This window comes from Lacerta agilis, chromosome 2, assembly GCF_009819535.1.
Source record: "Lacerta agilis isolate rLacAgi1 chromosome 2, rLacAgi1.pri, whole genome shotgun sequence".
NCBI classification, from domain to species: domain Eukaryota; kingdom Metazoa; phylum Chordata; class Lepidosauria; order Squamata; family Lacertidae; genus Lacerta; species Lacerta agilis.
Genome location: NC_046313.1, coordinates 16,093,034 through 16,165,122, shown reverse-complemented (window position 1 = coordinate 16,165,122; position 72,089 = coordinate 16,093,034).

The following is a 72,089-nucleotide window of genomic DNA, read 5'->3' as shown; positions in this document are numbered from 1 at the left end:
CAGAGCCTGGACCACTCTGGCGAGACGGTCTGCGGGCAGGCAGGGTCTCAGCCTGCGTGCCAATTCTAGCCATTGGTGGTTGTCCCAAGGCAATGACGAATGAACAAAGAAGCAAACAAGGACAAATCAATTTATTTCTTTACTTACAAATTTATGATTTGTAGAATTATAGAATCTTAGTGTTGGAAGGGACTACACGGGTCATCGATGGCAGGCATGTGAGGGCAGGTTGGGCTTGGTGGGGGCAGTGCCCCATTTGTGGTAGTGGACCTGACTCCAACAGCCACATCTTCCTTGCCTCTCATGCACTGGCAGAAATTTGGATCCAAGACTTACATTTATTTATTTTTCTGTTTGGAAGCTATTCCTCCCCACCCTGACAGGCTTATCTGAAAAACGAGATCTAGCATTTGCAGTGGGGGAGAGAACCTGGGCTCATGAAAATTTAAAGTCACGTTTCAAGACAGCGTTTTATGTCCGGATGCCTTTAAATTCCTTCAGTAATGTTAAATGAGGTGCTTTGAAGGTGGCTAACTCTTCCTCTGACAAAAAAGGAGGCAAACTCTTTGAAGGGGCACCTGCAGCAAAGTGAGGTGTGTTAAAAGCGAGCACACCTGATGTAAACTCTTTGAAAGGAGCTCCCCTTAGCAATGGGGAGAGCGTACGAGAGCAACACTTTCCCCCCAGAGATGCTGAGTCCTTGATGGGAGAGGCTAATTTACTGATGAGATCTTGTTAAAGAGAAGAGGAGATCTCAGCTGTTAAAAGTCGGGAGAAGTTTAGCCCCTTTTAAGTTTGGAATTTTGATGTGCGCGTATATATTTTGCCACAGAGAGTGTTTTTATAATCACAGGAAGCATTCGTTTACTTAACATGCTATATCTGTATCAGAAGAGGCTTGCCAATGTGGCAGAGCTGCCGCAATAGCTTCCTTCCAGGTGCGTTGCTACTGGTTGTCAAGAATGTCAGAGGATGGGGAAGTTTGTGCGGTGCAAACACATCACGGGGGCTAATGGATTCGGGACTTTGGGGTTCACAGAAAAGGTGTGTAAGAGGTGACATGATCACAGAAAAATAGAATTGTAGAGTTGGAAGGGAACACAAGGGTCCAACCCCCTGCAATGTAGGAATCTTTTGACCAAAGTGGGGCTCAAACCCATGACCCTGAGATGAAGGGTCTCGTGCTCTACTGACTGAGCTACCAAGGTGTGCACAAAATAGGAGATTTTAATAAACCTATGCAAGGCATGCAGAAACATTTATAAGACTGGACCACCCTAATGATTTCAGATCCCAAGTTTAAAACCATCCTTCGGGAAGATGACCTGCTATTACTTGCAGGTGGCTAGCCTAAGTGTGCACAAGTATGTGTGTCATCAAATTAGTTCCCACTGAGTGTGTCCGACTCTGAAAAAACTTGCGACCATGAGGAGCTAGCAGAATATTGCACGGGTGAAATCACCTCCATTCACATAACTGTTGGCTGCAAAACAGGTCACCTTGCCCTAGGTGGTCATGATTTGAAACTGAAGGACATCTTAAGGAGCACTTCCACTCTTTGTCTAGTTAATAGTTTTGCAGGTCTGTGTCAATAACTGTGTCATGTCGCCAGCTGACATTGTAATTCCAACACTGTAACTTAGTATGTTAGCGTATGGCAATTCTTTTATGCTTTCTGTAGTTTCAGATTTGAGCTTTCCAGAAACAATTTAGATCACAACTTCCATTGTAGACTTAGGAACTTATGCTGAAGGCAAGCCCTGTTTAATTGAACAGGATTTACTTCTGAATAGATGTGGTTAGGATTAAATATAGCAGAATGTAAGGATGAACACATCTGTCAGTTATGGTTTCTCTCTGTCTTTCATCCCCCCAATCTTTAACAACAACAACAACAACAACAACAACAACAACAACAACAACAAAACAACAACAACAACAACAACAACAACAACAACAACAACAACAACAACAACAACAACAACAACAAATTATTTATACCCCACCGATCTGGCTGGGTTTCCCCAGCCACTCTGTGTGGCTCCTAACAGAATATTGAAAACATGATAAAACATCAAACATTAAAAACTTCCCTGTCTGATTTCCCTGTAACCAGATTTCCCTGTAACTCCTTTCACCAGCGTTTGTTGATGGTACCAAGACTCAATCTATGCCTAGTGTGACCCCGGAATTATGAGCTCAGGACTTGTCATTTATGAGCTCAGGACTTGACTTGTCATACGTTCAAGTCCAGATGAATCTAAAGAAGATATTTGTAAGAAGTATTAAATCTGTCAGTTTCCACTAACTTTAAAATATGAAGTCAAAATGAGGGGGTCTTCAGATTTAAATTTGCAAATTGAGTTTCACTGTTTCCTTAAAGCAGAGAAGGACACAGGATTGGTTGCTATTTGAATTCTTTCTCTTCGAATAAAAAACCCCCGAAGTATCAAAGCAATTGTATTTTAAACTGAAATTCAGATATTGAGAAGCAAGCAAATGTTGAATTTCTAAATGTTCGGTAACTCCTGGGTAAAATACTAACTGTTTCCAGAAGTGGTCAGATTGCATCTAGTACTGATGAACATATCTGGTTGTTAGCTAATTTCTTGAAACTTTCTTCTTGATTTAAATTAGCACATCAAACACAAAAGAGGATCACAGCTCTCCTGCAAAAAAATACTGTCCAGGACATGAGAACTCTCCCCTAAGGTGGCATATTGTTATTCATGTTATTGCTTTTTTTGTGGGTGGGGGATATAAAACCAACTTTGCTCAGCTTTGCCCTGCTTTACACAAGGCACCATATTATGGGGACTATCAAAGACCCAAAGCAAGTGTCAATCATACAGCTTCATCCATGAAGAAGAAGGAAACATTCAACAATGTGCCCTGTACCTACCTACCTGTTAGACAAAACAAGTCATTTGGTTGGCCTGTGTCTCGCATGCTCCTGCTGTCATAAAATGCATGGCTTTACGGCACAGCACATTCAAAAAGAAGGAGAAATAATCCCTGGAGATTAATTGTGCAATTCTTTTTTTCTTTCTTTTTAATGAGAAGACTAATACTTAGGATTGCTCAGAGTTCAGAATTAAGCAGATGTCCACTGTTAAGGTTGTGAGCAGAAATCTATTTGAAAAGCAATGAATATTTCTTCTTGCTATCCTAAATAAACAGATGTCCCTCCTAATCTCCATTCATTTTGCTTGCTGTCTTATCTATGACCTTTCTTTTGAAGGTATTCATGGGAGAGAATGGCTGTATTTATCTACCTGCTGTGCTTCCATCTGTCTAGGCTGCAGACGAAGATGCACAAATTATATTTCCTTTGTGAAACATTGAGTGACAGCCGCATTTGCTAAGGCTTTTTATGCACAGAATGATCAGACATTATCTCTTTGGTATTGGAACAAAGTATGAAGCTCCCCCCCCTCACATCTGGACAGTTTATCCAGCAACAGCTGCTAGCGGAATATGTATTTCAAAACTCTGGAATTCTGCTTATATACTCACATTGTGGGAGGTCTCTATCTGGGATGTTGTTCTAACCCCATTAGCACACACCTTTCAATTGTCAGATGAAGCACTGGGTGTCTGCTCACCAAGGTCCTAATTCTGTGCCTTCATACAGGGGGTAGAGAGCAAGCAGAATCCTTACTGGAGTGCAACTATCAGCTTACTGAACAATTTTGCCATCTGTCTGTGTTGTAGTGCAGGTCCTGCCCGGGAGTCTACCCTATTGCACCCAACTGTCCCGATTAAAGCAGCACACCCCAAAAATACAGAAGACATTTCTGGCTTCTTACTGGGTTCTGGAACATCCCATTTTTTGGTCTGGCATTCTGGCACAAGTCAGCTGGCTTGCGCCAAAGCGCCGGACCAAAGGCGCTTGGTTGTTGTTGTTTCTTGTCTCACGCCACTTGGCTTGCACCACAGCATCAAACCAAAAGGCACTCATTTTTGGGTTTTGTGCTTTGGCACCAGTCAGCTAGTGTCATGGTTCCGTCAAGGGTTTGTGAAAGCTATTCCACCCCTGGTTGCAGCAAGAGCAGAGAAAACGAAGAGAGTCCTTTTTAATAAGTTTTATTCAATCCTAATTACGAGCGACAAAGGAATGCAACAAACCTTAATAATGGTGTTTCTCCAAACTGGGCTCCTCTTCCCCCCTTCCTAGCAACCTCAGCTTCCCTTACAGTGGCCACTCGTGGTCAAATGTCTCTGATTCTGCTGTTCCTGCACTCTCAATGAACTTTGCGTTCTGGGAGAAGGGGGATCAGAAACACTCTCCAGTGAAGTCCGTTCTTAAACCGAAACTGCTCTTAAACCGAGGCACGCTTTCCCTAATGAGGCCTCCTGCCGCCTGTGCCCTTCCACCATTCGGATTCCGTTCTTAGTTCGAGATAAAGTTCGCAAACCGGGACACTACTTCCAGTTTTGCGGAGTTCGTAAACCAAATTGTTTGTAAACAGGGCTGTTCTTAAACCAAGGTACCACTGTATAACCATTTCGCCAATTAATGGTCTATGGAGTCTTCTGTAAGTGTGTGCTCTGGCAATGTATAGTTCTTCTTTGACATATTTGTCAAAGTAGCCAAAGAAGCCATATCTAGGATTTTCTATTCCGTCCTCAGAAAAAAACTTGTGGCCCAGGTCACCTACGCTGCAATCCCGACTTAGTCTCCTGGGAGTAAGTCCTTGAAGTTATTTGGTATACATATTCATACACACATACACACACACAGACCGTGTTTCCCCGAAAATAAGACACTGTCAGTCTTATATTTTTTTCCCTCAAGAAAACACACTATGGCCTATTTTCGGGGGGATGTCTTATTTTAACTGCTCCACGTCGGTATGTTGCATAGCCACACCTATCCAGGCCGTCTTAAGGGAGGCGCCGCATCACTATGGCTTATTTTCGGGGTATGGCTTATATTGCACAAATGCACAGAAATCCTGCTACGGCTTATTTTATGGGTATGTCTTATTTTCGGGAAAACACGGTGTGCGTGTGTGTGTGTGTGTGTGTGTGTGTATAGAATTGTGCTGTTAACCTGCTTGCCCAAGTCACTCTGACTCCGGTACAACTCAAGTGCTCTAAAACAAGCTGCCTCTTGCGCTTGCAGAAGCAATCTCAAACCCATGAATGTCATGTAAGAAGAGCACTGACGCTATGGGAATTTAATTCTGTTGCTGGGGGGGACGACTACTCAGATTTAAATGCAGGTCGCATTTCCAGATAATGCAGCTGATGGAGAAAATATACAAAAGCACTTGAAGGGGGAAGAAGCCAGCATCCAGGGGAAAAGTCTCTACCAATTATATCTCCACTGATGAGAATAGAGGAGGAAATACCAAAGCGTTGTATAGCGCAAGTTATTCCTCTGATATTCCTACAAAGACATCGACATGCATAAGTGCAAATTCAATGGATAATCTTCATCAGCTCCAAGAACTAAAATATACAAAACAAGTCATACAGAATCACACAGGTTCAAGACCTTAAAGGCTTCATAGCAGGAATCCAAGTTATACAGTGGTACCTCGGGTTAAGAACTTAATTCGTTCTGGAGGTCCGTTCTTAACCTGAAAATGTTCTTAACTTGAGGTACCACTTTAGCTAATGGGGCCTCCTGCTGCCACCGTGCCACTGCTGCGTGATTTCTGTTCTCATCCTGAAGTTCTTAACCTGAGGTACTATTTCTGGGTTAGCGGAGACTGTAACCTGAAGCGTCTGTAACCTGAAGCGTCTGTAACCCGAAGCATCTGTAACCCGAGGTACCACTGTAGTGTGTTATTAAATCAATCGGTGGAATTCAACATGATGTTATGTTGAACAGTCCATCTGTGCAAGCATATCAGCTTGCCAGATTGGACTCTCCCCACCCCCCAACATGCTGTTCTTGGAGTTCTATCACCCCAGGAACCAATTTGGGGCTATGCAGTGGTCATGCAGGGGAAGCAGAGCAGGGAAAGCCCTGATCCTCAAGCAGAAGCCCTTGTGTAGGGCTTCAACCAGCAGGGGGATATGTTAGCTGAATACCACCCAGTGAATCACTGTCACAAACATACATCATTGGCTTACCCTCCCCATACCTGTGGTTATGTATGAATGGCAGCTGTTCATATTCTGTTGTTGTTCAGTCGTTCAGTCGTGTCCGACTCTTTGTGACCCCATGGACCAGAGCACGCCAGGCACCCCTATCCTCCACTGCCTCCCGCAGTTTGTCCAAACTCATGCCAGTCACTTCGAGAACACTGTCCAACCATCTCATCCTCTGTTGTCCCCTTCTCCTTGTGCCCTCCATCTTTCCCAACATCAAGGTCTTTTCCAGGGAGTCTTTTCTTCTCATAAGGTGGCCAAAGTACTGGCGCCTCAACTTCAGGATCTGTCCTTCCAATGAGCACTCAGGGCTGATTTCTTTAAGGATGGATGAGTTTGATCTTTTTGCAGTCCATGGGACTCTCAAGAGTCTTCTCCAGCACCATAATTCAAAAGCATCAATTCTTCGGCGATCAGTCTTCTTTATGGTCCAGCTCTCACTTCCATACATTACTACTGGGAAAACCATAGCTTTAACTATACGGACCTTTGTCGGCAAGGTGATGTCTCTGCTTTTTAAGATGCTGTCTAGGTTTGTCATTGCTTTCCTCCCAAGAAGCAGAAGTTCATATTCTACCCAGCTTCTTTCTTCCAAAGAGGGTCCCACCAGGGAATAAAGATTATCAGCTGGAATCTTGAGTGTGATCCATTTGCTCTGATCAAAGCACTGGTTGTTGTTGTTGTTGTTGTTGTTGTTGTTGTTGTTGTTGTTGTTTATATAGATAGACTTCTTTCTGGGATTGAGAGAGGGACAACTGACAATATACCAACCTCTTTGGTTTTTCAGTCTCAGTTCTCATCAGAAGAGATCTAATTGATAAAGACTTCTCCCTGAATGCTGATTTCCTTTCCCCTAAATTGTGTGTATGTTTTCTTTATCAGCTGAGTTACTTGGAAATGTGAGCAGTTTTCAAAGTTGGAGCTTTCCCTGCAGATATGGAGCTGTTGTGGTTGGAAAAAAATTGTCCAATCTTCCTTTAAAGCAAGGACATAAATATTGGCAGCAGTGAGGTATCAAGGAGACACAACAGGGGTGGAGAAAGGTAGAGGTAAGCAGGGAATGACTCTTCCATCCCTCAGGTTTGGGGATGTGTAGGGAGTAAATCAAAATAATCTCCTCCACTCTCAAATGTACTTCCCAGCATCAAAAGGAAGGTAGGAAGCAATATCCTGTCCCCTGACCCTAGTTGCAGCTGTAGCTGAAGCATCCAGTACCAGAATCAATGATGTGCCATGGGATCAGATTCAGCTCATACAGTCAAATGATGTGAAGAGAGTGCTTGTGGCTGGTTGGGTTCAGAGTGTGGCTAACACTTCCCTGTTAGCTATTTGTGATAAAAATAGATGACTTGCATAAGACTTGAAGCCGATGGAAGGCACTCCAGGCTACTGAGGCCACCTGAGCCTCGAGTGACAACAAAGGATCCAGGAGGAACCGCAAGCTATAAATCTGCTCCTTCAGAGGAAGTGTAACCCCATCAAGAGCAGGTGACCTCCTACCCATCTGGCCTAGGGAACCACCCACTAACAGTGCCTCAGTCTTATCTGGATTGAGTTTCAGTTTGTTGGCTCTCATCCAGTCCATTACCGAGGCAAGACACTGGTCCAGCACTTCTACTGCCTCACCTGCAGATGCAAAGGAGAAACAGAGCTGGGTGTCATCAGCATACTGCGGACAGCATACTCCAAACCTCCAGATAACCCTAGCCAGCAGTTTCATGTACATGTTAAACAATGTAGGGGATAGGATTGAGCCCTGAAGAACCCCACATTAAAGGCTCCACGAGGCTGAAAAGCCTTCCCCAAGCAACACCCTCTGGGAACAACCATCCAAGTAGGACTGGAAATACCGCAAAGTGGTGCCGCCCACCCCTAGTTCGGACAGTCATTCCAGAAGGATACCATGGTCGATGGTATTGAAAGCCACTGAGAGTTTGAGAAGAATTAACAGGGATATGTTTCCCTTGTCTCTCTCTCAACGGAGGTCTTCATGCAGGGCGACCAAAGCAGTTTCTGTGCCAAAACTGGGCCAAAACCCCGGTTGAAATGGATCCAGAAAATTAGTTACTTCCAAAAGAGTTGAGGAGCTGGGGGGCAAATTGCCATCAGTATGCCAATAATATCCAGCTGTTTCTCTACATTCAGCTGTTTCAGTTGCCGTGTGTCAATCTAATTTTTGTTATTCAGTCGTTCAGTCGTGTCCGACTCTTCGTGACCCCATGGACCAGAGCACGCCAGGCACGCCTATCCTTCACTGCCTCTTGCAGTTTGGCCAAACTCATGTTAGTAGCTTCGAGAACACTGTCCAACCATCTCATCCTCTGTTGTGCCCTTCTCCTTGTGCCCTCCATCTTTCCCAACATCAGGGTCTTTTCTAGGGATTCTTCTCTTCTCATGAGGTAGCCAAAGTACTGGAGCCTCAATTTCAGGATCTGTCCTTCTAGTGAGCACTCAGGGCTGATTTCTTTGAGAATGGATAGGTATGATCTTCTTGCAGTCCATGGGACTCTCAAGAGTCTCCTCCAGCACCACAATTCAAAAGCATCAATTCTTCGGCGATCAGCCTTCTTTTTTTTAGCTCAACTTTAATTTTTAAAAATGTTTTAAACAGGTGCGTGTTTTTTACGGTTAATTTTATTGCTTTATTCTTTTTGTAAACTGCATTGAGGATTCATTATACTCAAGAAGTATATAAATCTTATGAAATAAACAAAGCAGGAATTCATAGCAGAGATGAAATTAATGGGATTCTCTCCACTCAATAACAACATACATTCTTAAAATGGGAGTTAAGCAATTGTTAAAACTGATCAGCAATGACAAGGCCCCTGAACCAAGCATTCATAACCATCAGCTTGTTAATAAAAGTCTCCATTATTGAGCTCATGTCCCATTTACTTGTTACAGAAGAAAATTAAGGACTCAGTTAACATTAAATCCAAAATATGGTTAAGCATTTGTTTCAAAAACACATTTAAATCATGAATAGATATATCTCTTGGCTGTGCTCTTGCACAGTTCTTATTAATCTTGAGGGAGCTGGAATAGGATAACTTTTGAGGGGTTTCTTGTGAACTGGGTTCAAGGCGGTGAGACAGATGCACACTCAAACTTTATATAAGATTCTTAAACAGTGCCTTTCTACCATCTAACACTCTTTGGATGGGTAAGAACACTTCTTATGAAAGAATTGCCTGACTTAATAGGAGTTCAGGTCTCTTATAAAAGAACACCCCAATGATTGCGGAACAATTATTGGTGGTGCATTGAGCAAGCAGGTCAAGTAATGTTCAGCCTCTTTCACCTGCACAGAATTACAATTAGCCAGAAATAAAATAGTTCGACAAATCAAAATTTATGTGGCATTAAAAAAGTTCGAAGCAAAATAAATACCAGTTTCTTATAAAATCCACCTTATGATGTTTGGTCGGGGTTAGTCGGGCCCACACATCCTGCCTTCTTCAGTTTCGTAACGGTGTGTGTATTGGCTAGCTGAAAAAGAAGGTGTTTGGAGGCCACAATATTTTGGTTTGAAAAAGCAGCCCAAATGTGTGGGGGAAGGCCTTGCAAGCAAAGGGGCAAAGATACTGTCAATTCCCACCCGCCCCCCTTGGCAGTGGAGATAATCAGAGAATTATAACTAATTACACTGAATTGGTTGCTCTTAATCATTTCATAATAAGGGCTTTCAGAAAGCTGATTTATTAAGCTCAGCTGCACTGAGTAGGATGCTGTGCACATTTACTGCTAAGGTTCATGGGGAAGTAAGGAATGGCAGCCAACTCGTATGCCCTTAACTGCCCCATTGAAAAACCAGAAGGACTTAAATGTGCTTAGCTTGGGCTACGTCTTGTTCAAAGTAATGTGTTTCCTAAAAAAAGAAAACACCCCAAAGCAATCTCAGAATCCTGGTTTAGGAAGAGCAGAGATTACCCAGAACCAATTTTGGCCAATATGATCACCCAGGAAAACAACAAGGGAACTATTTTAAACTTTTGTGTGATGAATGATTCAGAAAGGAAGAACATATTATGGAGAGGCATACAAAAAACAAAACAAAACTGAGCCTGTTTTATTTATTTTAAGGTGCTGTAAGGCTCTTTTAAAGGCTTTGATGGTACACCCTGGAATCATGAGACATGTCACAAGGATCAGGTGGTCTAGGGCCACAACCTCCTAATTTAACTCATAACAGGATCAGCAGATGATAAGAACATAAGGAAAGCCAGCTGGATGACGCCAAGTCTAGCATCCTGTTCCCACATTGGCTAACCTGATGCTAGTGGAAAACTGGCAAGCAGGAACCAAACACAAGAGCACTCACCCCTCTTCCATTTCCAGCAACTGATATTCAAAAGCATTACTGCCTTTGAATGCTCACCAAATCCCAACCTATTGAAATCCTCCCCTTTCCCACTGAGAACAGCCCTAATCCTACAGGTTGTCTTGGCATTGTTTGCCTTTAACAGGCTTCTTCCTGTTTAGTCCAACCTTCGGCAATGCAAGAATCCCAACTAGATCATACGTGACAGATGACCATCCAACCTCTGCTTAAAAACCTCAAAGGAAGGAAACTCCACCACCTCTTGTGGGAGTCTGTTCCACTGTCAAATAGCTCTTACTATCAGAAAGTTCTTCCTGATGTTTAGTCAGAATCTCCTGGTAACTTGGATCCATTGGTTTGGGTCCTAGCTCCTACAGCAGGAGAAAAGAATTATAGGGGATGAAATCCCCCCAAAGGACAATACTTTCTTTTTGTATGCCACGACAGCTGCAAGAATATTAATTGCAAAGAACTGTAACAATCAAGAGATACCAACAGTAGAAGAATGGCAAGTGAAGATGATAGACTTTATGGAACTTGACGAACTGACAGTGAGACTACACGACCAAGGAGAGGAGACGGTCCAGGAAGATTGGAAGAAATTTAAAATTTATTTGAAAAAAATATTGTCATGTTTAAATTTTAGAGTCCCTAGGGAAGTAGTTATAGGTTATCGGTAGCATGTAGGGTATTAGTGATATACAATTTAAAATGTATTAGGTAAATTATAATTGATATGAGTTAATAAGTAAATAAATAATAATGGATTTTTTGGTTAATGTATGTATCTGCCAATGAAGAATGGAAATGAAATTCAGAAGGGAGAGATCGGGGGAAGTCGGCCCAAGATGACAGTGGGAAAATGTGAAGATTGTATAAGATTTATTTGTGTTGTGTTTGTTTCTGTATATGGTTTTTTTTCCTTATAAAATGAATAATTTTTTTTAAAAAAAAATAGAGCAGGAGAAAAGAAGCTTGCTCCATCTGACAGCCCTTTAGATATTTGAAGATGACTATTGTATCTCTTCTCAGTCTCCTCTTTACTAGGCTAAACACATCCAATTCACTCAACCATTCTTCCAGTTGGCTTAAAGTTGCAATTATTAATAATTTTTCCGTCGAGGAACATGGCACAAGTATAACACTATTCACACAGAAGAAACCAACAGTATGATCTTTTTCATCTTTCATTGATGATGAAGGTTTAGATCTTCCACTGGGGCAAGCGAGGTGAAGTTTTGTTTCATACATCCAGGATATTGCTCTTTGATGTATCCAGACACACCACATTCTCTGAGGCCCTCTGTTTTATATCAAAAGACATTGTTCTTGAAGTCAGTTTGCCTTTTGCCAGTTTACAGATGAGTTTACACATGCAATGCAATATTAGGGTTTCCCAGGTTTCTAAAGAAGAACTAGGGAATGCTGAGGGGGGAACTCTATAGACACACAAACGCACGCACGCACACACACACACACACACTTCCGGTGTATACTGATTTTCTGGATCAAACTGAGAATCATCCCTTTACATCCTGAATATATCAAAGACTAAAACATGAAGACTAAAGTTGTTTGTGAGATCATTCTGACTGAGACTTGGAAGAGAGAGAGAGAGAGAGGACGGGGTGGAATCAAAGAGAATATGTTAAGTCTCTTTGCAGATTAAATCATTACAAGAGAAACAACATGAAAGGCCTGATTTCTGAGGAAAGTTGTGAACCGTGCAGGAAATTAGTCATGGCCTCTGCAAATGAGGTGTTTTATCTCATTTTATCTCAAATTATGAGTGCTAAACTTCAGCTAGCTACCGGAGCAAATGGACTGAGCCAAAGCAACACAGACACAATGGTGGCCCAAGTCTACTCAATCAAGCCAGGTGAGCTACATAGGCACTTCTTCATTTGTCTGCTGTTGAGGTTAATATCGGGTTTTAAAACTGGCTTGATAGGAAGAGGTCTTGAGATTTAAAAGCAGTGGAAATGTGTCTGAGAAAATGGGTGGAAAGATATACTCCCAAATTCAAAACCAAATCAGAGGGAAGTAGAGGATGGGGAAACCAAGTAGGTAAGCAGTAGCAACTTAGAAGGAGATGTAGGAGTTACAACATATTAAAATGGCGTCACTGGTGTCAGGAAATGGCCTCTACTCACAAGTAGAACCCTGGCAGAGACACATGCCCGACTGGCATGTTCTCTTCTTCCTGGGCGATTGTTCAGGAGCTTCTCAGCCTCTTCAGCCCCCAGACATCATAGTGATTGATGGGGGAGTACATCAACACACTCTTAGGCATCCGCAGAGGTTTGCGCAGTTGTGTAACAGACTACAGCAACTCAGCACGTTGGCTAACCTACTTTATTACATATATACACAGTCGGAGCACTTCAACATGGCTCCCTCTCTAGCATCAGACAGCAAAGAGAAAGAACAAAGGGCAGAAGTCCTACTTCAGGGAAACACAGTAAGACAAATATCCTGTCTACATCACTTCCCACTCCATGGAATGAAAACACATACCCAGCCACGAGATAAACAATAAACCTATGACTGCACACAGGGGAATGAATCTTCCAACAGTTGTGACTCAAAAGACCAGTCAAGTTTCAGCCTGTTGGATAAAGAACTACACAACTTTTAGAAGACATCTGAAGGCAGCCCTGTATTTTAATGCTTCATGTTTTATTATGTTTTAATATGTGCTGGAAGCCGCCCAGAGTGGATATAGATAATAAATATTATTATTGTTATTGTTATTATTCAACTGAGGAGCTGGGATCTGTAAGCGGGGCTATGTTTTGACAGTGCAGAATTATCACCATTGCCATTTTACTTTTATTTCTTCAGAATTTTTTGTTTAACCATGGAAAAGAGAAGAAAAAAGAGAGGAGGGATTATAAGAGAAAAAGAGGGGGCAGGGTGAGATAAACATATGACAAAAAATTATAATAGACTTCTTTGTTGCAGTTTGGGGATAAAGATGGGTCTTAGATAGGGGTGTAAGAGGGCAGCATTTTCTGATCCACACTGCATTCACCACACACAACTCTGTTTCTGTCCTGCTGCAGTTGATCCCCTGCCAAAATCTTTGCTACTCACCCCACTGTCTGCTGTAGCAAAAGGTTACATTGTCGGTCTGTTGTCACACCCCATTCATTTCAATGCAAAGCAAATTCAAAGCAAATGGGTAAATTCAGCATCTTGCAAAATACGAAATAATCCAAACAGATTAATCTCCACAATTTGCATTCCATCTTCCAGGCTGTTTACTCTCCCTTCCGGAGAGCTTCATTTTACATCTACACTCCATGAAGTTTGGGAGACAAAGACTCAAAAGCAACTCACCTAATCCCTCTCACATGATCTAAAGTTACAACACTCCCAGGTTTGCTACCAGAGAAACAGCATAATTGTTAATTTAGCAAGAGCTCAAAGTGTTCTCCTTGGAATTAAAATTGCCCCATGGGGGGGAAATGCCACGTTAAACCTTCTGTAATTTACCTTTAGCCATTTTTCATTTCCATTATATTTCAAACATGCGCACAAACAAAATATAGTTCATGCATGTGTTTTCAAATCAACTCCCAATAACCGGAGAGAGCAAATCTTCCAGGCTTTCTGTTTGGGATGCCTTCTGAGCGATTCTTAATTCTTTCCCAGCTGAACCTGCTTGCTTTTATTCTCCCCTGACTGTGGGCAACATGTAAAGGAAAGCTCATGTGGATGGTGTGTGTGCTACATTAGCTCAGGGAGAATGTGCTCCTTTTTAGCCTGGTAGTAGAAAAGGTTCATAAACAGAATCAGCCTAAGTGGGGAAGTGAACCTAGCTGCAGTATTCTGAATTTGACAGATGAGAAAAGAATAGATATTTTGCTCATCTTCTGCCCCCACTCTCTCCTGATTCAGAACTAGTTTCTGCATCTGCTGTCGAAACTCCCCAGAGTCCCTGCAGCAACCGTCAAAGAATGAAGGATTTTCACTGAGCTGAGTCCATCTTTCTGAAGCGATTACACTAGCTGCTGGTTAAGTCTTCTCAAAGGATAAATTTCAAAACCAAAATGGGGCAGACTGTGTGTGTCTCTTTCTCACACACATATCCCTCCCTGGAAGATATAGAAGTCTTCCATGTAAATAGAGCATGCCAAGGGGAAATATAAGCCACTGTCTTCCTTGGGAGGATTTAATTAGTGCGTGAGTTGTTGGAGTTGAAAACGTCAGGAAGTGAATTGGGTGAGCTGAATCCCAAGGTCCAGGGAATGTCTATTATGCAATCTCCCTGGAGAATGCACCAAGTATGCTGGAGAATCCCTGATGAGGGCAGCAATTCCCATTGTGGCTCCAGAAACTGTAAGGGATAATATGTTCTGAAAGTTCTGGGTGGAATCCAACACCCTGGAGTAGATTTTGAAGGTGCACAGAGGGCTTTAAGGAGGAGGGCAGAAGAGAGGATGGTGAGATGCCATTGCTCCAGCAGAAAGTCCATTTCACTCATGCCCAGGCAACACTGTGTCAAGGAAGTGGCTAGTTCCACCCACCCAATTTGTTCCCAAGTAGGGAGTTTCTTGAATAAAAATGCAGCTAAGGAAGGCAGACCAAAATAGACACCGTTCTTTATTTCTGCAGCACAGTACCTCAGGTAAAAACCCAAAGGTACTGCCTAGAACAAGGAAACTATCAAGATTATTATACACTATAACTAGCAAATAATTAACCAAAATGCACCAAATCCTGGCACATCTGCACCAGGGATGCCAGCTCCTAGAGGCCCAGTTATTTTGCCCCACCCCCAGTAGCACATGTTTAGAACCCTGCCTGAAATTATCTTGTGCTGTTGCCAGTCAGTGCAAGCAACGCTGAGCTAAATGGACTAGTGGCCTGGCTCAGTTTAGCCTATTGCCTGGTCAAGGCATCAACTTTTGGAAAGATTATGCTAATCCTTGTGGAAAGAGAATTTCTAATGCCAAAGGGAGACACACAGTATAGCAACACCGAGTCTAAACAATGTGAATGGAAGGCAAGACTTGGCGTAAATCCCCTCAGAATGAAGTCCTTTGAGTCAATTTTTCATCTTAACCCTCCTCACTGGAGACATCTCCTATAAATAAACATGTGTAAGTTATTGCCGGCATGCTCTGCTTTATTAATTTTGTGTAGAGCAAGTTGGCTTTTGCAGAGGTTAATTTTCTGAACGGGGAAGAAAATGGCACTTCACCAATCTGAAAATAAATAATTGTGCTGAGGTCTCAGTTCATTATATTTAATTCTGCCAAGTCTTGCAGGCTCCAGAGACATGGTGACAGCTCAGAGAAACAATTATTTTCACTAGCCAGCCCTGCTCTTTCTATGATGTGTTTTTGCAGTAGGCTATGTGAGAATCTGTGCCCATTAATGATTGCAGTTTGGTGTAGCTTAGTGAATATAGCACCAAGCCCTTCTCGTCAAATTGCACAGTATCAATTTTTGCAGCAAGAGAACCAAGCAAAATAGACCTGTGTGACGTGACATTCTTTGGTCGTACATGTTTACTTGCGCTTGCATTGCATCATGGTTTTTGTAAAGCTTCAGCAGTATCAACTCATAAACAACACATATTTGACTACCACAAAAACTATGATGTTATGAAACTGCATGTGAACCTTCATAAGTAAAATAAAAATAAAAATCTAGGTTCTTGAAATTGAGCAAACTAGCTTATGTATTCTGTGTCTCCATCAGAGAAGTTCCATTGGCTGTCCATTAGTGGTTCCAGTGGTCTAGGAGCAGGGCAATGTGACAGCACTGTGTCCTGGGAAAAAGGAGAGGGTGCTTCACATATGAATCAGGCAAACTACAGGAAATGGCAATTTAGACCAACTTTCTCCAACCTGGTGTCATCCAGATGTTGAATTTCAGCTCCTTTCAGACCAAGCAAACATGGACAATGGTCAGGGATGATGGGACTTGTAGTCCGAAATCAGAAGAAATGCTCTCCTAACCTCACATCATAACTATTTTTAGTTCTGCTCCCAGTGACTTTTCATGTACCAGACATGAGAGAGAGAATAGAAATTGTGGGAAAATTGTGTTTCGCATTTTAATGTGAACCTTTGTAATCTGCACTTCCTTAAAATTTCATACTTCTCCAAATGTTGCGATGCAGTTCTCCAACCAAAAAAAAAAAATGTGTAGCAAAAATATATTTGTAGTGGAGAGTGTACATGAAATACACATAGGAGTGAAAACAGCATTATATTATTATAACAAATGCATTATATTAAGGGAAATTGCCTGCAAAAGTGAGTATATGAGGAAAACTGTGTACAAAGTGTTTATCAGGAGAAAAGTGGTAGTAATCTTTCATAAGGACTTTAAAAAAATCACAAGCTGATGTCAAAATATGGCAAGCTCAACTTAAAACTGGAAAAGTTAGAAACTTATATTGATATAGGCATCCATTTCTGAGAGGGAGAAATGGAAGACTCCAGAAAGCTCAAAGAACCAGACATTCCCATTGAACGCACCAAGTGTTTTCTGATCCAGAAAACAGATCTGGCATGCTCAATGTACAAACTGAAGCACTGACTGCAGCAGCTGGATCTACTCAGATCATTATTATTCCAAGTAATAAGCAGCACATGCTAATATAATGCACCCATTTTGCTAAATTGAGTAGCATGGATTGTGTGTGTGGGGGGGGAGTCAATGTTATCTTACCAGTCTATTACTGTTGGGATTTTTATTTATCCTCTGCTGCTTCAGCGGGACTGTTATGTTTAGTGTAATTCACATGAGTGTCCAAGAGAAAGTGCGGGAACTGAAGTCTGCTTTATCTCTTCCGCCTAAGTGTTGCTATTGTAATTTAGTTTCCCTACTGCCATGTCACAGTTTTGTACTCTTGATCGGAGTACACAGATGTGATTATGGAGTCTCTGTATATAGACTGTAAACAAAGTAGTTTAGAGCTACAGATGAGTCTTTCTTCTTGCTGCGTGATGCTAGAAGACCTGTGTGCTCTTTTCATATGGAAAGGGTTGCAGATTACTGTCACTCTGGACTGAAGGTACATGCCAAGCCATAGAGGGCCACCAGGAGGACGCTCCGGAGTCTTGGGGAGTTCGCCGTCTGCCCCAGAGCATTTTTCCAACAATTACATCAGTGCCATTCTTCTTGTTGTTTGTACTGCAGATGGCTTTTTACCTCCCATACTGTGTGAAATATGTCCCATCCTTGATATTTAATTTGTCTTTTTTACACCCCCCAAAATTACATCTCATGCAGATGATGTTTTCATTTTAGGCTCACAGCATCAAACTTTCCTGTTCTTATTGGTTAAGCTTTAATCCAATATGCGGGGCTTAGCTGTATGATGTTAAGAATAAAACCTTGCAAAAAAATGTTTCTTGGGTGGAAATTAAATATATGGTAAAGATGTTCCCCAGACTCCATTTCTACAGAGATATGGCTTATTAGAAAAAATGCATTGGATGTTATAGCACTGAAGCATAAAGTGAAGTCAAAAGATTCAAATTCTGTGGTGGCATTTAGCACTGGCACTGCATAAATAAGATTTATACTTTCCCCCCAATTCATTATTTCCCTTAATTTTGTTCCTAGAATGCATTCCTGAAACTTCTGGCCTTGGTATTTAATGTTACCCTGAAACCAGATAGAATTCAAGAATATCCAGAGAAGAAAAATCCACTTCAACACCTCACCAAATGCAAGACATATGCAGTAGGCTAGCTTTATTAGCAGTTCATGTAGCAGTACATAGATGAACTATGGAATTTCTTCCCGCAGATGGTACTGAAAGCCACCAACTTGAATGGCTTCAAAAGAGGATAAGATACAGTAAATCCATGATGAGGCTATCAATGACTATGAGCCACTACCCTCCAACATGTTCTCCTTGAACATTAGTATCATTCTACTGGGAACAGATTCTATGACGCTTCTGCAGTTTTCACATCTGAATGTTGTGTTTTGATTTTTGCATTTTAAAAAAAATGTTTTTGCATCCCCCCCCCCTTTTCAATATGTTGGCTACTGTAAGAGTTTTTGCAATACAAATATCAGAACAAAATTTTATATATAAACTTTTGTTCTTAATATTTCTGTTCAGAATATATATATATATCTCAACAAGGACAGATTTGGCCTTCTTTTACAGCCGGGGCAGGCAGCAGGGTTCCCTCCAGATGTTGAATCACACTGGCCCTACTTGCTGGATCTAATGGGAGTCAGAGTGTTGCAACACCTGGAACCACTGCATTGGTTATCCCTGTACTTGCCTCTGAATATATTTGCAGTGCTCCAGGCTGACAGTAACTGAAGTGCAAACGAGAGATGATGCAAAGAGATTGAAATTTGACAGATGCCAATAATTATAAATCAGGGGGGTCAGGAGGGGAATCAATTTAGAGTACATTGAGCAGGGAGAAAGGTGATGGTGCCTATGAACCATTTCATTCCCCAAGCATTTCCTTTTTTAAAAAACAACCACTGCCACCACCCTTTTTCATGGTGGATTTTCTTCTTGTCGTGGAGCCTTACTGGGAGAAGATATTAAGGTGGGGAGGGGAGGAAGAAAATGCATGCAGAAACTGTTTGGGGTCTCCTTCTTCTTCTTCATATCTAATGGCCTACAAAAGCATCCCTACATCATCACCAACATCACCATTATTATTATTACTTGAATACCACCCTTCATCCATAGATCTCAAAGCAGTTCACAGCACAAAAATAAAAAGACAATATAAAAACAAGAATAAACCAAACTAATAATCCCCTCCCCCATAGGGCTGTTAGCATTTCACCCCTCCCTTTGTGAGAATCGTATGACTTGGTGATCAGAGAGAAGGGGGAGGCAACTGAGTCTTTGAACTCCTCTTTAGCTTCTCTGAGCCTCGTGAAATGTGTGTGCTATTCTATAGTCTGTACAATCTGTAAATATATTGTAGCTTGTAGAAATAAAGAAGAACTGCTTGAAGTTAATGCAGCCACAGCGTTTATTGAACCTCTGGAGTTAGTGCAGGTGCTCATAACACACAGTTGTGAGTCCAGGTATCAGGATTGAGCTAAAGGTTGTTCCAGTCTTCTTGCCTTGCCCAGTAGGGGCACAAGACGTGGATAGATACTGGCTTAAATCCACAAGGGCTATATCAGACTAAGTTCAGAGTAGACACATTGAGATGGATTCAGCTCATGAATCACACTAGCAGAAGCCAGAGCAAGGACTTTCATTAGCACAACAGGGCTTGGATGGAATGATCTCCTTAGCGCCACATTGGATTTCTCACATCGAAATGAATGGGTGTCTATTAATTTAAATAAAAGCAATATTGGATCCAGCTCATAGCAATGCACCAGCAGACCTAGTTCTGACACACAGATCTGCTGGCAGCACATCTCGTTTGGCCCTGAGAGCATTTGATACATACCATGCAACGATGCTTAGTGTTTATAATCGCTGGCAGCTTGCGACGTCTCATCTCTGATGCCTGCCAAAATGGAAGCTATCAACGGGTGCTGGCAAAAGCTGCAATCCTAGATACCCTTGTGTTGGAGTAAGTCCCATTCAACTCAACGGGACGTACTTCTGATTAGTTATGAAGAGAATTGCGATGTGAAACATCCACGTTTTGGGTGGGTGTGTAAAAACTAAAGATGAAAATTTCACATTCAAAATTCACACAGGAAAACTACAAATTTCAAACGATTATGGATATTTGCTTCTGCTCTGAAATCCACATGCTTGCCCTTTTCTGTGCCCCTCCATTTATGAAGAAAAGTTTGCCTTAGAGCATCTCTTTTTGCAAGTGTGATTTGTCTTTATTTATTATAGATCCTTTGCCTTTGGCTCATCATTTACTCATTTATATAGCTGTGTGTAGCCAACGGCCACTAGAGACTATTGCAGTTTGTAGTAAATGTGTTTTTAGTGTGACCATAACAATATACATTACATTACTCTCCTGAAGAAACATTAGTTGACTACCTGGTTTCCTGCTACCACTTCCACTGAATGTTAAAAAACAAACCCACGGACTTAAGATGGCAGAAGGGTCATGTTTGCAGGGCATTTCATTAATATACTAGAGCTTTTTTGCTAGTTTTCCGCTTTGTGCCATAACTGCGAAGACTTGAGCACGGCTGCCAAATATTATATAATTCTGCTCCTTGTAAAAGCACTCTCTTTTCCTACTCAGTGCTGAGGGAATAACCATTAACTCACACACCTGCCTCTGAAGATGTGACTAGGTGCATATGGCCCCAAAGTCTTAAATTTCAGCTGCTGTGTAAGCCAGTCTTCAAATAAAGCAAGGCAGCACAGCAGTAGAATAATGAAACAATGACCGTTCCCCACATCAAATGGGGTGTTCATTTTGCGTGGTCGTGCGCAGCCCCCTTGGATCCCACAGCAGCACCTGGCAGTTCAGACTGGCACCACCTTCCCGGGCAAGATACCTGTGGTCTCCGCCTACCCCAGTCAGCTGCCAATCCCGCCTGGGGAGGTGTTGCCAAGGGGATTGGCCAGGTGGGAGGAGGGATCACACAGAACGCAATAGAGGGTGTAGCTTACATGAGAAGCCTTCCCCAGTATATTTAATGCTTCAGTAGGTGTGAGGTATTAACCCATTAGTGCTGCGATGGATTGGAGAATCTTGTAGTCTCTTCAGCAATCTTTTGTAAGGAGGAAATGAATGTGTAGTAGGGAGTGTTTTGAGTTGTAGTGCTATTGAATGTGAGTGGATTGGGTATAAGTGATTGGCTGGGAGAGATATGGCAGACATTGGTGCCAAAATCCAGCATCGCCTGAGCTCTGTGAGTGCAGCTTTCTCCCGATTGAATTGCAGAGTGTTTGAGGACCGGGACATTCGCAGGGAAACCAAAATGCTTGTTTACAAAGCTATTGTACTACCAACCCTACTGTATGCTTGTGAAACATGGACCACTTATAAACGCCATCTCCAACTCCTCGAAAGATTCCATCAATGGTGTCTCCAAAATTTTTTACATATCACTTGGGAAAACAAGCAAACTAATGCCAGTGTACTGGAAGAAGCAAAGATCACCAGTGTCAAAGTGATGATTCTTCAACATCAACTTCATTGGACTGGGCATGTTGTGTGGATGCCTGACTATGGTCTTCCAAAGCAACTACTCTATTCTGAACTTAATTGGCCTCCACAGTCACTTATGGACTCACTGTTAAAAACGTTTTCAAGGAAGACAATTTTACTTGGCTATGAGTGATCACCAAAGAAGAGTAAGAATTAATAGTTAGACTAGAACTATTTAACAAATAAACATATGACACATCCCTCTTGATATGGTACCATTGCAGAATAGAAGTATGTAGTTGCAAGTCTGATGCCTCACTTACAGAACAAAAGGTCTCTGCTCAGAGTCAAAAAATTGTGGAGTTGGAAGGGACCCCAAGGGTCATGTAATGCAGGAATGAATGAGAAAGTGAGTTGGCAAGGAGTAATTCCTATACGAAGGAGGAGGAGGAGGAGGAGGAGGAGGAGGAGGAGGAGGAGGAGAAGGAGAAGGAGAAGGAGAAGGAGAAGGAGAAGGAGAAGGAGAAGGAGAAGGAGAAGGAGAAGGAGAAGGAGGGCTAAAACTGGCTGACTTTTCAAGACAAAGCAAAGCAAAGCAGTTGCATCCAAACTTGCAATATGTGTTCTCCATACAAGGGACCCTTGGGTCAGTTTCTGGAGCCTGAGCAGAGTGCGGTACAAAGCCAGCTTTCTTATATTCAAAACTCAACCAGAGAGACTTTACACCACCTGCTATCAGGGGTGCTGTCAGGGCAAAAGGGGCGCGGGTGGCACTGTGGTCTAAACCAATGAGCTTCTCAGGCTTGTTGATCAGAAGGTTGGCAGTTCGAATCCCCATGATGGGGTGAGCACCCGTTGCTCTGTCCCAGCTCCTGCCAACCTAGCAGTTCGAAAGCACGTCAGTGCAAGTAGATAAATAGGTACTGCTGCAGAGGAAAGGTAAATGGCATTTCCGTGTGCTCTCACTTCTGTCACGGTGTTCCGTTGTGCCAGAAGCAGTTTAGTCATGCTGGCCACAAGACCCAGAAAGCTGTCTGTGGACAAATGCTGGCTCTCTTGGCCTGAAAGCAAGATGAGCGCTGCAACCCCATAGCTGCCTTTGACTGGAGTTAATCGTCCTGGGGTCCTTTACCTTTTTACCTTTTGTCTGGGCAGGACTCTGGGTCTCTGGGGTAGATAATAGCAGAAGGGGGAGGATGTACCGATGTGTATAGATGCTAGAACAGAATATATTTATTAAATATTATCCTCCCTCCCTCACATGAGTTCAGCAGAGTGCAACCCTTTGCAGCTGAAAAGGAAGCTTAGAAAGGCTAGTTTTAGGCATTTAGTTTAAGTAATCCAGGATGCTTTAGGCAGACACAAACAGTCTTGTAAAAGGTAAAAATAACATTTACTCTCTCAGAGCTTCTGTTGCAGAATATCAGATACAGCAGCTTTGTTCAGGAGGGGTTAAAATGACAATGCAGTTACATAGTCACGCTTAAGTCCAGCTTCAAATGATGTCTGAGCAATGGAGCTCAGGAATGCAGATGAAGAGGTAAGAGTGAAGAGAGGCAAGAGAACAAACAGGAAGGAGAAGGTGCCCAGCCAGGTGAGGAGATGATATGGAGGCAGAGCATTGTGGATTGCAGTCTAAGCATAAGACCTGCTATCCTTGACTGCCCCCCTTCTAGTAAACAGTGGTCTGCGTTTTCTAATTATTTAGAGATCATGGGGAGAAACTTCTGTAGTTAGCAGCATTTATCTCCCCAAACAGCATTCAGTCCTTTTAATCTCCAGTTTGTTGACTCAACTTTACAAGTCACTGTTAGACTGTAACATCTACTTCTGAAGTCATTTTGGTAAGTACATCGCAAATATGTGCTTACGAGGTCATAGTCAATGAATTACATTGCTGCAAAGAGAGATTGCAAGGACTTCTGAAGAAACCAAAGAGGTGGAGGGATGAAAATACACTTGGGAAAGCTGGTGTCCTCATTGAATTTTGCTTCCCATGGCTGGAGATTAGGGTTCACTGAAGATGTGAAGTCTTGGGTAGTCAATACACTCACAATTGCATACATTCCCTTAAAGGCTGGCATAATCACTTGAACACACAAAGGCACACTGCAATGGGTCATTAGGGCCTGCTAGAGCTTTTCCAGTGCCTTTAAGTAGGCAAGGATCTGCATCACCAGGCAATGGTTCCCAAAGAGACTACATTTGAACACTGCCTGGAAGCTCTACCTGCACTCCTAGCTATCGGCTTGATGGATGGAAGGAAAGGAACCCAGCTGCTATGTCCCAGGCATAATAAAGGGTGGAGAGACTGGGGAGATAGAAAAAAATGTTAGAAAGAGGGAAGAAGGAAGAGAAGCCCAGTAGGTTTAGACCTATAAAGCCTTAAACGGTTCAGGACCGCAATACCTCAAGGACCGTCTCTGTCCATATGAACCTACCCGGACCCTGAGGTCATCTTCTGAGGCCCTCCTTTGTGTGCCTCCTCCTCGAGAGGTCCAGAGGGTGGCAACACAAAAACAGGCCTTCTCTGCAGTGGCTCCCCATCTGTGAAATGCTCTCCCCTGGGAAGCATGCCTGGTGCCTTCATTATACACCATTAGGTGCCAGGCAAAAATGTTCCTTTTTAACCAGGCCTTTAGTTGATCTGTTTGACATCCTATACCCTTTTAAAATGTGGCTCTTTTCTGGTGTGTGTGTGTGTGTGTGTGCGCGCGCACGCTATTGGGTTGTTGTTTTTATTCTGATGATATGTGTTGTGATCTTTTCTGTGAAACGCCCTGAGACCTCCGGGTATAATAATAATAATAATAATAATAATAATAGAGATGTGGGGATCAGTTTGAAATAGCCTAGGTACCCAAGGAACCATCTTCTCTACCAGGGACCATCTTCAGACTTTCTCCCTAAGCCCCTCTGGGTAGGGCTAGAGAGGGAATACTACACCTTAGGTTTACCCAGCGCTTATCCCACACATTTTTTCTAGAGCCATTTCATCTAACACAATGCATTTTAATGTTATATTCGTCAATACTTGTAATTATATGGGGGGGCATGTGTCGACTTTCCTGCATTGCAGGGAATTGGACTGGATGACCCTCGGGGTCTGTGTGATGTTTGAAGCTTTCAGAGTTAAAGAAGCTCAACAGTTCGCTCCTCCCACAGGGAGGATGTGTCACAACATCCGGGTTATCTGCTGTATGCATTGCCTTTGTGAGTTATGTGACGCACCGTTTATTTCTTGGTCAGTCCTGCCTTCACCTTTGAGCGGACAAGTCCTACTTTCACTTTTGAGAGGATCGGAGAGACCTGAGATGGCTTCTCAATCTCCGGGGAAAACTCTGTAATTTATATGCTTGTAAATAAAGCTTACTTGCTTTAATCAAGCCAGACTTTGTGGGAGTTTAATTGCTGGCACGAAAGGTACACATACCGTTGCGCACGAAGAAGAAGAAGGTCTTCTTAGAGGTTTGAACAGAAACACTCTGCTACAGCACTGGAGAGGCAGGAGAACACAGAAGGGAGCGTTGCTGGACACCACTCCAAGTGCTAAACTGGTTTTAAGGCTTTTCCAGTTAAAACCAAAAGCCCACAGGGTCCCTTCCAACTACAACTCTGTGATTCTATGGTACTCTACTATATGCATATTGTACATATTACTTGGCTGGAGAACTGCATTGCATCATTCAGGCGTGTGGATTTTGAAGGATGACTGTTTTGGTTTGCATGGTGGAAACAAGGTAGGTTCACGTTTAAATGTATTGAATTTCTCTCCAATCCCTCGTCTGGTTCCAGCCTTTCTGTATTACACACTGAAAGTGTGCCTCCAGTTTTAATCCAGAAATAAAAGTTATCCAGGTATCAAAAGTTTGGAAGACTCTGCTATAGAGCCAATTTCTGGTTATACTATTGATGACACCCACTTTGTTGACTTCTGACTTAAGAAATGGTCTGAGGTTTTTCTTTTTTAAAGGAGTAAAACTGATAGCATATATGAGGAAGCTGAAAAAGACAAGTCAAGATGGAGAGAAGGAGAGGAGAGGAGAGGAGAGGAGAGGAGAGAGAGAGGGAGAGAGGGGAGGAACTTAATTGAAAAGAAATTATATAAATGAGGCTTATTCTGGAGCATTAACAAGAAATCGTAGAAAGAAAAGCAGCACTAATTTTTGTACAGGTCATCCATTATTAAAAGAAACACAAGGCCAAGCTTGTGATCTTCTCTTTGAAGCTTTTAAATGTGTGCCACGGGTGATCGCAAAGAACATCAGCTAGCCAGTCAACACAGACAAAAGGACACATGGTAATTTCTGGTCCATTTGATGTTGTGAATTGACAGTCTCCTTGTGGACTGTGTGAAAACCTGGGAATTGAAAGCCCCCCAATGCTAGTTTCTGAGCAAAATGCACTCTCCTCTTTGAAGGGTATCCTTAATTGAATGGCATGCCTAGAATTTTTCAAATTGTAACAATCCGGACAAGAGACTTTCTGTTACTGTGGCAGAGAAGACACTTCCCCCCATAATACTGTAGTATGTGTAGAATTGTCACTTGGAGATATGACATTGGTTTTAGAGTGGTGCCTCGCTAGACGAAAATAATTCGTTCTGTGAGTGTCTTCGTATAGCAAATTTTTCGTTTAGCGAAGCACCAAGGCAGAATAGCGGTTTTTGCAACAACAAAATATATGTTTTTTCGTCTTGCGAGGCAGCCCCATTGACTTTTTCGTCTTGCGGGGCAGCCTTCCGCTAGCGAATGCCTTTCGTCTAGCGAGTTTTTCGTCTAGCGAGGCATTCGTCTAGCGGGGCACCACTGTATTTGTTTTTTTAAGAGTTGTTTCTAGCAAGTTCATTTTAGCAAGTGCACTGAGGGCTCCAGCCAAACATTTATTTATGCAACTTCTCTCTTTTGTTATGGTTAGTTCATTAAAGCCGAGAGTCTAAACTCACTTGGTTTGAACTAATAAGTTGTATTGCTTCTAAGTAGATGCCCTTAGGACTGGTGTATAAAAAAGATTGATTGTGAAAGCACACATCCAGTTCAGAACACACACACACACACACACACACACACACAACACAACACAACACAACACAATGGCGTAGTGTTGGGGGGAGCACAGGGGCAGTTGCCCTGGGTGCAAAATTGTTAGGAGTGCAAAATTTCAACACCCGGTGCTGCCTCAATACAGTTGCATGCTTCCATTGCTGGGCTCCATTGAAAACGGCTTCTCAATGCAAGCCAGGAAGTGAGATCTCCAGAAAATGGAACTACTTCCTCCTCCACCTCCTCCTCCTCCTCTTCCTCCTCCTCCTCCTCCTCCTCTTCTTTGATGCATTCTGACAGGGTTGTTAATGTATTCTGGTTAACATACGTGTTGTTGTTGTTGTTGTTGTTGTTGTTGTTGTTGTTGTTGCTGCTGCTGCTGCTGCTGCTGCTGCTGCTGTTGTTGTTATATTTATAGCCCACCCATCTGGCTGGATTTCCCCAGATGTAGGAATGAAGTCAAATTGATTAATAGTTTGTGGAAAGGTGCCTTTGCTTCTTATATGATAAGTTTCATAACAAAGAGCATCTTTTATGTGACTGCAGCCGGAGGGTGCTATTCCATAGAGCCCCCCTTCCCCCCGTGTTCCAGAGCAGTTTTTTGTGGAGGCACAGAGGGGGATTGGGGAGTTGAGATCCGGGAGCATGCCACTCTGTTAGCAGATGTTCAAATCCAAACCTCTCTGCCACTTTTGTGAATTAGCTTTATTAAATGTGTCTATTAAAAGGGGGGGGGGAACTCAATGTAACCCATAGACGTATTTTAGGATGAAAAAGAAGAATGAAGCAATGTAGTGCTGGTGGACTTCTTGCAAGTTCCACAGAGTTTGCAAACATGGCTTTGCTTATATCTATCAACTTGTCCTGTCTTGGTTTTGTTAGGCAGCACTGAAATACTCAGTTTTTGCAGAGGCAGCTTTGCCCTGACAGCTCAGTTTTCGCAAGCCCTGTCTTTTAAATTACCAGTTCACAGCATTGCTTCGGTGAGGAAATAAACACTTATGTGACATCTGAGATCAAAAGCAGACCTGGGCAACTCAAAGGACAAAGTAGTCAGAGATACAGTTTTGTTAAGAGAGCAGACAAGTATGTAAAATAATTCCTTCAATTAAATAATAAACAGAATCTGGGCTTGCACTAGGAAATACTGCATCTCTCTCTCTCTCTCTCTCTCTCAAACACAGCACTTTTACTGGATAATAATTTATAGGCTTGTATGGCAATTCTCCTAGCCTGTAGTTCTCCCTGTGCTTTCCGTAAGTCTCAGATATCCTATAATCATTCAGCTAGCTAATGATCCCTTTACATCAGGTATAATGAGTTTTCCCACTCCAACCTAGCTTTTGTCAAGACTTTAATGCAGGTAGTTAATGAGTACTATTGCTCTGAGTTTTCTGCATGTGAAAGAAGGATACATCTTGTAATATAATGACAAGTGGTAGCTAATGTTATTCTGTTGAGCTGTAGCACAGAGCACAGAGGGGATGAGAGGAGCTTTAAGAAAGACGAATCCCCCAAGCAAGGTGTGGCGGGTGTGTGTGTGTGTGTGTGTGTGTGTGTGTGTGTGTGTCTAAGGACATGTTAAGTGCAACTGTTCTGACAGCCTAATTCCATTACTTCCCACACAAACTTGGATCTACTCAAGCATGGTCAAGATACCTTAGAGGCTGGATACTGGACTTACCTCCTGAATGCCCTAGGTATTTTTTTTTAAGTCATCAGCAGACCTGCTAGACTGTAGCAGCTTATCTGAAGCTTTGAGATAGGGCAAGGATGCTGCCATTTATCATGCTAAATGTCATCTTTATTTTGCGAGTGGAAGGCTCACTTATCTCTCTATTAGCAAAACAAATTTACAAATGATTTACAAAAGTGCATACCTTCCTCTTCTCACACTCTTTCTAATGGATTATAACAGCTCAGTAGTTTTCAGATGCTTGACTTTCATGAAACACTGCTTCAGAACCCACCCCGCTAAATGTCTACCATGGGAACCTTTACTGAAATTTGGGGGTGAAATCTATGCCTTTCCACATGCAATGGACAGATCTCCATTGTATCCCACAAAGAGAAGTCCACCCCTCAGCAATGACCTTTGAGATAACAGGGTCTTTGCTGGGGGGGGTGAATTTTTCCCCATGCAATGAGGATTTTCCCTTCTCCTAAGGGATAGGGGTGGCACTGTGGTCTAAACCACAGAGCCTAGGGCTTGCCGATCAGAAGGTTGGTGGTTCAAATCCCCATGGTTGGGTGAGCTCCGGTTGCTCGGCCCCTGCTCCTGCCCACCTAGCAGCTTTCAAGCACGTCAAAGTGCAAGTAGATAAATAGGTACCACTCCGGCGGGAAGGTAAACGGCGTTTCCATGCGCTGCTCTGGTTTCTCCAGAAGCAGCTTAGTCATGCTGGCCACATGACCCGGAAGCTGCCTGTGGACAAATGCCAGCTCCTTCGGCCTGTAGAGTGAGATGAGCACGCAACCCCAGAGTCGTCTGTGACTGGACCTAACGGTCAGGGATACCGTTACCTTTATCCTTCTTCTATGCAAGTCAACAGAAAGATCTCCCTCCCTCCCTCCCTACCTCCCATGGTGAAGAGGTTGTATCCCCCAAAATCCATGAGGCAAGTGCCCATACTCCAGCAACAACTCTTGGTGTAACAGGAGCTTTTCTGGAAGAGTAGCATTGGTCCCATTCCAGTATTTCCTGGGATCTATGTGTGCGACATCAAGAGGAGCTTGTGCCTCTTTCCCTGACAGTCACAGGAGAAGCCAGACATGGAAGTTGCAGCACTGCGGTTGACGTTCTCCACCCCCTGAATTTTTTAGGGTAGCTCTGCCCTAGCCTAACTATTCAGGGGGGCAAAGAGCTCAGCCTCCTGAGGTGGCACCCCTGACTTCCATGCATTAGGGAATAAGATAAGCAATGTTTTTTTTTTTTCCAGGAAAGCTACCTGAATGCCCTGCTGCTACCATCACCTCCCACCTTGCACCATCAAGCCCTGACAAATGAGTAAACAATGATTATTTATTACATTACATTATATAGACAGAGAATCTGCAAAGGTGCCTAAAGTGTTTAAGTATCTGGCTGTATGGTATGCTTCACTGTTCCTTTGTAACTGACAGCTGGGTACGAAGAATGTGCTGCTGTCAATAGATGTCACACTTGGACTTCTGCTGATGCCTCTAAATATACATTATATAGCAGCTCCCCAACACAACACAAATTATTTATCTGAAAGCTGCAGGCTTTATATAATAAAATCAAATCTCAGAGACATTTGATCTTGTGCAGCTTTTATGATGTTCATCTGCTGCGAAGTATTAAATTCAGAAAGGGAAGGAAAGTGATGCTAAAGAAATAACAGACTGAAACTCAAGTTATCCCTTATTTTAAAAATGACACTAATTGAAGAGTTAAGTATACCTCCACACATCTTTAATAAAACCGCTAAATGGAGGTTCTGCATCCTTTGGCTAAAAATATTCTCACAGCAAAGAGAAAGCCAAGAAGTAGTGGCCTTTGGACTAGCAACAAATCACAGGGAAAACATGCAAAGCAGTTTGGACTATAAATAGCACGATAAAAAGACTTACAGAACTGGGCCTGGCCATTTGGAACAGGGGAATCCACAAACGAAAGCACCCTTACTTGAGTTAGTATGAGTAGAACGGAGGAGAGAGCCGGCATTGACTCCACTCACCAGGAACAGCTCGCGTGATGGCAGCAGAGCTATGAAACTGCCCTTCCATTAGTTAGGATGTTCCAGTCTGGATGGGGGGCACAGCTGGGCCACCAGTCAAATGGTAGAATCCAATAACTGGCACCGCTCCAACTTGCTTGGATGGAACTGGGGTGGGACAGGATGGCACCAAGGTCAAGGCTATGCAGGAACAACAGCAAAATCCCTGGGCTGATTCTACACTAGTGCAGAGCTGTCAACTTTCCCCTTTTTTTGCAATGGGAAATGGCGCTGGAATAAGGGAAGTTCCCACAAAAAATGGGAAAGGTGACAGCTATGCTAGTGGCCAAAATTGTGCAAACCTTTTAGAAAAAGTGTATTTCCGAAGTTGGATGGCTCATAACACCACTTTATTATTAATAATACGATAAAGTTATATATCAATGGAAAGGTAATTTAATGACGTATGTAATGCAACGATTATCTGTATTCTATCAAAAGTTATAGCCAAATAACCAGAAAAAGGAACAAAATAAAATAAAAATTCCTTCCAGTAGCACCTTAGAGACCAACTAAGTTTGTTCTTGCATGCACACTTCTTCAGATACCCTGAAACAGAAGTCACCAAATAGCTTTATCATGTATAATGAGATAAGGAGAATACTTCAGTCTGTAGGAGAATACTTCAGTCTCCCAGGACATTCTATACAAGATCTCAAAGTACCTGTCTTATTACAAAAGAATTTCAGAAATAGACTGGAAAGAGAAGTTGCTGAATTGGATTCTTATCTCATTATACATGATAAAGCTATCTTTAGCCATCTCACCCCTTGCTTTTTCCTGTAAGACCAATTGCAGTCGTTAACAGTCATCAACAGGTTTACCACACCTATCAGCCAATCACCCATTCCCGTCACCCTTCTGAGTAATACCCCTCCCCACCCTCTCACTATATATAAGGGTCTGGTGACTTCTGTTTCAGGGTATCTGAAGAAGTGTGCATGCACACAGAAGCTCATACCAAGAACAAACTTAGTTGGTCTCTAAGGTGCTACTGTAAGGAATTTTTTTAGTTTGTTTCAACTACGGCAGACCAACATGGCTACCTACCTGTAACCAGAAAAAGGAAGCACAACTTGCTTAGGTTGATATGCAGTAGCTTTCCTTCATTTGAATGTAGCCAATGAGCAAGTGTGTTTAGAGAGCCAATCGGGTGTCATCTTGTTTTGGCAATGATTCAATCAGATCACAGTAGGATTCAGCTATTGATGTTATGTACTGGAGCTGAGAGCAGGACATTTGTCAGTGTGCTATGTGATTGCTATCAAGTTGTTTGGGGTCCCCCCCCCACAATTTTGGCCACTAGTGTACTAGTACATCCACAAATCCCTGCCCCCCCTGCCCCATCCTTGGCTTCCCTGCCCCATCTGCATTAGCTAAGCTGCAGTGACACCAGTGTCAGAAGGTGGTTCCACCCCATCTGCATTAGCCACCACTACCACTCAGGTTAAGCTCCTGTTGGAGCACTTGGCCATGAAAACAGTTCCCAAATGTGAGGGGTCTGAGCAGGTTCCCCTTGTGCCAGTGGAAATGAAAAAAAGTCAGACACCAAACTTCAGCCAGTGGCTTCATTTACTGGCAGGATTGAGGACACAACTACACATATTTACACTGTCTCCTGCTAGAGCCCTAGCAGGGCTACTCCTCTAGGTAGATACTTGCCACCTTCCTGGTCCTCCATCACCTGCTTCCCCCACTTCTTAAATATCCCCTGTGACCTCCCCCTTGCCAGCACTATGCAGTGTGGGAAATGGGCCGGCAGATGGGTCAGGACTGAGGAAGGGAGCAGGGTCTGAGAGGAGAGGCTCCTAGTCCAGATCAGGAGGCCCATCAGACTGTATCTGCTCCGTGGACCAGCCGTTCCCTATTCCTAATTCATGAATCTGCTGTGCACTTTCCAGGAGCCATTTATACAACGCCATGCATATCATTTTGGTTGCCAAAGTTTTGCATACTACTCTTTGTGTTCCTGGGAGGTGGTGGTGGAGATATGATGGGAACATACATCCCATCAACAGACTTTCAGGGACTGCACTGAACAATTTTGGAGGGGAGCTGATGAAAAGAAGCATATGATAAATCGGAATATCCTCACCCTGACAGTCTGAGAGATGAAATAGAGTAATTTTACTTCTTATATGCAAAGTGTCCTCTGAAGGAAATGGCACAGCAGCATAATTTTCTGAAAATGGGGGGTGGCGGCATTGCGGGAGGGGAATAGCTATTTAGTCCAAGGGAAGAGAGAGAGAGAGAGAGAGAGAGAGGGTGACGAAAGCAGCAAGCACTTTGAAATTCAGAAGGGGGCTCAATATTGCTGAGCTTAATGGATTTTGCAAAGGAGAGACCAAATAACAATGAAAAACAAAAACCAAGCTCTCCTATTTGGGACGATCGAGTATTAGCATGTCCCTCTCAGAGCTGCTTTTTCTTAAAAAGAAAAAAGAAAAAAGAGAGAGATAAATCTTTGTCCCTGAAATAGCATCTTTTATGTTTAATTTATTTTCTTTAGCCCTGAGAAGGCCATCCTATTTATTTTCTTTGGCCCCGAGGGCTAATAATTTATTTTCTTCATCTTCAAGAAGGTCTTCATTTATTTTAACATCCCTGAGAGCCAAACTTTCCCCGCACCTCTTGAAAATAAATAAATATTTTTTAAAAAAAAAAATAAAAAAAATACAAAGTGTACAAAAGATGCAGCACTGACTGAAAAATGGAAAGATGAATCAATGCCTACTACAGCCTGCCGTTTTGTTCCTTATCACTACCCCTCCTGGTCCACTTCTCTAATAGGCTCTATCAGCTGGGCAGATGAAATAAAAGACTTGACACAGTGGTGAGCTGGTAAAAACACTTTTCAGGAAGGAATTAAAAAAAAAACTCAGAAGAAAAAAAAAATCCAAAAAAAAAAATTCCAAGAAGTGGCCATGGGCTTCACCACAAATCAGTTTTTTCTTTGAATGTTGAAAAATATAACCACTAATTGATTATTACTCTGCAGTTCTGGCATAGAACAGAGGCTCTTGAGATCTGGGCCACTCCTGTTCTTCTTCTTCTTCTTCTTCTTCTTCTTCTTCTTCTTCTTCTTCTTCTTCTTCTTCTTCTTGTTAAATTTCTGTTTTATATTTTAGAATATTCTCTTAAACAACCTTAAAATATCAACGACTTCCCTTCTTCTCTTTCCATGGTTCATTTTGCACAACAAATATCCCTGCATATTTTATATAAACTAAACCATTCGGTATTCCATTATTACGTCCATCAAAACTTATTTACACTGTTGAATTTATCTTAATGCTGCCCATGTTTTCAAATAAACACAATTTTCCTCCATATATTCAAAAAAACATTTTCCAATCTTTAAATGTATGTTCCTCTTGTTCTCTTATTCTATATGTTAGGCCCGCAAGCTGCGCATATTCCGTCAATTTAAGTCGCCAAAGATCTGGGCCACTCCTGTAGCCCTCAGAAAGTAGTAGAGCACAAGGGAATTGTTAATAGGGAATGGGAAACCGGCCAGTTTTGGTTTTTCTCCACTTCTCTTTTTTCCCAGCACCTTAAGTACATCTCTCCACATTTCCACATCAAGAGTGGAGTCATCAGCACGAAATACTGTACAAGCTCCGCTCACTAAATGGAAAAAGCTTCCAGGCAGCTGGTGAGCTGTCCAAGGTGCTGATCACCTCTGCCTAACCTAGTTGCAGTCTGATTCTGCTCTGCTGGCTGAGTCTCCACAGTACCATGCTTTGCACCTTATAACTCAGGGCAGCATGGCTTTCCTATCCTCTATGGTTCCCCCCCCCATGGCTTCTTATGGCTTGGTGCCTTCCAAACAATGTCAGATTACAACTCTCATCACCCTTGACCACTGGTTATGGTGGCTGGGTTGATGAGAATTATAGTTCAACAACATCAGGAGGGCACCACGCTGGCTAATCATGACCTAACACTTTGGAACTCCCTGCCTATTGATGTTAAGCAGGTACATTCATTGTACTATTTGGGGGCTTGCTTATAACATAAGCACACGTGCCTCTCCAGACAATCAAGTGGTACACACACACGGTTATGTACCATGATAGTAGGGACGCGGGTGGCGCTATGGCATAAACCACTGAGCCTCTCGGGCTTGCCAATCAGAAAGTCGGCAGTTCGAATCCCCATGGCAGGGTGAGCTCCCATTGCTCTGTCCCAGCTCCTGCCAACCTAGCAGTGTGAGAGCACACCAGTGCAAGTAGATAAATAGGTACCACTGTGACGGGAAGGTAAATGGCGTTTACGTGCTCTCTGGTTTCCATCACAGTGTTCTGTTGCACCAGAAGTTGTTTAGTCATGCTGGCCACATGGCCTGGAAAGCTGTCTGTAGACAAATGCCAGATCCCTCGGCCTGAAATACGAGATGAGCGCTGCAACCCCATAGTCGACTTTGACTGGACTGAACCATCCAGGGGTCCTTTATCTAATTAACCTTACTATGCTAGTGACACCTGATCTGTTAAAAGGCTATTACCATTTATTTATTACCATTGCAGTAAACCGGTGAACCCACCCAAGCCTTAATGGTAGAAGATGACTTATTAAGAATTAGCATGAGGAAAGCAAATATGGAGAAGGCAGTACCAATGGGGGGAAAGCACTCCAAGTAATATATATATAAGGAGGACCATGGTACACTTATGAAACATTGATTCTTTCCACTTATGATATGGCATAAACTACACTTAGCAGTTAATGGGTTTTAAGTAATAAATACTACTGCTAAGAGGAAAATATATGTGGCATACAATATCTTCAGCTGCACCATGCTACAAGGAGGCCATTGAATAAAATTAGAGTTCTGAAAGGGTATTAGACTTTTATAACTTTTTATGCACTTTTGCCAAACTTTGATTAGTCAAGTGACAGGCAGAAGTGACGTGCAAATAAAGCAAAAGGCATCTGCCTGGGGATAGCTGGCTAAATTCAGCTGTGAGATCTTCGTGCTTTGGCAAAGTCTCTCTATCTTCAGTAATTTATCCATTCACGTACTTCATAGCATCCTGCAACACAAGGACATTAGTGAATGGATTTACTTTATCCTATTCATCAGGCTTGTGTAATGCTATGTTGATGTAGCAGAGTTAGCTGTAAACAGGTGAATGTGAAGCCAAGAAGCAGAGCAGGCTCCCTGGGTGGGGTGGAGTCCCTAGACTAGCTTCCAAGGGGGTAGTTTGATGTTAGCTACTGGGAGGGGCGAGGCAGCAGGGAGGTCAGTGCAGTGCAAACACAGCAGTTGGAGCTACAGTGGTACTTCAGGTTACAGACACTTCAGGTTACAGACTCCGCTAACCCAGAAATAGTACCTTGAGTTAAGAACTTTACTTCAGGATGAGAACAGAAATCGTGCAGTGGCAGCAGGAGGCCCCATTAGCTAAAGTGTTACCTCAGGTTAAGAACAGTTTCAGGTTAAGAATGGACCTCCAGAACGAATTAAGTTCTAAACCCGAGGTACCACTGTAATCAGACACTTCTGCTGCTGGTGTTTGCACTGTGCTGACCACATTGCTCCCTCACTCATCTGCAGTCCTTGCTTAGTGCCAAGCTGTAAATGATCAGATCTCATTTGATATTTTCAAAAGGTATCTGTGGGGAATGAGATGAGAATCAGTTCAAAAACATGGCTCTGGTATGTGTACAGTAACCCTTAACCCCTGCTTTGTTTTGCTTTACCAATCCGAATTGCCCTGTCTTCTAGTTTTGCCACAGGACAAAAGTTCCATGTACCATGCCAGCTTAACCATCCTCTCCTTTCACCAGAGCCCCAATCAGAGCTCTTGCTCTCTTTTTCAGGGTGGGAAGACAAATAGGAATAGTTATGGAGATTTCCCAGTGGCACTATTTTGACACGTGGGTTATGATCCCAATAGCAACATAGATAGAGATGACTTGGATTACCTTACATTGTCAACTACAGTGATACCTCAGGTTACAGACGATTCAGGTTACAGATGCTTCAGGTTACAGACTCCACTAACCCAGAAATAGTACCTCGGATTAAGAACTTTGCTTCAGGATGAGAACAGAAATCACGTGGCGGCGGTGTGGTGGTGGCGGGAAGCCCCATTAGCTAAAGTGGTACCTCAGGTTAAGAACAGTTTCAGGTTAAGAATGGACCTCCAGAACAAATTAAGTTCTTAACACGAGGTACCACTGTAGTTGGAGCACACTTTTCAGGAATAGAATAAAGAAATGGGTAGGGCAGAAATATAACTTGCACACAAATAAATAGTCCTTACATCTAATATCCTCATCTCATAGGGGCCGCCAATAAATATTATTTGTTAAATAATATTTGTTAAATTTGAAAACCACATGGAGCTTCTAGGTGCTTAAATGTAGTGTGTAAGTTTTGATGATACAGCACTGTGTCATCTATAAGAGGAAAATGGGAGATGCATCCTGTCCTTTAAATAAGATTTCTAGGCTTCACTCTTCTGGAAAATAACAAGATTACTGGACCCACAAAGCTCAGTCGGGTGGATGGATGGAACAGAATTTATTTTTTTATTTTATTTATTTATATATATATCGGCAAGGCTAAGACTTGTTGAAAGGGTTTTCAGTTTTCACATTTTCTACCCAAAAACTGAAAAGAGAAGGTCCAGGAGAAAAGTACTATTGGGCCAGATTCACTTTGCAGACTTCAGCGCAGGAATCCAAGTGGACTCAAGTTACTTTACACAAACATTCATTTGGTTTCAAAACGGTTGTGCATTTGAAAGGATGGTTGAATATAAATATTGAATACAAGTTTAAATCAATATTTAATGGTATAATTATTTAAGGCTGTACATAATAATAATAATAATAATAATAATAATAATAATAATAATAATAGAATATAAATATTGATATTTCTTAGCAATTATGGTGTTGTTGTTTTTACATTTCAGAAACTGCTCACATGGGAGCTGCTTTGTGCAGAGTCAAGCTAAAGGTTCATCCAATCTAGTATTCTCTGTTGCGACTGGAGGCAGCATTTCCATCTCTATTTACTTCTCCAAGGTCACTTATGAGAATACTAAACTAGCACACAGCACCAGAATTGCTCAGGAAGAATCTCCATCCGAACCCACTTACTTTCTCCAGCCAAAACATTTCCCTCTTATGGGATATTTGAAGGTTGGTTTTCTTCTTTCCCACCTATTATTTACCAGTCCTGCAATTTGCATATATTGATGCTTTATTGTCAAATATTATGCGTTGGGTCCAGACTTGAACATTGCAAACTCAAGATCTGCCTGGATCAGTGGAGTTTGGAACTAGTGGGTCTGTGGCTGATCTTGGGCTCAGCTGGGGCTACACTCGTGGATGTCCATAATCTCAGCATATGTCAGAGATACTTTGGCATAAGTCCTCCATCCTGGCTCATCCGATGCTCATTTGACTGAGCCAAGACTGGGGTAAATCCTGAAAAAGGAGAATTTTGCGGGAATGGCAATATTTGTGGAAGAGGTGGCAAGTGGCAGGGTAGTCTTACACCTATTCCAAACTCTGTTCAGTTTGGTCACATGACCCAACAAATGTTACACTGGCAAAAAGGGTGTTATAAGCTTAAACTTTATTTAAAAGTCTTATTTTCATCTCCAGGTAATAGTTTAAATCATGAGATGCGGGTGGCGCTGTGATCTAAACCACTGAGCCAAGGGTTTGCTGATCAGAAGGTTGGCGGTTCAAATCCCTGCCACAGGGTGAGCTCCCGTTGCTCGGTCCCAGCTTCTGCCCACCTAGCAGTTCCAAAGCACGTCAAAGTGCAAGTAGATAAATAGGTACCACTCCGGCGGGAAGGTAAACAGCATTTCCGTGCGCTGCTCTGGTTCACCAGAAGCAGATTAGTCATGCTGGCCACATGACTCGGAAGCTGTCTGCAGACAAATGCCAGCTCCCTCGGCCTATAGAGCGAGATGAGCGCTGCAACCTCAGAGTCATCCGCAACTGGACCTAACGGTAAGGGGTACCTTTACCTTTACCTTTAGGCAAACTAAAGCCCAGGGGCTGGATGTGGCCCAATCGCCTTCTAAATCCAGCCCACAAACAGTCCGGGAAGTGTGTTTTTACATGAGCAGAATGTGTCCTTTTATTTAAAATGCATCTCTGGGTTACTTGTGGGGCATAGGAATTCGTTCATATTTTTTTTTCAAAATATAGTCCAGCCCCCCACAAGGTCTGAGGGACAGTGGAGCGGCCCCCTGCTGAAACAGTTTGCTAACCCCTGGTTTAAATGAACCATAATTTAAATGAAACTATGGCTCATTTAAAGATTGTATGAGTTTTAGACTATTGATCTCAGCAGTTAATCAGTCATGTGGTCCTTTAGGTCAGATAAACGAAACATAAATAAAACTAGAATCATCTGGGAATTGCTCTTGGGCCAGTTGGAAAGCAGATATGTCCATTCAAAATACCAACAGATGAATGATATTGCATGTAGAGGAATCTTCCCTGTCTTCCCTTAAAGACATTTTTCATAAGTTTTTGACATGATAGTTTCTGATTCTTGCTAGACTGAATAAAATATACCCAAGGGCCAATGACCAACACTGGAGATAGGAGACTCCTAATGCACACATATTTTACATTATATGGGTATGTCCAATGATAAGGAGTCTTTGGGGAATCTGTGCTGACAGAAATAAGTATTTGGGGGTCATGATCTCCCAATATAATTATTTGGATATCTTACAGGCATTATACCAGAAGAGAATTGGGAAATGGCAGCTCATCTATTAATGGCAGCTCAAATTGTGCTCTGTCAAAAATGAGAGGGGGGAATCCTGTGCCACTATCTCTTGATTCCTGGTTAACATTTTGGAAATAACTAACTTTATTAGAGTTAATGGAGAGAAAGATAAGATCCAATAAAAAAACAAGTTCATTTCTGTTCTATTAGAAAATAAAGTACAAGTTAATCCGCACTCTTTAATACATTCGGATGATTCAACTACTATAAAACATACTGTAAAAGGATAATATAGTCAACTCTGTTATTCTATGCTTTCAATACATTTTAGGTATTAGAAATATATATATTTTCCTTGAGTCTCTTTCTACTCATAGAGAGCAGAACATTCACAATAGTGCATATGAATTAGACTGTTTTCATAAATTTGTATATGATTTTGTGAATATATATATGACTGTATCTATGAATCCAGTCTATACTTACGTTGCAATCATTTAATAATATTTCTAATTTGTTCATTAAATTAAGCAATTAAAAGACAAAGAAAAACTACTCTATCCATCTTGATATGTTCAGAATTGAGAAACAGTGTATCAGCATCTCCTTATGCCCAGCTCAGACTAATGTCTCAAGAACCATTGAGTTTAGTGCCTAAGGAATCTGTTAAAAGTCAACACCTAATGTTCCATTTCACAGTAACAGCATTTACTGTTTACCAAGGAAGAGAACCCAGGAATGGGCTGTTCAAATGAAGAGGTGGGTTTGCATGGAGAAGAGAAGGCTTGTATCTAAGTGTTTGGAGGCAGTGAGCAGCTAAGGCCCCAATTCACTGTATGTCCCCAATTTCCCCTTTTACTTTCACCCACAAAGCACTGCACTTGAGGCCATTGTTGCAGTGAGAGAAAAGTCTACCCTTCACTCTTGTCAGGAATGGCTGGATCCATACCTCATGTGGCAAACCACAGATTTGCAGGTCTCAGCTTCTCAGTGAATTATCTTCAGGCCTTATAATGACTCCACCCATCTAGATGGGCCATTGAATCTTTCTATTCAGGAAGGTGTATGAAAGAGCTTCCTGTTCCACTTGAGCCTTGCTTGAGCAACAAGAAGCATGTCTAGGTATTTGCCTGAATACCTGAGTTCAGGCCCCTCTGTCAGGCGGCAGAGGAACCAACCCCCACGGCAGGTTGCCAGGAACGGATAAGACAGGGAAAGTTCTTACCAACTGTGTTTTATTCAATGTTCACAGAGAGGAGCTTGGAAATGCAGCTTCTTGGAATAATGGCGTTGCCCAAGTGAGTCTCCACCCCTTCCCTCTCTCCCTTCATGCATCTTCACTACGGGTGCTGAGAAGTGCCCTCTGCCTCTGAGCCATCTACCGGGTTCTGGGAGAGGGGGGGCCTGGAATGCTTTCTAAAGACACTGTGTCCATCCAGCTGCCCCCCCGGTGCTTCTTCTTCCTCCTCTCCCATTATTTCCCAGCTTTTCCCCTCATCTGCCTCTGACCTGTGATCTCCCTCAAACCCCTGTTGTAATTCTGAACTGTCTTCTCTGGAAGCGTCAGGCTGGGGAGGTGGTCTCCACCATTCCTCCTCTGCAAGGTCTGCAAGTTTGGGCCCCCTCCCCCCACTTGCATTCACTTGAATGATAGTAGAACCCCCTGCCCGGCTGAGGACCCTGATAAAGAAGAGTCCCTGATTGTGTGGACTGTTCTATTTACACCCGCATAATGTGAGTAAAAACCTGTTGCAGATTTTTCCTGGCCATCATGGGGAAGGTTGGGGATGCAGTAGGGTTCAGGCGATGTGCATGGGGACATGATCACCCCTCCCTCCCATCCATGGATGCAGTATCCATGTAAGGCAGGAGTAGAGAACCTTTAGTCCTCCAGATGTTTCTGACCTGCAACTTCCATCAGCCCCATCGAACATGGCCAATGTCCAGGGATGATGGGAGTTGTAGTTCAGAAATGTATTGAGGTCCCAAGGTTCCCAATGCCTGAAGTAAGGTTTCCTCAAGAGAGGGGGTGATTCTGCCTCCTGGCTTTCCCCTTAGTCCTTGCTTGCACTCCTACAGCTTCTGGGTTCTGGCTTCTGGCTCACCCCAGGCTGTTATGCCTCCTGGCTTTCCCCTTAGTCCTTGCTTGCACTCCTACAGCTTCTGGGTTCTGGCTTCTGGCTCACCCCAGGCTGTTATGCCACCCTATACACAGAATGGACAAAAATGCTTTGCACTCCATGATGGCTGGTTCCCATTGGGCCTGGTAAGATGAAATGCAGTGAGACCAATGGTAGATGGAGCTAGAGCCAATGGCATGCAGAGCCAGCTAATTCTAGTTTTGCCCCAATCTTCCTCTCTGCTGAGTTCTACCAGGATAACAGTGAAGTGGAGGAAGCCAACAGAAAGTCCCAACCTCTAGACTGATTGTAAGTTAGAAGGCAGGCAAGTCGGTGCTGGCTGAGGGCAGACTGAGGTTGGGGTGCTCTAAAGGATCGTCCTCCAGTGACAGCATTCCTCTCCCATCCTAGGCTCCTTGAACATAAGCTCTCCCTCCACACATACCCCACCTTGTCATAATGATGGCAAGGGTAGTTGGCAAGCCCTCTTTCATACGAAGAGAATGTGTATGTGAGGAGAAGTTATTAGCTGTCATTGAAATGCTGCTCTCCATTGTCCCAAACCCAGCTGCTTGTTTCCCGATTCTTACAGGCATCCGTTTTGTCCCACCTTTTCTCTGAGCAGACTGCACGCATGTTTCTAGGTGTTGGTTCCCTAGGAAACCTCAGAAAATTGTATTCCACAGCAATGTCATGTTCTGGGATGGGTTTCAGCATCCAGAGCAGACAGGTGATATGACAGGAAGGAATAACAAAGAATCAGGCAATCCTTGGGTTGCAAAATGCAAGCTGAGACACGGAGCCAAATCTACCTGCCAACACTCTTTAAGACAGCAGAAAATGAAAAGGCCCCTTTGATGAGCAGCACATATTTGTGTTGTGTTTTGGCTTTCGGGAAAGCGCGGCCTCTTGCCAGGCTCTTGAAGTAGCTTTTCCATAGCTGTGTGGTTGTTGCAGAAAGTCCTGTGCAGTCTCTGCACCACTTTCTTAGTGTCGCAATGCCCCAAACACCTTGAAACCAAAGGAGGAAGTACATACTTTTAAAAGCTATAGTCATAGAATCATAGATTCTTAGACTTGGAAGAGACCGCAAGGGTCCTCTAGTCCAACCCCCTGCAATGCAGGAATCTCAGCTAAAGCATCCACGACAGATGACCATCCAACTTCTGCTTAAAAACCTCCAAGAAAGGACAGTCCACTGCCTTTTGTGTGAGTCTGTCCCGCTGCCAAACAGCTCTTACTGTCAGAAAGTTTTTTTCTGAATGTTTTGTCGGAATCTCATTTCTTGAGTCATTGCTACAAGCTGATTTCAAGTTGCTTCAGTTTGAAGCCAAATTAAATACTATCCTGCATCCCATCAAATATTCCCTGTAACTGATTTCCGTCAACTCACTGCACACTTCATGTGTGTCCGCGAATAGAAGATTCAATTATCCACCTGGAGGAGTGTTTTCCAAAACTTCTGCCTTGCTGGAGTGAATTATTTCTACATTGACTTGCTTGCCATGGAACCCTGTGCATTGCAGAAGGTGCTGGAGCATGTTCTAGAGCACTGGTCTTCAACCTTGGGCCCCAGATGTTGTTGGACTACAACTCCCATCATTCCCAGTCAGATTAGCCAATGGTCAGGGATGATCGGGTTGTAGTCGACAACCAAGGGGCACAAGGTTGAAAACCAGTGTTCTAAAGCACTTGCCAACCTTGTTTGATCTAAAGGTCACCTTGCATGAACTGACAGCAGTGCCCAGATTATGTGGGGAAAGGTGTGGGGGAGACCTTGAGGAAATTCACAACCTCCTCCCTCAATGCCTCCCAGTCATGCACAGCCACCCACCCCATTCAGTCTTCTAAAAACAGTAGCTTAGAGGGTCACTACAAAAGTAAGCTAAACAGGACCTCTCTCCTCCCCATATAAATCAAGCATTGTGCAAGGATGGCCACTTATGCATCTCTAAAAAGGGAAGGAAAATACACCACGCAAAAAAACTGGACAAAAGAGATTTGCACAAAATTGGCACCAGTTAATTTATATGTATAGATACACATTTAGATATAAGTAAGGGTGGCGCTGTGGGTTAAACCACAGAGCCTAGGGCTTGCTGATCAGAAGGTTGGCAGTTTGAATCCCCGCGACGGGGTGAGCTCCCATTGCTCGGTCCCAGCTCCTGCCCACCTAGCAGTTTGAAAGCACGTCAAAGCGCAAGTAGATAAATAGGTACCGCTCCAGCGGGAAGGTAAATGGCGTTTCCATGCGCTGCTCTGGTTCACCAGAAGCGGCTTAGTCATGCTGGCCACATGATCCGGAAGCTGTACGCCGGCTCCCTCAGCCAATAAAGTGAGATGAGCGCCGCAACCCCAGAGTCGGACATGACTGAACCTAATGGTCAGGGGTCCCTTTACCTTTACCTTTACTATAAATTAAATAGAAATTCAAAGCCAGACCTGTGCCTAGAAATGTGGAGCAAAGGTAAGTGCAGATGAGCCTGTAGTCAGTCTGCTCTTCAGTTGTGAACTCTTCTGGTGTGAACTGTTGACCGGCAGCTTCAAGGCCCCTGCTGCTGCTTCTCCTTAGGTCTCTTTCTTTGTCCTTTACAAAGCAGGACACATGGCCACTCTAGAGTTTGTCCTGGAATACAAATAGTATGCCCACGTGTCTATACAGGACAGGGAAAAATTAAAAGTGGAAGTCAGGCAGCCTTTCAGATAAGTATCCTCGCCATTACTGGGAACTCACGGGGGCACACTGAGAAACCAGTGAGGAATGATACATTTGTTTAAAAGTCCACTCTATGTTTTTCCAGCAGTTCTAACACATTGGGATCTGGAGTAATTCCAAGCCAAGTTTTACCCAGTGTTCTCTCTCTCTCTCTCTCTCTCTCTCTCTCTCTCTCTCTCTCTCTCTCTCTCTCCTCATTCTGTAAGCTAGAGTTGCTTAGAGAGCAACGGAAGATTCTGTTTGGCCTCCCTCTAAATCAGTGTTTTTCAAACAAACTGGCAGCTCACTGTTATGCTTCCCAAGTTATGAAGCTTTGTCTTCAACCAAGGGCTGTTTTTCAGCCGGAATGCACCCAAATTCAGTTCCAGCAGATCTCAGGTGGGCGCCATTGCCATTCTAAGGAAACAAGGGAGGTGTTCATGGTGAGTTCCAGCACCTCTTTTTTTAGAAAAATAGCACTGTCTTCAACTATAACAACTATTAAACGAATTACTTAGTGCCAGTTAAAAAAACCTCGTGGGAGGCAGCGAGGAGTAATTGGGGTACCACAGGATATTGTGGGATGTTATAGCAGTTTCTCAACCCCCAAAATTGAAGACCACTGCTCTAAAATGCTTGTTTATATTAGTCATTCCAAGTCATTTTGAACACATCTTTGCATTTTCCTCTGTCCTGGAGGATTTTAAAATAGGGTTCCCAAGAATACAATTAGGAAATCACAGACACAAACAATATTCTGCAAAATAAGGGCACTGTGCACCTTTGCTTTATATGTATGCAGTCCTGGCAAGAGAAAGCACATCATTTTCTTGTGGGGCTTTCAAACCTTTAGTGCAGACTGGCTGGTACTGAGGCAGATTATGCACAGGGAAATGGAAACAAAGCAGTCTGTGGCAATAGATAAATTGTATGATATCCTACCTTTCCTCAAAGAAGTCCAGGAGAGAATACAATCAGCCTTTGCCACACATGTCAAAAAATAGTCTGCAATTCCCTCTTGGAAGCAACAGGACTTGATGATGATGCATCACTCTTGGAGATTATATGGTGGAAAGCATGGCTGCCTCTGGATGCAGCATGTTGTCAACACAGGCATCAAGAACTGTAGACCCTCCAAGCGTCCCTATTTTCCAGGGACAGTCCTAGATTTACAGAAGCTGTCCCAGTTTCTGATTTGACCCTGGAATGTCCCGCTTTTCCTTAGGATGTCCCTAATTTCATTGGAGAAATGTTGGAGGGTATGGAATAGGACATCTCTATTTCATCAGAGGGTGAAGAGAGTCAACTCTTGGAGAACATTCTAAGTACATGGAAATGCTTTTGTACAGGTTTTGTAAATTTTTTCCCCCTTTAAAAATACTGGTTTGGAGCACATGCAGAAACAGGATGGAATGGACTTCAGCTGGCCTGCCCATCACACGTTTTCTCAGCTTTTTGCTCCACTCCCCTTGAATTCTGTTCAATTAGGAGGATGTCTCCAATTAATTCTGCATCTGCAGCATGCGCATCTTGCTGGAGTTCATTTGCATCTTCCTCTGCTCCGCATCGCTGATGTTATGCATAGGCACAAATATGAAACACTACTTTTATTACCAAAGAAGAGAGGGAGAAATCTGCACTAATACCTTTAGCCGTGTTGCTGAATAATAAAGTGTGAAATTTGGACAACTCACCCTCCCTTTGCTATGTAGTTTATGTGAGGATGTTAACAATGCCCGAAGCTTTCTTATTGTTCCATAAAAAGAAAAGAAAAAGTAGATTATGCCATTTCTTCATGAGCCTTGTAGATATTGGAATCATTGCTTTAAAAAATAACAAAAAAACCAATAAGAATATAACTCATTTGTATTAATCTTAAACACTACTAGGACTGTTGTGACACTATTTTTTAGCTGCTTATTAAAGCCTTCTTTAACAGAATCTAAAATGGTTCTAAAATGTACAGATTTATTTACTCCTATCCCACCTTTCATCCAAAGGAACTGAAGGCAGTGTTCATGGTCCCCCCCCCATTTTATATTTTGCAACAACTGAGAGACTGTGACAGCCTCACAAGTCACCTAGTTAGAGTCTGACACTACACAATACTTTGGCGTACTCGAAATAACTGTTTTGTAGGAATATAAATGTATCTGCATATTCTCCCTGACTTTTAAATTGGTTTTTCTGAGCATTGCATATATTGATGCGATTGCACCTGTGTTGTCAGGAGTCCAGGTTCCCAGCTTGATAACACAGTAAGCATAGTTAATTAAAAAGGACAATTTATTGTCAGAACAAACAGATAGCTCTGGACGGCTCTAACACAGCCTCCGACATCATCAGTCAAGATGACCCTTCTGAAGACGTCTTCCGGTTTCTACAGAAGATAGAGAACTTTCGTGTCTTACGTCTCTTGCTTTGTTTCTGGTCTAATAACCCTCCCTTTAGCCAACTCTGAGGAGGGATTGGATCAGCTCCCCCCTCCCTTTCTAACAAACTACTTCCAACTCTTTTCACTCCTGTTTGAACTTTCCGAGAGCTTTGGCTGGGTTCCAGCCCACTCTAACCTGTTCCTTTATCCCCTGGCATTCCAAGGGGTGGGGGAGTTGGCACTTGCTGCTGTTCATCCTGCATGAAAGTTAACTCTCTCTGTTCCTGGCAGCTTTCTTCCATTGGCTGCAAACCTTCACTGGGAGCTGCCTCATTTCTGACACTGTGTGACTGCATTATGGTGCTTTCTGCTCATTTATTGATGCACACAGGTACTCATGTGTGTTAGCAATATATATAAATAAAGGAAACTCATAAGGTTACAGGGAACCAGGCAGAGGGCCTTCTTGGTAGTGGCGCCCGCCCTGTGGAATGACCTCCCATCAGATGTCAAGGAAATAAACAGCTACCTGGCTTTTAGAAGACATCTGAAGACAGCCCTGTTTATGGAAGTTTTTAATGTTTGATGTTTTATTTTGTTTTTAATATTCTGTTGTTGTTATTATTATTATTGTTGTTGTTGTTGAATAGCAAGCACAAGAAAAGGCACAAGAAGCCAACATGGTTCTTGTGGCTGGTTGTGCAACAGATTGCTGTAGCCCTGATAGATCCTATTATGCACCCAGTTGTGCAACAAGCTTCCGCTAGTGCCAGAAGCAGAGCTGCTATGCTGCTTTTCATATCACACAACCATTATTCTCACTCTTACAGTGGTGAAACAGTGGTGATCAGAGAATGCTGATCTAGGCCAGTATCTCTGTTTTCACTTCTTCAGAAAGATCGAGGTCCATCCCAACCGCTTTGCTAAAAGGGAATGGTGTGTTTGCTGCCAACAATGGCATTAATCCCTCCCTCATATGTACACCAATTAACAATATCATCGGATGTCTCTGCTTTACAAATCATTCCCGTTGAAACTCTTCCCCACAGTTGTCCCAAGTGCGTATTATTTTAATAGCAAAGCCCCACCTCCCACCTATTTGAAGCACAATTAGAGAGAACAATCGTTTCCAAATAATAACCAGCATTTTCCCATCTAATCTTAAAAGTAAACCTAAAATTACAGCATTTCCCACATGACTTGCTTACATTAGATGAGGGCACAGAGGCTTTGTGGATGCAAGAAACATCTGCCTCTTTGTGAGCATTATGGGTCTTATGAATCCCTCCCTGCCTATAAAATGTAATCATCCCCTTTATTTCTAGAGGTACTAGAGACAGTTCCCAAATAAATGACAACTGGAAACAAAAGGTGGGTAACAAACCATTTTATAGCATAATATATCTGTGCCCCCCCCAAAACAGTGTAATGCCTTCTCCCAGTCCCCTGTTTATACACTGAATAAAGAGGAGGAATGAGAGGGGAATGCTCTTGTGCCTCTTGTTTAACATCTCCATAACGAATATTGTATGCACATGTCAGGGACGTGTTTCATGTACGTCATTCTAGGTTTCATTCTAGACCCCCTGCCTCTCACCTTCCGTTGTTCATCACTGTGCCAGCGCCCCCTGCGGCACCCTCTTGGCTCAGTGTGCTGTGCATGCTCCCCTAAATCTGCCTCCGGTTACAGAAATCTCCTTTGAAGATGATTGGTGAGAATCCCACTTGAAGTTTCTGCAGAGGGGGAGAAACCTCTGTTTCAAATGGCACATTTCCCCCTTTGTATGTCGGGTTCCCATAAACCAATGCTCAGGAAGCGAGGAAGGATGAATTTCTCCCAGTCCTTGACCTTGGGCCCCCAGAATGCCACTGTAAACACACACAGGGGATTGGAGGGATGATTCGCTTACATATATTAATTCAAACCCACAAGCTCATACTTTGGTAAATTGCTTTTGCAGACCATTTCACCATACCTGTGTCTCGAGTCTTCTTCATGGGAGTATTAGCAATAGCCCACCTAATATCTCCAGCCCAGGGCACATTTGTGACTTTTCTCATTTCCCAGGAAATTAAAAAATCCCACTGGATCTTCTGGTATGCACAAAGCAGTAACTAAACAAAGGTACGTGAATAAATAAACAAGAAACGGAAGGAAACTTTTCATTGCAGTTAATATTTATAGCTTACAATTTTCAGGAAGTTGGAGCAAATTTCTTAAACTAGATGCTGCTTCAAATCAAAGGAGGCAGTCCATTGTTATTCCACCCTCAGCTCTCACCATCGCCAAGGTTGTACGATGCCTGAGCTAAAGCTTAACTAAATAAAAAGACTTTTTGTTTATCTGCAAAATGTCAAAAGATAACTGGCTCTTTCTGGTGTCAGGTTGATGGGAAAGAAGATCTCTCTCCCCCCACCCCACCCCGCCTCTTTCCCTGGTTCCTATTACAACCTATCTCAAGAAGAGAATATATTTGGAAAGCAAAACTGCGTTGCAGCTTGATATGTTTTCTTTAAAACCACTTTAAAAGAGCTGTGTTGAAGGGTTAGGACTAGTTCCTGGCTTTGCATCCTTAATGAATGGTATATAATGGAAACACCTCCCATCAGCACTTATGCTTTAGAATAATTTTGCTTATGGGGGTTATTGAGTGGTATAAATTGGGAGGGGGCAGAGAATCTCTTCTGGATGCTGTAAGTCATGTGACCACCCTTTCTTTAACCACACCCATTTAGCATCAGTCTGTGGCCATGCCCCATTATGATTTTTCATTGAGTTTTAATAATATATTTCCTCCTTACAGATAGCAAAATGAGTAACACCAACATAATGAACTTTCTTTTAAAGTACAGATTTCACTGAATCATAGAATTGTAGAGTTGGAAAAGACCTTGAGGGTTATCTAGTCCAACCCTGTGCAATGCAGAAATCTCAGCTAAAGCATCCATGACAGATGGCCATCCACTCTCTGCTTAAAAACCTCTAAGGAAGGAGAGTCCAGCACCTCCTGAGGGAGACTGTTCCACTGTTGGATAGCTCTTACTGTCAGAAGGTTTTTCCTGATGTCCAGTTGGAATCTCATTTCTTGTAACTTGAAGACATTGCTTTGAGTGCTACCCTCTGGAGCTGGAGAAAACATGCTTGCGCCATCTTCCATATGTGACAGTTCTTGAGATATTTGAAGATGGCTATCAAATCTCTTCTCAGTCTTCCCTTTTCCAGGCTAAACATACCCACCTCCTTCAACCGTTCCTCATCAGACTTGGTTTCCAGTACTATCAAGTCATGTAATAAAAGAGAGCATTTCTGAACATATACAAAATGTCATCTGCTCAGCACACAGCAGTTGTAGCCTTCCTGGGGGAGGTGGGACTTCTGTGTGTCTTTCTTAGAAGTCATAATGAACCAGGACCAAACAATGTAGGTAATATCTAAATTTGAGGGATGGGGCTCCAAACTCTCCATCAGCTTAACCCCAAGCCAAATGCTACATCCCTCATGCATGGGTATAACTCAAGGATTTTCATTCTGAGGACCACACTGACCCCTGGGCAACCATTTGGCAACCACATGCCAGTACTGGGAAGGGCATGAGGTGAAAGTGGACAGGGCAATAAATGTGAATTTTACCTTTGCACAGTAGGCTAGTGTTCTCAAAGTCACACATTTCCACCTATTCCTCGATCCAGGCAAGCAAGAAGCACTATCAGAGTTCAAGGACACAATCTAAGCAGGCATAAACTAATCCAGAATGTGGCAGCTAGACTGGTGACTGGGAGTGGCCGCCAAGACCATATAACACCAGTCCTGAAAGACCCACATTGGCTCCCAGTACATTTCTGAGCACAATTCAAAGTGTTGGTGCTGACCTTTAAAGCCCTAAACTGCCTTGGCCCAGTATACCTGAAGGATCATCTCCACCCCAATTGTTCAGTCCAGACACCGAGGTTCAGCTCTGAGGACCTTCTGGCGGGTCCCTCACTGCGAGAAGTGAGGTTGCAGGGAACCAGGCAGAGGGCCTTCTTGGTAGTGGTGCCTGCCCTGTGGAACGCCCTCCCACCAGATGTCAAGGAAATAAACAACTATCTGACATTTAGAAGAAATCAGAAGGCAGCCCTGTTTAGGGAAGTTTTTAATGTTTGCTGTTTTATCGTGTTTTAAATATTCTGTTGGGAGCCGTCCAGAGTGGCTGGGGAGACCTGGCCAGATGGGCAGGGTATAAGTAATATATTATTATTATTATTGTTGTTGTTGTTGTTGTTGTTGTTGTTGTTGTTGTTGTTGTTGCTGTTGCTGTTGTTGTTGTTGTTGTTGTTGTTGTTATGTGAAGCAGGGTTTGGGGGAGGGGTATGGCTCAGGAGGGTGTGTGGCCAAGAACCAGTTAGAAAGACTCTTGAAGGACTTGGGGTTCCATATCCCTTATCTAAATCCACCAAATAAACCTGCCACACAGCAGCACAATAAGGCAATGGCTTAACCCAGGAACTGCACACTTTTGGCTTTTCAATTCTCCCACAGGGAAAATCTGACTAAATTCAGAAGCAAAGGATGACATATCAGGAAGTTTCCTGTTCAAAACTTTCCTAGTCTATGGGACAACCAGGAAGGGACCAGAGATACATGAAGCTGGTATTCATTATGGAATCACAGGTCATCCATAGTTCCTGTCTTGATGGAAATTTTCTGAAGCCTCCATGAGCTCAATGGGTAGGTAAATTAGGAAGTGGGGAAAAGTGGATTTTGAGGACTTGGAATAGAAATCCAACGGGAGATCAACACATCCCTCAACAGAATGTCTTGGAAAGAGACACATTTGAGCAATCTTGGCTGAGGGATGGGGATGAGCAAGTTCTGAAGTACCATCCCTTTTCTTCTGAGAACCGTCTCTTGGCACCGAACCCATGAGCACATGTTTCAAAAAGATTCCAGCACAAAGCAGCAGGTGAACATTACTAACTCATGTCAGCTCCTCTTCCCTATTTATGCAAAATGCAGAACAGAGGAAGGAGGAAAGGTTGAAGATGTCACCTGACCAGAATTTCAAGTAGGCTGCCTGCTGCTATCTTTCAAACCTTTAAATACGAAATTATGGCTGACAGCTGAATGGGAAACAAAAAATACACAGCCTCATTCCTTCTTCAGGCCTAGGACTTGTCAGTTATAGAGCATTTTCAGCTGTGCGTCCCTTTTCACTTGAACCTGGAAAACTGTTAGGTAGGAATTGGCAATAAACACTGTTCTGTTTACAGCACCATCGAGGGAGTTGGTAGCCAGCCTCCTTGGCTTCCTGCACTTCAATTAAAGCTCAGGGGAAGGTGTCATGATCTGACTTATCCCATGGAGTCAAATAATAATAATAATAATAATAATAATAATAATAATAATAATAATAATAATATATTTATACGCTGCCCATCTGACTGGGTTTCCCCAGCCACTCTGGGCAGCTTCCAACAGAACATTAAAATGTAATAATCTATTAAACATTAAAAGCTTCCCTAAACAGGGCTGCCTTCAGATGTCTTCTAAAAGTCAGATAATTGTTTATCTCCTTGACATCTGATGGGAGGGCGTTCCACAGGGCGGGTGCCACTACTGAGAAGGCCCTCTGTCTGGTTCCCTGTAACTTGGCTTCTCGTAGTCAGGGAACTGCCAGAAGGCCCTCGGAGCTGGACCTCAGTGTTTGGGCGGAACGAAGGGGGTGGAGACGCTCCTTCAGGTATACTGGACCGAGGTTGTTTAGGGCTTTAAGGTCAGGACCAACACTTTGAATTGTGCTTGAAAACGTACTGGGAACCAATGTAGGTCTTTCAAGACCGGTGTTATGTGGTCTTGGTGGCCGCTCCCAGTCACCAGTCTAGCTGCCACATTCTGTATTAGTTGTAGTTTCCGGGTCACCTTCAAAGGTAGCCCCACATAGAGTGCATTGCAGTAATCCAAGTGAGAGATAATTAGAGCATGCACCACTCTGGCGAGACAGTCTGCGGACAGGTAGGGTCTCAGCCTGCGTACCAGATGGAGCTGGTAGACAGCTGCCCTGGATACAGAATTAACCTGTGCCTCCATGGACAGCTGAGAGTCCAAAATGACTCCCAGGCTGTGTACCTGGTCCTTCATGGGCACAGTTACCCCATTCAGGGGTAAGTTCAGGATGATCAAGCAGCTGAAGACAGTGACATCGAGTACTGGAGACATATTTACTGGAAGGAAAAGCACACATGCCAAAGCAAAACAATTGAGGAAGCGCAACCCCACACCCAGTGAAATTATGAAGACATTTCAAAGTGCCCTGAGACAGTGGACAGTGGCAGAGGATATGCCCACGCTGCCCAGGGTGCCCGCGCTCCTGAGGGGAGGGGAGCACGGAAGGTGCCCTCCCAGGAGTGGGATAGCTGCTTGGGTGCACGGAGCGGCATACGTGCCCTGTAGCCGGGGGCAGAGCGAGCCTCCCACAGGGGTAGAGTGAGCCGCCGATGGCGGACATTCGGCACACTGCCCTCCCGCGACTCCCAAGCCTCCCCTGAGCTGTCAAAACTATTTGTGTGCCACCCTCTGGACCTCTTGTGGAGGAGGCACACAAATAAGGGCCTCAGATGATGATCACAGGGTCTGGGACAGTTCATATGAGGAAAGGTGTTCCTTGAGGTATTGTAGTCCTGAGCCTTTAGATGTCAGCAGGGCTGCACCTAGGCACACCAAGACAGAAGGGTTGGTAATCTCCATGCTGGTTTTGGGAAGGCATCGTCATCTATCCTTCCTTCCTTCCTTCCTTCCTTCCTTCCTTCCTTCCTTCCATCCTTCCTTCCTTCCTTCCTTCCTTTTGTTACATCCCTGGTCCAGGAAGTTTCTTTCAGCCACCCACGCTTTATTGAAGGCCTTGAATGATTGAAACACAGAAAGAGTGAAGTCAATGAGACAAATGATGATCCTCAAAGCAACGCAATAGCAGCTGGTAATGAAGACAGCAGTGAGATGTAAGAGGACACAGGAAAGACAAAGAACATGAAAAGACAAACTGATATGTATTGTTGCGGCAGGATCTGTCATGTGAAGAAGCTGGAGAACCCTGGAAAGCTCCAGATTTTTGTCATACTGGGAAAATCTGCCCCATGCAGATTCTTCTCAGAGCAGACGAGAGTGGTAGGAGTCTGGATCTATTTAGAAATGATCCTGGATCGGGCCCCCAGCACCAAAAGCTCTGCTTCTAGAAGCCAAGATGTAGTAACTACCTCTTGCTTAAGTTGTAAAGGCCGTCTTGGGATGTTTGTGTCAAGAGGTGACCCTCATCAAGAACAGGGATAGAGAATGGATCTAGATTCAACCAAAGACCATGGGGTGGTGGTAAAATGAACCACGAAGCTCTCATAAGATGAAAGCCACCATGCTAATGGCTAACCCAGGAAATGAATTCAGAAAGCCTTACATCCCAGATTGCGATCCATCTGAGTCCAGATCTCAACGGCTATTAAGCATAGCACTTCCAGCAGGGCCAACGTCATCTGCATCCGCACCAAGCATCCCGTGCTTTACCTGAGTTAACCAGCATCCAGTTCACATCCAGTTATTTTGGCAGAAGTATTAAATATGCTGGCAGCAAATGAATCAGGAATGTGTAGGGAACAGCTGCTTACCAGCTCGCTGCCTGCCAAGATATGTTCATGGTATTTTGTTGTTCCAAAAACCTTTCAAGTATAATGAGTTGATAAGTCTTGGCACCACTGTTTTCCTTCTCCAATTTACTCTGTGATAAGTTTTCTTACTGAAGCAAGGTCATAGGAGAACAGCGGATATATCCATAACCAGTCCCAACATCTGTTTGTGGTGCCTTGGTTTTGCACTGGCCTGCACACAAAAATATCAGAGAGACAGCTATGTAATTGTCAACACCTTGGGGCAGGATTTAAGGGGGTGGGGGAGGTTATTTATGTATGCTACAACTGCAGCCCGTGTTTTGTTAGCCCCCAAATGGAAAACGAGCGAGGTCCCAACCAAAGAAGAATGGCAACTTAAGTTGACAGAATATGCACAACTCGCAGATTTAACATATAGAATAAGAGAACAAGAAGAACATATGTGTAAAGAAGATTGGAAAACATTTATTGAATATAAGTGAAATAATTGTGTACAGCTGAAAACGCTGGCAACATTAAGATAAATTCAACAGTGTAAACAAGTTTTTATGGATGCAATAATGGAATACTGAATGGCAGTGCTTTTTTCTTAAAAATAAATGTTTAGGGGTACTCTCATTTTCCTACTCATATTGAAATACTGCCCCTCAATGAGATCAAACTTGGATTCACAAAATGTTTAGGGTACCGCTGCGTACCCCCAGAAAAAAAGCACTGATGAGTGGTATAGTTTCTGTAAAATATGCAGGGATTTATGATATGTAAAATGAACCAAGGAAAGAAAAGAAGGGAAGTCGTTGATAAATTAAGGATGTAAAATGAGTACTTTAAATTGCAAAACAGAAATTTCAAATATGTGTGTGTGTGTTTTGCTTTTCCTTTTGGAGGCTGGCTGGTCAGATAACAGAATCCTCAACCACACTTTTGTCATCTTACCCTGGAAGTGGGGAACCTGAGGTCTGGAGGCCAAATGTGGTCCACCAGGCCTCTCTCCTGATGCTCAGAACTCTCCAGGCCACACAGCTCATTGGCCCTGCTTTGAACCTCTCCCCCAATGTTTTTTGAATAACTGTAATGCATCCTTGAACACTGGTTGCCTCTTCCTCTTTCAGTCACACAGATACAGAGCAGACATCAGTGTAACAGTGAATAATATCCCCTGATTGGATTACACACACACACACACACACACACACACACACGGAAGGTGTCTGCTGTGGTATATCTTCATGCTGCCCCCAAGAGAGACACCTGAGGGCTAACCGAATAACAGCAGGCAGCTGCAGCAATTAATTTCTGAGATGATTTGCTGCAACCCGCATTAAGTGGCAAATGGATATAAATATAAGACCTGTGCTGTTCTTATTCCAAACCTATGTAGATGGGTGATTTGCTGTGTAATTGCTTTTCTGGGCAATGTACCTTCCTAAAACAGTCATTCATCTTGTGGAAAGTGCTGGGATTGTCTTTTTACATTTGCAGTCAATGTTTCATCTTGCTTAGAACTCCTTGAACAAAGGGAGAGGTGGACCTCACAGGCTGCCCCTCTTTCATATTAAGAGTTCAGAACTCAGTACAACTCGCAACACCTTTGGGGGAAGCATCCTAATCATCATATCATCAGCAACATCCTTAGTTCCAACGTGGTAGAAAGCCAAATGTCCCATTGCACAGTCTGAAGGAGCATGATGCAACAACCTTGCCGGAAATAAACAGGTCTGGGGGTGGTTAGCAACTGCATAGAATATTGCCTATATTTGTTGCCTTGAATTCCAAAACGGAAGAAAGGTTTGATATAAGAACATAAGAAAAGGCTTCTGGATCAGACCAGTGGCCCCTCTAGTCCAGCATCCTGTTCTCACAATGGCTGACCAAATGTCTATGAGGAACGAACAAGCAGGACCTGAGTTCATCCCTCCTGTGTTTCCCAGCAACTGGTATCCAGAAGCATTGTGAAGGTAGAACATTTTCATCAGGAATTAGTCTAATCCTCTTTTAAAAGCATCCAACTTCTTATAATTATTGTGTTATCCAAAACTGGTTTAACTGAATTTTGTTATCCAAAACTGGTTTAACTGAATGGCACGTTCTTCATTCCAAAGCACAAACATCCCCTTGAACCCTGTCCATTTCACCTTATTTTATTTTTTAAAATCTGAATGTTGTATCAGTTTTGTATCAGTAGGTTTGTGGTAATGCATAAAACAGCCCTGTTCCATTCACACCATGGAAGGGACTTGAAAGGGAAATATTTGCCAGGGTTGTCTAGCTTGTACCTCTTCCATAAGAAGCATAGCACTGTGAGAGAGATTGGATTCTGGGAAGGGGGATCCTTTCCTTTTCTTCAAAGACCACAATCTGGTAGCATTCAACACTTGAGAACATATATACAAGATCTTCTAGCTGTCTTACTACAACGGAATTTCAAAAATAGACTGGAAAGAGAAGTTGCTGAATTGCAACTAATTACCAAATTTAAAACCATGGAGAGACCTGGTCTGAACAAAGACATTGGATTCTTATCTCATTACACATGACAAAGCTATCTTTAGCCATCTCACCCCTTGCCTTTTCCTGTTAGACCAATTGCAGTCGTTAACAGTCGCCAACAGGTTTTCCGCACCTATCAGCCAATCACACATTTTCACCACGCTTCTGAGCAATACCCCTCCCCACTCTCTCACTATATATAAGGGTCTGGTGACTTCTGTTTCAGAGTATCTGAAGAAGTGTGCATGCACACGAAAGCTCATACCAAGAACAAACTTAGTTGGTCTCTAAGGTGCTACTGGAAGGATTTTTTTTAAATCCCCCCCCCCCGAACATAGGGATTATGGTGTGTTCGAAAGCATCAGAATTGGGGTTAGGGATGGGGAAGAAATTCAATTCAGTGTGCCTCTAAAGATTAACCTACCTAACCTGCATTTTCCCAAACAATATATTAACAAAAAAATGTCTCTCTCCTTTGAAATTCATACATCTCTGAATTTCACAGGGCAGCTCCCTAGCCAAATAATGCATACAAAAATAAGGATACTGAGGTAATGTGTGCACAAAATGTCCATCTTAGTAAAATAAAACACAAAAATGCATTATATTAGGGGAAATTGTTTTGCAAAAAAAGTGTATATTAGGCAAAATTGCATTAGAAATGTGTACAATAAGAAATTCACACTGGTGAATTTTCATGTGGATCTTTAAAAAAAGAAGATCTCAGACTGACATGGAAATGTGGAGAACTCAGTTTAGGACAAAAAGGATAAACTGAGAGAAATCAAAATTGACAGCTCATCCTCAACTGGACCATATTTATCCATTTTCATACTTTCAACAGGCTTCCGCCATCCATTCCTTTTACCAGCAAACATGGCTAACCAGAGAGATAAAATACACAATCAGATCCCAGGATGTCTCGTTTGAAGACTTCTGATGTAGCAGTATTGCTGGAGATCAGCAGGTCTGGGTGAGATGTTGAATGGGAACTTGTTTGGTAACCCCATATCTACCACCAGAGGGTCATCATTGAAAAAAGAAGGGATGGAAATGAAATGAAACAAGAGAAGTTAGAAAAGGATATGTTAGACATCCTCATGGTTATGGCTTGTGGCATTTAATAATTAGGAAGATGACTCTACCTAGACATATATTGCTTTAAAGTTGAATACAGGCATAAAGATAAGTATAAACTTAAGTATAAGCTTATACTTACTCAAACTAGACTGTGTTAAAGGAATCTCCATTATTCTACTTTAAGCATTGCCTTGTTGTTGCACTGTCCATTTAACACCCTGTATAATCCATCTTCTGTCATGTCCCTTTCAGAAGCCCTTTCACCACCTCTGTTAAGCTAATGAAGATTCATATTGTTTGTCTATTCCCAGTGCCTGGCTGCTAGGATCAATGCCTGGGATATGATAGGGGGATAATCAACATAAATGGACCGAAAATACATCTTCTACCACAAAGTTTTAAAAGTGCCTCCTCTTCGTTTTCACTTTGTTTGTCGAGACATAACCGTCCCATTGTGTTCGAATCAGACCTAGATGGTAAATTTGGTACAAAAACTGCAAATACCATTTACAGGTAGGTAGCCGTGTTGGTCTGCCATAGTCAAAACAAAATAAAATAAAAAAAATCCTTCCAGTAGCACCTTAGAGACCAACTAAGTTTGTTCATGGCGTGTTGACTTTTGTCTTTGGGAGATGCAGGTGCAAATTTCATCTGAAAGCATAGATGAGGACCTCCAGATGTGGTTGGACCTTATCATTTGCCACCATTGCCATTCTAAGAGGAGAAGGGAGAAGTTCATGGTGAGCTTCGGCACCTCTTTTTCTAGAAAAATAGCACTGGCTCCTTGTACAGTCTCTGCATTGTTGCAAGGTTACCTGAGATAAGGACAGTACAATTATTCTTTGAAATGTTCCTAAACTTATATGCAGTTTTCTGAATGATTTTTTTTTAACACCTTGGAGTCAAAATTAAGCAAACAAATTAATTACCCATCTGGTCTGCAGCGCCATATATTTTTATGCCGTGGCATATCTTTCCAAACATTCACTGCTTCTTACCAAAGTAGCCAAGGAATTAGCCCTGAGAAACACTCACAGCAGACTTTTAAGTTAAAATCCAAGCAAAAACGTTCCACTTCAACCAGGCTTTTGGCTGATCAATATTCTGCAGCATTTTAAATGTGTCTGTGGGAAGGGGGGATGTTATTGTTTTGTTTTGGTTTATTTATTGTGTTTTGTCTTGAATCCTATTCTGAGCTCTTTCGATAAAGGGCGGCATATAAATTTAATCAAACAAAGAAATATATATCTCCCCTCTCTCTTCCTGTTGTGACTGTAGATTATTAACAATTGTGAACTCAATCCTGTAAACAGAAAGGGGGGGGGAGAGAATTCAGAAAAAAGAAACAGTTCCAAACTTTTGCAAAAAACAGTTATTCAGTTGTAATGATACGTGACTGAGCCAAACAATATAATTGTTAGGAGTCCAGTTTCCAGGCTTGATAACGCAGTAAGCATACGTAATGAAAAAGGAAGATTTATTGCAAAAACAAACAAACAAACAAGCAATTATCTCCTGATGGCTCTAGCAAGCCTCTGACCCCCATCATTCAGTTGACCCTTCTGAGGAGCTCTTCCTGTGTCAACTGAAGAGCTTGAACCTTCAACCTATATGTTTCTTATTTTGTGGGGGGGGGGGTTGGGAGGGGTTATTGGGTTGTTTTTATTTTGATTATATATTTTGTGGTTTTATATTCTGATTTTGTTCTGTAAACCATCCTGAGACCTCCAGGTATAGGGTGGTATATAAATTCTAATAATAATAATAATAATAATAATAATAATAATAATAATAATAATAATAAAGCTTTCAGGCTTTCTCCCCCACAGCCATAAAACCTAGAACACATTTGGGACACATCTTTCAGTATCTCAAAAGCCAGGAATCAACTCACCATTTTTGTTGGGATGCTTCCCATGCTACCTATGGAAAAGGTTTCTAATGGATAATGATTTGCCTGCTTTACATCAGCGAGGATTCATTAAGGTGAGGCTCCTTTGCAAAATGCTTTATCTGAACTTTCAGTAATTACTAGAACACATTGGCTGGCTCTCGGTTATCTTGTTGGCTAACAGATCCATTGATGATGAAACAGTCAAGCTTCCTAATGAACACAATCAATCACAATGCACACACACTTCACAGCAGAGGCCTAGAAACTGCTCCCCAGTATTGCTTGGAATAAACTTCTGTTCTAACAGCATGCAAAACTATACAGGTGTGGCTTACTGAGAGAATGCTGGCTTGGCTTAATTCAGAAAGGAAGAGTAGTGATTTCTTGCTAGGGGGTCTTTACTTCTACACCAGGGGTCGGTAGCGGCCCACGAGGCTTGTCTAATTGGCCCATGGCGACCCCTACCGCTCCCCCCACCGCCACCTTCTGTTACTGGGTTGGTGGTGCCTGTGCGCATGCACCTGACCCGGGTGTGCGCCAGAAATAGCGTGTGCGCACACAATCCAGCCCATGCTCTGACAGACAGAGTGTCGACCGGCCCATCCTCTGATTAAGGTTGCCAACCTCTGTTCTACACATACACTCCAACATTTCTCCCATGCAAACAGGGGTGTCCTATATAATAATAATAATAATAATAATAATAATAATAATAATAATAATATTTATACCCTGACCATTTGATTGGGTTGCCCCAGCCACTCTGGCCAGCTTTCAACATATACAGTGGTGCCTCGCTAGACGAAAATAATTCATTCTGTGAGTGTCTTCGTAGAGCGATTTTTTCGTCTTGCGAAGCACCAATGCAAAACTGCTATTTTCGCGACGAGGCAGCCTTCCGCTAGTGAATGCCGTTTGTCTAGCGAGTTTTTCGTCTAGCGAGGCATTCATCTAGCAGGGCACCACTGTAAACCCATAATAAATCATTAAACTTTTTTTAAAAAAATAACTGCTCTATATAGGGCTGCCTTCAGGTGACTTATAAAGGTTTTATAGTTACTTATCTCCTGGGCTCAGGGGTCGCATACCCTCCATTTCTCCAATAAAAATAGGGACGTCCTAAGGGAAAGCGGGAAATTCCGGGATCAAATCAGAAACCAGGACAGCTTCTGTATAACTGGGACTGTCCCTGGAAAATAGGGACACTTGGAGGGTCTGTCTACAGCAGGGGTGGCTAATGTTGCTGAAATACAGCTCCCATCATCCCCCCTCCCCCGACTCTTGGCCAAGCTGTCTGGGGCTCATGGAAGTTGGAGTCCAGCAAACATATGGGCAACCATAGATTAGCCACCCCTGTTCTATAGGAATGGACAGACAGACTGCCGGGGGGGGGGGGACTGGGAGCACCCAGACTAAAAAGGCAAGGCTCTAACTTTTGCTGCCAAGATGGGAGTGGAAATTCAGAGTATAACATCATTCCCCTTCCATAATTTCTCATGGACCAGGGATCTGTTCAGAAATCCAGTATTCCTCTTTAACCTGCGCAGCAAATGAATCAGGGAGCTCTCTGCTAAATTATATTTTATACCAGCTGAAACCTGTTCTCCAGTTTCTCAAAATCTTTCTTCAGCTGTGAAAGACACTTTCATTTTTCTGCCTCTATCCCAGGGCATTTTAGGATTTTCTTTAGTCTTGGTGGGCATGGGATTGATCTTAATTTATCATGGCAAAGCTGCTGGAGGCGGTGCACATGTTTACATATATATATATATTCTTCCCAGTAAATATTTATCCAGCAATTGTCAGCCTCCCCAGCTGCCTGTGCTCCCTGATATTAAAAAACCCCCAGTTCATTTCTATGCTACTTACAAATGTTTTTTTTTCTCCCTTCCTGGAAGCAAGTAACACAGAAATGAGTTCTATATTGTACTATATTTCTGGAAGTTGCTTTTATGTCATGTGAAAGCTCAAACCTAATGTGGAACTAAACCCTCTGGGAAACATCATGTAAACAGGATAAACTGCCATGTGAATGTAGCCTTTGTCCTATACAAAAGTAGGGAGCAGGTGGCGCTGTGGTCTGAACATCTTGGGCTTGCTAATCGGAAGGTCGGCAATTTGAATCCCCTCAACGGAGTGAGTTCCCGTTGCTCTGTCCCAGCTCCTGCCAACCTAGCAGTTCGAAAGCGCGCCAGTGCAACTAGATAAATAGGTACCGCTGTGGTGGGAAGGTAAACAGCGTTTCCATGCGCTGTGGCTTCCATCATGGTTTTCTGTTGTGCCAGAAGCAATTTAGTCATGCTGGCCACATGACTTGGAAAGCTGTCTGTGGACAAATGCCAGTTCCCTTGGTGTGAAAGCAAGATGTGCTCCACACCCCATAGTCACCTTTGATTGGACTTAACCACCCAGGAGTCCTTTACCTTTTTTACCCTATACAAAAGTATTTCTAATTTGTTTTACAAGTGAGATGTAAAAGTAAAAGTGAAAAGCGAAATGACAATGAACAGCAGTCAGGCACATAGTACACCCCCCCCATCCCCACCATGTGCATTTCCAGTTTAGCTGGACTGAGGATGTCACAGGTTTTATAGGAAGTGCGGACACCCAGGAAGGCTGCAGAGTGCAGGCTATCTGAGAGGTGATTTATAGAAAGACAGGACACCACAAACACCTCTTGACCACCTTGAAAGCAAGCTAACATTTTCTCACATCCTACAAGCTGGTTCTATTAGCCGTCTCTAGCCTAATGATTTGTGCATACCTTGCTTCTCAAGCTCTTAGTTTTGAAAATGTACTAGATTCCGAACTTTTCCAAAGTTCTGTTTAAAACTGCACAAACTATCAGAAATGATAGGAGGCACTTCTCATCCTTGGCCATCTCTTGCTCTGTAATATATACCAGATAAGCTTACACTTTCTAGATGCATGCAGTCAAATAGTTGTCTGGTTAGTTCAGGGGTGGTCAAGCTTTTTATACCTACCGCCCACTAATGCATCTTTCTTGATGGTAAAATTTCCTTACCGCCCACCAGTGCTCGATGGAAGGAGGATTCAGCTTGTGCCGTAGAACCCCCCTACTGCCCACCTAGAATCCTGAAATGCTCACTAGTGGGTGAAAGGAACCAGGTTGACAACCCCTGGGTTAGTTCTAGTTCTAGTTCAAATCAACCTGTGGAATTTCAGCTTCCCTCCTACCACACATCCCTTTTCAGCCTTTGTCTTCTTAGAGTTGCCAGTTCAATGTGACGCAGTAACAGTAGATTTAACAACTGGCAGAATTCTGGTAATTGTGGGTTTAATTCTTGGCTTTAGCCCTTGCTCATACAGCCCTGGCTTTGCCCCCCTCCCCAGTTATGCCCTATCCTTGACCACTCCTTTCTTGAACTTAATCTCTTCATTGTCTGTTGTCCAGATCCCTGTCTTATCAAGCCACTGCCATCTCTGCCCTTAGCCACTCTCTTCTTGATCAGCTTCTCTAAAACTTCTCTTTTTTCTCTCATTATTTCCTCTGCCTCCCAGGCTTTCTATCCATCCCCCAATGACACTTTCATTCCAGCCAAAATGACGACTTCCCCTTCTCTCACAGAACGTGAACTGCAAACTGCTTAGTTCGCCGCACAGTTGAACATTCCAAATTACATCATCAGCTCAAATGCCCAGTGTCAGAGGCTGTATAGCTTCAAGCACAATACTTTAAAGATGGGCCACAGAGGTACAAAATCCCCAGACGACAGAAGGCTCATCGAATGTGTATGCTGTCAGAGGAAAAGGTACTCAGCTGGTCAGTTTGGAACTTCAGATTGGAAATGGAGTGCAAGTGTTTTCAAATGCTCCTGGAAGCTGGTAGGAGAATTATGAAGCTGCAGTGGACACTTTCATACCCACGACATATGTGACACTCCTCTCTGTGCTCCTCATCCCTACAGATGGCATCTGAGAACATTAATGCTTTCAGAAAGCTAACAAGATTTCAGTCTTTAAAAGGTCTCACCTGAAAAATGCTCACAAAGTCAGATTCATTTATTGGGCTAATGCGCTTTGAAGATAAAAGGAGCTCTCTAAGTATTGAGTTATTACATTCATCCTGTGCATAATATGAAACTTTTGGCATTGACAGTGTGTGTTGCCTGCCTTGGTAAAATATTAATGTTTTGCAGAGGGCAGAAAGAAAAGATGAATGCGGATTGCATATTAAGGCTAAAAGTACCGGCACATAGGCTAAAGCTTAGGGCATTATGACATTCCTTCATACACTCAGACACGATTCCTCAAATCAGATAACATCACTGAGCCATCAAGGCATGCCATGCCCATTTAATTTAGGCAGCAATGAAACATTAAATATCACCCAACAATGAAAAATACATTAAAGGGCTGAGTCTCTTGTCTGGAAACTCAAAGCAAAGGCTAAGGTTTTCAACTGATGCTTCACGCTTTAGCCCAAGCTATTCTGCGGTGGAAATAAAAATCTGATATTTTAAATTAAGGCAGGAGAGTAACTCTATATCTTCTTTTTATTCCGTTTTGAACAGCTTTTGTGGGTTTTCACAGAGGGCACAACTTTCTCTAAACAAAGCTTTCGGATTCTCACTTTTACACACTTTTAAGTAGTATACTTGTGAAGGTTTGCAGTATTGACCATTTTTACCTAGGCGCATGAGAAGTAGTGAGGTATGAAAAAATGGTTTGAGTATTTGTCATTTATTTCCCTGTTGATGTAACATTTTGCTTTGTGAGCAGATAAATATTTGGGCACATTCATGCTTCACTCTTTCAGCCCAAAGTCAAGAGCCCCACACATTCACACTTCACAGTTGTGGTCCACAGTCAAGAGCCCTACACATATGGCGATACAAAAATGGCAGAACTAATGGAGAAACACCTTTCCCCAATGCAGCACAAGAGGAGAGAGAGCTCTGCACTTCCCATGCAAGCATGCAGATACCGTTTATCACTGAGAAAGCTCTTGAATGAAAAGGAGTGTATTAGACCTACCACGCCTGCAAAGATTCACTGGATCAAGGCAACAATGAGCCATTTTGGGCATTATGCTTAGTGTTATGTGAAGAAGAAGTCATGACCCTTAGGATCATGTGCTCATCACTCCTCCTTTGGCACGGTTTTGGTGGTGAGGAGATTGGAACTTCCATTTCCTGTTTTAAATAAACCAGTTTGCCATGGTGACAAACTCTAGTTAGTTTAAATCAGGGGTCAGCAACCTAAGGCCCATGGGCCAGAAGCGGCCCATGGAGGTCATTTGACCGGCCCACGAGCCGCCCCCAAATCGAGCTGCCCGCTAGTGTGTTGCGCTAAACTGGTGCAGGGACTCTTTTCTGCAGCTCCGAAAATCGCGGGCACTTCCTGCGAGCTTTGGCTGTGTTCCAGCCTGCTTTCAGCCACTACCTTATCAGCTTGCCTGTCAAGGTCAGGAAGAGCTGGAATCTGCAGCTGCCAGCTCTCCTCTGCCTGACTAACATCAAAGCCTCTCTTTTCCTGCTTGGCAGGGGGTTGGACTGGATGGCCCTTGTGGTCTCTTCCAACTCTATGATTCTATGATTCTATGATTCCTGGCTGCTTTCTGCAGTTGGCTGCAAACTTTCGCTCGGAACTGGCTCATTCCTGACATCCTATGATTTAGAAACAACAGTAAATAGCTTTAGCTACTGTGTGTCACCCCATGCAATGCCCATGCAGGGACACATCCAGACAGCTCTGATTTTGGCCTTCATAGGGACTTACTTCCCAGGACTCTCTGTGGTGGGCCCAGAAGTTCCTCCAATAAATCTATGTAGAAAGTTCTAGAAGACTGATGAGAAATAAGTCACCCCACAGAGCAGAATATGTTGTAATAACTAGTTCTGCGCAGCGGCTTGATGGAACTGTTTTTGCCTTGAGTAAAACTGATGGACTTGCAATAAATAGCTTTTGCAGTTATCTGGCGTCCCAGCTCCGCTTTGGTGCCTAATTGCCCACAGAAGCTGTTTATTGCCTTGTAGCTCTCCTCCATAATAAATATCATTCCTTAATTGTTGAAGCTTTGATTAAAAATAAAAAAGAAGCCAGCAGCGTCCCAGTGATGGAATACCTGCTCTCCCTGGTAGCCTTGTGATTTTGAAAAGATGCCTCTCTTGCTGTTGCTATATTTCAAATGTTTGCCAAGCTGCTTACTTCCCTTTAACTAACAAACTTATGGAAAATGTGCCAGATCTTTTTGTTTCTCTTGGAAATAAACTTAAGAAACCAACCCAGCTCACCTTTATATACAGCTACCATGTCAGTGAGGCAGTGAGAGATTTCACTTTCTTGGGTTCCATGATCACTGCAGATGGTGACAGCAGTCATGAAATTAAAAGACACCTGCTTCTTGGGAGAAAAGCAATGACAAACCTAGACAGCATCTTAAAAAGCAAAGACATCACCTTGCCGACAAAGGTCCGTATAGTTAAAGCTATGGTTTTCCCAGTAGTAATGTATGGAAGTGAGAGCTGGACCATCAAGAAGGCTGATCGCCGAAATATTGAATTATGGTGCTGGAGGAGACTCTTGAGAGTCCCATGGACTGCAAGAAGATCAAACCTATCCATTCTCAAGGAAATCGGCCCTGAGTGCTCACTAGAAGGACAGATCCTGAAGTTGAGGCTCCAGTACTTTGGCCACCTCATGACAAGAGAAGACTCCCTGGAAAAGACCCTGATGTTGGGAAAGATGGAGGGCACAAGGAGAAGGGGACGACAGAGGATGAGATGGTTGGACAGTGTTCTCGAAGCTACTAACATGAGTTTGGCCAAACTGCAGGAGGCAGTGAAGGATAGGCGTGCCTGGCGTGCTCTGGTCCATGGGGTCACGAAGAGTCAGACACGACTGAACGACTGAACAACAACACCATGTCACCAGTAACCATAAACAAGAATGCAAGTCTGACAGTTTGTGGCCATAATAAATTTCCTGCAGGTGCAGCTCGCTTTTAAAAGGGTGTTAATACCAAGAATTAGTGCCCCCCTTTTTATAAACATGTATTATTTTATTTTATTTTTAAAAAATGATAATACAGTGGTACCTTGGTTTGCAACCATAATCCATTCCGGAGGTCCATTTGTAAACCAAAACAGGTTGCAACCCAAGGTGTGCTTTTGCCAATGGGGCCTCTCCCCAATGGGTTGTAATCCAAAAAAAGTTGCAATCTGGGACACGCACTTCCGGGTTTGATGTGTTTTTTAATCCAAAGCATATGCAACCAAGACGTATGCAAATCAAGGTACCACTGTAGATATAAACCATGTATGATGTGGACTAGGAACTTTGTACCTTTACCAATGAATGAAATTGTAGTAGCACAGGAAATAAAAAAAGAAATACATAATATTTTAGTGGGAGTAGAGGATAAGGTGCCAAACTTTTGGCAAAGGAGATCTGGGTTGAAATCCTACCCAGCCATGAAGCAAATCCCCAGTAAGTCATGGTCTCTCATTCAACCCCTTTATACATTCCCGAGCTTCTTATGAAAAGATCGTAATACCAATGTTAATAGTAATTAAAGGGCAATGTGATTATGGAAGAATCACTATAGTTTTCATTGGATTTTCCATACATCCTTCGCCCTAAGATCCCAGACTCATGTCTGTGGGGAGGAAGATCCACAACTTAGGGGATGCCACAGTAAATGCATTCTCCTGGGAAAGCTCCCTTCCCTAAACTCCTGAGAGTGGTGGAACTACCAAGAGGGCTGATCTTAACACACGAGAGGGTGTGTAAGGAAGGAGGCTGTCTCTCAGATATTTAAGGATGTCCCATTGTTTCAGAAAAAAATCTGTGCCATATCAGATGCTCTTAGAAATTGTGTGTGTGTGTGTGTGTGTGCCCAATCATTTCAATGGTGGAAGCAAATCTGAAGGCACAAAGGATGATAGCAGATGCTCAACTTGTGACCCACAGCTTGAAACCTTATCTGACAACACTCCATGTGCCACTATTGTTTTCTGGGCAGGGCTGCAACAGCCTCATGTATATTGATAGGCCAGAACAGGCCACGTGTCATTCTGTCCCTTATGAGAGCTTCTAGTCAGGAGGACCACTTCTTTGGTTTGAGCACGAGTAACTGATCCATTAGGCTTTCCCGCCCTTTCCTGCCACCAACTCACTTTCTCTATGTTTGCCCATTGTCGCAACTTGGCTTGCCTTTCCACACCATGCTTGCTGACTCTGTAAGAGCCAGACCTGGAAATGCATAGACTGTTATTGTTCTCTGTGGGTGACCTCCAATAGGATCGCTTCCCTTTGGTCCCATTAAACATGATATTTCATAAACCTAGGCAGTAAATGGGCTAATACTTGGGATTTCCGCCCCACAGCGTGTGTGCCTATATGCCAGAAGGTCACTCATATCTCTATAATGTTGTCTTGTACAGGCCCCATATCGCATGCTCTGCTTTTCCAAATGCTACGTAAGAGGATGTTGCAGACATGTGCCTCAACTCTATCCACATTATCAGTTTAGCCTTCTTTGAAAGCTTTAGTAATCACCAAATATGTGCTATGTAGATAATACGACAATGCTTGGAATGGGGAATGAGGTCTCCATCCTTCCCTAATCTATCTGTAACAACCTGCTGATAGCTAATGAAAAAAGACCAGGTAGCAATCATTCCTCTTCTTTTCAAGTTGTTGTCTGCAACTTGGCTGTGGCTGTACAGAAATTTCAAGCGTTAACTTGTTCAAATGAACACAAACACGGAATGACTGGATCTATCTTCAGATAAAAATGGAAGGAAAACTTTTGAGCAAAATAGCTGGGACTACCAAATTTGTATCACATTTCTTTCCTCCTCCTCTTCCTGTATTTGGGTACGGCCCTTGTCAGGGACTGGGCAGAGGAGGAATGATGGAGACTTTCTCCCCATCCTGATCCTTCCAGGGGGGAGGAAGAGGAAGACAGTATAGATTTACAACTGGGGTTTGCGGGAGGTCACAGCTCAGAGGCAGATGAGGGGAAAGTTGGAAAATAATGGGAGAGAAGGAGTAGCAGCTGGCTGACACGTTGTCATTAGAAAGCATTCCAGACCATCTCCCAGAACCTGGGGAGCCCTAAAAGTAGGAGAGCAAAGAGCTCAAAGACAGAGGGCAGGTAGTACCTGTAGAGGAGATGATGAGAATGACTAGTGAGGAAATGGGAGAGAGGAGGGATGGAGATTCACTCGGGACAATGCCATTATCCAAAAGGTTGGGTGCTATAGCCTCTCTCTGTAACATTCTTCTCGGTAGTGGCACCCGCCCTGTGGCATGCCCTCCCACCAGATGTCAAAGAATAAAACAACTACCAGACCTTTAGAAGACATCTGAAGGCAGCCCTGTTTAGGGAGGCTTTTAATGTTTAATAGATTATTGCATTTTAATGTTCTGTTGCAAGCCGCCCAGAGTGACTGGGGAAACCCAGCCAGATGGGCGGGGTATAAATTATTATTATTATTATTATTATTATTATTATTATTATTATTATTATTAACAATAATAAAAGGACTGTAAGAAACTTTCCCTTGTCTTTTCACTTTCCTGGGCAACCAGCCGGGAGTCCCTGACAGCACATTGACAGTACTGCTCTTTGCATATAGGGAAGCCCTGTGCTCCATCACAGACCAAGGACCAAAACAGTGGGCAAGGAAAGCTTTCTTTATTGACTGAAAGACTGCAAGGTGATTTAAAAGAGTAGGGAGTCAGGCTTACATTGTCAATCTAGCCTGGAATTATTGATGTTATAAATAAAAGAGGGTGAGGTTGAATGCTGCACCAGAGGATGCAGTGGGATTTCCTCCCTCCTTCCTGGCAGCTTTATTCACACACCATTCAACCTTCCAGACCAGATGCTGGGGGAAGGGACGAGGAGGAAATCTCATTTGTGGAAGCAAAAGTCCAGTTTTGCAAATGGAACACCCACAGTTTGATCTCACCTGTACCTTTTCTTCCAGTGTGAGAGCCAGTGTGGTGTAGTGGTTGAGAGCGGTAGACTGGTAATCTGGTGAACCGGGTTCGCCTCTCCGCTCCTCCACATGCAGCTGCTGGGTGACCTTGGGCTAGTCACACTTCTTTGAAGTCTCTCAGCCCCACTCACCTCTCAGAGTGTTTGTTGTGGGGGAGGAAGGGAAAGGAGAATGTTAGCTGCTTTGAGACTCCTTCAGGTAGTGATAAGGTGAGATATCAAATCCATACTCCTCCTCCTCCTCCTCCTCCTCCTCCTCCTCCTCCTCCTCCTCCTCCTCTTCTTCTTCTTCCATTCAGCACCTGTGTTTTCAGTATGGAAATCCTATTATGTAAATCATAGGCCCTAGGCTAGGCTGTTGTGAAGGTCTCCTTTAACTTGTAGGTTTTTTTGGTGGCGGGGTGGGGTGTTGAATAAAATCATGGGCCTTAGGCCAGGGCTTTGTTAACCCATTTGATAATGTGGTCATGGTCAAAACAGTCTCTATCTCTGTTGGGGGGGGGGAATCCAAACAAATCAAGGACAGATATTCATGACTATTCTAAAACCTTTCTGTGGGACATGTGAACAGAGCCTGTGAAACCCTAGTAGAGCATGGATTCAGAATCCTTGCCATAGATTAATATCTGAAAATATTTTTTCACTGGAATGGAATGAAAGGTGCAGGCACAAGCATGCAGTGGAGGACCAATATATTTTGCCACCTGAAGCGAAATCCAAATCCACGACTTCCTCAGTTAGGGCCAACACTTCAAAAGGATTCGCTGTGCCATCCATGTGCCAGTTTTTGACTTCTTCTGTGGTCCCACTTGGAGGAGGTTGCTTCACCAGATGGCAGAGCACATGATACTTCAAGACCTAGATACCAAGGTAGATGGATTTTACCCAGTTCTGTTTGCACCTCGCTTGAAACAGAAATTGAAACCACCGCCACATAGAAGCCCTGAGTACTGATTATTTTTTCCCCCTCTCTCCTCCCCCCCCTTGCTTACAGCACCATGGCATTAAGAGCAATCATCTCTGATGGAGTTATCAAGGTCTTCAACGACATAGAGATACAACCCAAAAGAGGTGAAGAAATGCTAGAAAGACAAGAGAAACACCATACCGGAGGAGGAGAATAAGATCCTGGCATCGGAGTACACCATGGATGATCCCAGCCTCCACTTTGTCAAAATGCTGGTGGACTGTGACTGCCTCTAAGCCCTCTATGAGACCAAGGAAAGACAAAAAAAATGGCTTATCTAAAATTATGAAGGGCATCTTTGTGAAAATGGACCCAGCATCTTGAGAGCTGCATCTCCATTACTATTAAGAGAAGGCTAGGTTTCATTAGAAATCATCCTTCAAGCTTTTATTAAAGACTATCCATGGATGGCATCCTAATAAACTGGAAGGTCCTGAAGTTGACAGCTCATATGTCAATCCAGGGTTTTCTTGCTGATTTTATTTTTCGGAGATGGTGGTGAAGAGGGGAACGGAGACAGTGGTGGCTGCGCCTTGTTTTTCCTGGCACTCTCATAACTTCTCTCCTGCTTAGGTTTTCTTCTCCTAACCCTTTATGAGTCTGAGCATTACAGCCCACCTTGGTGACAAGAAAGCCAGGCTTGTTTCCTTTTCTCATTTCATACATCATTTAGAGTTTGCTGCAATGATCCTGCACAGGCAGTGGAGGCTTTTAAAAGTTAATGAGTGCGATATAAGAGAGATGTTGTGTGTGTTGTTTTCCAGAGTACTGCGGCGTCTAGGGTTATATACAACTGGCTGCCGGTGTGTCACTTCTATACTGTTTTGTTTTTAGTGCACTTCCCGGGCAAGCAACTGGATTTCTTTTTCTCCTTGTGCTTAAATCACCATGTCTGGGCCTTCACTTTTTGGAATATAGGCAAAACTCTGAGGGGCCGACTTCCGGCGGCGACGCAATGGCGGAGCGGTCGTGGGTTGCCTCGGCTGCGAGGCGACCCAGTCCGTCCCGGGGGTTGGAGCCCCGCTACCGCTAAGCGGGGCTCCGATGGGGTGCGGGAAGAGCGTCCCGCACCCTGGGCTCCCCGGCTATGCCCACTATGGCTCCGAACCCTTCCCTCGCTCCCCCTGTAAAGGGGGAGTGGGGGTGAAGGGAAAATGGAGCCGGGCTTCAGGGGACAAGCCCCAACCGGGACGCGAAGCGGCGGTTGCCCCCGCGATGAGCGTTAACGTTCTACCTGTCAAAGTTGGAGTTTAAGAATCCCGGTGTCGTGAGTATTGGATTGGATCTGTTTTTGTGCCTTGTTGACGACCTGGGGGACATTTGGAAAGGGAGCCTGCCTCTTTCCCTTCGGGAGATAGAAAATAACCAGCTTAAGAGACTGCTGTTACAGCGATGGCTACAAAGTATTTAAAATTTGATAACTGAGACTTATGGATTTCCCTTTGGGGATTAAACTGGTGGACAGTATCTCTTTTTAAAATTTTTGGTTCTTGCGCCCTGGATTCAGGGAAAATGGCCGTGAAAGACTTTGACTGAATGGAAAGTTACTGGCAAGATGGAGAAGTCTGAGAACCGAAACTGCAATTTGACACCTATGCCCGCTTCTGCCATGCTCGGCTTTGTTTTTGATTTGGTTACGAACTGTGAAATGACCCATGAAGAAAGGATTATTTTATTGAGACTGGAACTGCTCAACCGAAAATTGGAAATATTGAACTGCCATATGTTAAAAAAGTTATATCCCACAGAGGAGACTGTACAGGAAATGGCTGCATTGGAGGAGAGCCTTGGCACAGAACTGAAGGGGTTGGTTGAACAACAGGATGAAAAGGTATGGCTACTCCGGAGTAATGGATCGTCCCTTGGGGGTGGCAGACCCAGGACGGAGAAAATTGTTA